The sequence below is a fragment of the Adiantum capillus-veneris genome, chromosome 14 (genome assembly GCF_014529385.1).
Source record: "Adiantum capillus-veneris isolate H3 chromosome 14, ASM1452938v2, whole genome shotgun sequence".
Lineage (NCBI taxonomy): Eukaryota > Viridiplantae > Streptophyta > Polypodiopsida > Polypodiales > Pteridaceae > Adiantum > Adiantum capillus-veneris.
Genome location: NC_140944.1, coordinates 110334733 through 110406821, shown reverse-complemented (window position 1 = coordinate 110406821; position 72089 = coordinate 110334733). Strand labels below are relative to the sequence as shown.

Here is a 72089-nt window from a genome sequence, read left to right as displayed (position 1 = left end):
TTTGAAATGTACCTCCTTGTAAGAGGGATAATTGTAAAGTTTAAGGGGCTTTTTGTTTGTGAGTTTTTTGAAGAGAAAGTGAGAGGAGGTTTTCCTTTTGCTCGTGTTTCTTTGCTCATGTTGTTGGTTGTGGTGCGCTTGATCGCAACCCTGAACAGAAGTCCGGGTGCACACGAGCGCACACACACACACACACACACACACACACACACACACACACACACACACACACACAGGTTTCATGTGATCAGTGGTGTGGAATAGAGGCATGGGTGTGTAATAGGTGTTGGAGCTTCTCGTAAAGCTTGTGTGCATTTGGTGTAGCAGAACAAGTATATACAGGTGAATGTTTTGTGGATTTTGAAGGTGAATCCACTAGCTTGGGATGTTTTGTTTACCTTGAGTTGTAGAGAGGCGCTTGTGTATGTTCCGTGTGTGTAACCTCTTCCCCCTTTCCATCTTCTAGTACCCCCATCAAGGAGCACATTGATTGCTCCCGTTGGTGAAGAGAAAACAAGTTTTTGCTTTGGTAAAGATAGCACCTTGGAGCTATGGTCCGATTTTTACAAGTGAAGAGAGTCCTGACGAATGGATTTCCAATTTTGAGGTGTGTATGTGGTCATTGTGTATGTAGAACGCGCACAGCAAGATGCAGATTTCTTCGTTGGTGATGCGCCATAAAGCAAGAGTGTGGTATGAAGCCTTGGAAGGTGAGTCGAGGCCTGCTTGGCCGGTCTACGAGCGCAATTCTTACATGATTTTTTCAAAGAAGTGTCCCCAATTGAAATGGATGCCAAATTGAAGACGTTGAAGCAGGATAGGTGAGGGATGTGATTTGTTTCTGGATCGTTTTGAAGCCGGTTGGACAAATTAGCGGCAGCCATGTAGTTGGCTAATGGCAATTACTTTAAGCTCGATACGTTCATGGCGTGCCTACATCCTAAAGTGAGGAAAAAGGTAGATTTTGAGAGCCTCGAAAACTATAATGGTGTAGTGGCAATTGCAAAGGCGAAGAGCAAAAAAATCAAAAAAGAAAATTGAGTAGGGAGTGTCAGGCTATGAAGCGGTGGATCCTACCCAACCATAGGGTTTAAGGGACATTGCTCATGAGAGAAGAACCATAAAAACTGAGGTGTAGCGGTTGTGCCACAGAATTGGGTGAAAATTGTACAGGAAATGTCTAAGAAAATGCAGGAGTTGCAGCTAAGTGTGATGGATAGAGGACAACCAAGAGGAGCAAGGGGCATGGCAAGGCCATTGCCAAGCAAGTGTTATAATTGCGATGAAAAAGGTCATTATGCATTGTTAGGAGTTTTTTGGAGCAAGGGATTGCGCATATGTACATACACATGCATGGTGCATCAAATAAAGGATTGCCCATTTTCCAGAGCCAGGTGGTTACGTGGGGCCCACATGTGTATAGGTAGGACAACACGTACATAGTGCATCGATTTTCACTATCACCAGTACTAGTGTGTTTTTTCTATAATAATGAGGAGTTAGTAGCACGTAAAACTTCTCGAGGAAGCTATCCACGGGCCGACGAGATGAGGCAAGTAGGTGCATCAGATGGCATCTAGTGGCGTCAGGAGGTCGAATGTGGTCAATATTTGCACGTGGATAATTACGGACACAACGTGGGTGTTTTCTTGTGATCAATTATGCAAAAGGTCATCATGAGGACCATTTTTGGGGCCACTTCACTTGGTGGCGGGATGAATTATTAAAAAAAGTGGAGTGCCAGGTGTGCAAATGGATGGAGCAAGGTGAAAACTATGCACTACGAAGCCACTTTTTGGCATGTTCGGGGTCCGTTTGAGGTCAACTAAAAGGCCAAAGGTGCCCAAGTAATAAAGCTAAGTGTGGGAACTGAAAAACCTGCGAGAAGACCATAAAAAAACATGGAGAGAAGAGGAGGAACAACCGCAACTAATTTTTTGCTTTTTTTTGGAGCTTGTTTCGGCCATAAACTACTCATCCGAGGTTGGATTTGAGCACTTTGACATTGTAGATTGGGGTTTTGGGCCGTTCCGGACGTGATTGTGCTATCTATTTTTCCAAATTCCTCAATTTTTTTCTATTTTTTTGACTGTGTAAGTTTCTCCTATGAGCGAAGCCTCTGCTCCAATTTGTGATTGTATCTTGCATATTTTTTGTGTGAGCTATTTGCCCCATTGGTGTTGGCCCAAGCTCAATTGTATATAAACATCAGAAATTCTCCTCTTTTGAGCTGAGTTTTTGGGTGTGTGTGTGTGTGTGTCTCTCTCTCTCTGTGTGGAGTGGGAAGATGGGTAGTCTCTCTCCTCTCACTCCATCGGTGTGTTCCCTGTCTCAGCCATGTGGGTTGTGTAAGCCAAGTGGTGCCCCATAGTGTGTGTGTATCATCCCAAGAGTGTGTGTCGGGTGATTATAGAGGCGTTGTGTGTGTTTCCATACTGCTCAGAGCGTCTGACTGTCCTCATCCGCCAAGGGAAAGAGATGGTATCTACCTCCTATTTGGTAGAGGAAGAGGTCAGGCATAGCTTAATAGCCCAAGAGAACAGGTGATCGAGAACCCAGTGCAACAAGACCCTCCGGATGGCGGTGAAGCCCCTAGGGTGAACATCATTGGTGTGGGTAAAGTTTGGACAGCAAAAGGGCAATAATGGAAAGGGAAATAGAAACCAAGTGAGAGACTACGGCCCGCAAAGGCAAAGAGAAAGTGTACAAGGGTAGAGAGCAGTAAAAAACTAGCAAGAGAGAAGGCATCGTAAGATCAAGCAAGCAAATTTCCAGCTAGGGCACGTCTACCCCAAATATGATTTGGTAAGTGATGTACAAAACCAAAAGGCCAACATAACTTTTGGTCAATTGTTACCTCCGAACCCTAAATTGAGGAGACAATGGTCTACGAGTGTGAGCACAAGGCTACCAAAGGGTAAGGGCAATGTGTAGGAGGCATGCAAAACATGGCACTCAGGGTGGGTAGCCCAACGGATATTCTTCCTTTGGTGGATGTTGTCATTGAGAAGAGGATGCAGGTTCAAGCCTATGTAGATGGTGGAGCATAGGTTTATGTTATGACGGAAGTTGCAATGAGGGAAACAGGTATTAAAACGGTAGCCAAGTCGAATGTACGCATGAGGATGGCCAACCATACTAAAGCAAGGTGTTTGGATGTGGCTCAGGATATAAGGGTGAAAGTGATGGGCATTGAGTGCCTAATCAATTTCTTTGTGATGAAGTCAGGTGATAATGCATACCCTATCATTTTCAGTAGGTCGTGGTGACTGATGGGGCAATAGCTACCAAACAGGATTGGGAGAGCAGGATGTTTACCTTGCCTGATAAAGAGAGAGGAAGACAGGTGGTGTTAGACTTGAATACCAAAGAGGGCCGTTTCCATCGTATGGTGTGGTAAGAGATGAAGCTGACACAACGATCTATGAATACACGAGACTAAACCACCTATGAAAAAGGCTATATAGATACTGAGGAAGAGGAAAGCAAGGATGATATGTTCAAGATTGATGCTGATTTGTTTGGGGTCACTGTGGAAGACTCTCATGCAAAAGAGGAGGTACAACCGCAGGTTAGAAGTGGTCATTATGCTAAGTGGAGATTTGACCAAGCAAGAGAAAGAAATCTATGTCCAATTGTGTGCCTCCTTTTTTAATCTATTTGCGATGGAGTACAAGGATATGGGAGGAGACAAGGGTGTTGAGCATAAGATAATCCTCAAAGAAGGGTACAAGCCTAAAGCGTAGAAGCTAAGGAGGTTGGGTAAAATTCAAAAGGAAGCCCTTTGGGAGGAAATCAACCAACTGTTAGATGCAAGTATTATATACCCTCTGAAGGAATCATTTCTCGCTACGGTTTATGTGTATTCGTAGTTTGCTCTCTGATGGTTTAGTGGTCAAGTTGACTCCCACTCTGGCAGTTATCTGCAGTTTTTTGGCTTGTGGTTTGCGTTGAAAGGAAATTCTATTCATTTTTCCCCGTCTTCTCTCCATAAATTTTTGCAGTGTTATGTCATCTTATATGGTCGATATATTCCCACTTTGATAGTGATCGAGTGTTTACTCTCACTTTTGACTTGCTTTGTCAATTTGGACACAATTTGGTGTTCTTGTACCCACTCTCGCAGGAGTGAGGATTTGTGTATGCTTGTGTGGCTACAATAATACAAGCTAATCATAGGTTTCACAGGTTTTTGCAGATTTCTGTAGGCAGTTTCTCTTGTGGGACGCGTTTTGAGCTAGTTGGCTCTCTACTTGAGTATATGGTTATGTGCTTTACGCTCGGTTGAGCTGTTTGTCCCAATTTATGCTTGTAGAGTTTGCAGATTGTGGAGTTGTTTTATGCAAAAGCATGGATTTTGATGCGATGGATCATGCTTTTGAGAATTGTGTAATGGTTGAGTTACCTTCCACTTTGTTTGCCATAGTTTTGGTTGTTGGGTATTCAAGCCCAGTAGTGTCTTAGCTCGTGGGTACAAGCTATATACCATGCAAGTCACTTTTTAGTGGTAAGTTAAGACATGTATGGCATTTTGCCTTTTATATGTAAGGCTATATCATCAATCAATAATAGCGTGTGCTTTTCCTGGCTATTTTATCGAGTCTCTTCTCTCTCTCTCTCTCTCTCTCTCTCTCTCTCTCTCTCTCTCTCTCTCTCTCTCTCTCTCTCTCTCTCTCTCTCTCTCTCAATTCTCGCTTCTGCTGCACACCTTCTCCTCGCCATGCCTCAAAGGTGGCATCCCCCATAGCCAAGGCTACCTAACAACTGGTTCAAAGCATCAGGCTCTCAGGCGGGTAGGAAGATAATCATTTCAGCACGACATCCTTGGCAAGCGCGCAGGCAAAGCAAATCTCTTAGGTGATGAAGCCGAGTTTTGCATGCAAATAGCTCTCAGGCAGTGAGTGGAGAAGCTCCCCTAATCTACTGCGTTCTGAACTGCTGCTGATTGCAGCGCTTGTCCAGATTGCAAATCTTGTAGATGGTGCACAATTGCATAGTTTGGTGATCACAAAGATACAGGTCGAAGCTTCGTAACCCAGACTAAGCGAACCAACTACGGTGTCATCATAAAACCTGCTCGCCATCGCGCTGTTGCTGCATTACAGAGAGTTACAAAGATTGCTTTTTTTTCTTTTTATTTTCACACTAGCGATTTAGTTGTCCACTTATTTAATCCCTTTAAGAGCTCATTCACACACTTGGTGTTCGATAGTAGCCATATCGGTCAATTTTATTGAATCTTGAAGGTGCAGCAAGCATTTTGAACGGCCATCATATGGCAAGGCAAGCCAATATGCACTTTCCTACAACATTTCAAAATGCTGCCAATGATGACAGCAATGGTATCAATGATAAGGACACGTTTCATCAAGGCTCCCAAATGGGCATTTTGCATCTTAATTTACATGCAGCACCTCTCTCGAACGGGTATGCCAAGTATACCAGTTTAGTGGTTCAGATACAGCTAGCAATGTAGCAAGTGATGCAGACCATGACGATTTTATTCAAAGCACTCAGCATATCAACATATGCAACACATGGAATCTGCTTCGAGACTACAGTACAAGTTTTTTACCAACTATTTTTTGCCAGTTTAGTGTCAAAGTTTTGTCAACTTTTGTCTATTGTCAAAAACCATCATAAACTTTCAGTCAAAGTCTCCTTTTACATTATTTGTTGTCAGTTATTGTCATGCATGCTTATCAGTTGTCATCATGGCGAAATTGTATGGGTTATAGACACTGCCACATAAAAAGTGGTAAGACCACCCTTTGTTGTTTGGTCGAGTTCTGGTCTGTCTCGCACTGATGGTTGTTTGAGGGAAGTACGCACACACACCTTTGCTATAGTCAAGGGGGGGTCTTCTACTCATGGTTTCAGGTGAATGAACTCTACCATGGTCTGTCTATCTCGAGTCCATTGTCAGTAGGTTGGGCTTGAGGGGGGGGTTATTGGGTATTCAAGCCCAGTAGTGTCTTAGCTCGTGGGTACAAGCTATACAGCATGCAAGTCACTTTTTAGTGGTAAGTTAAGACATGCATGGCATTTTTCCTTTTATATGTAAGGCTATATCATCAATCAATAATAGCGTATGCTTTTCTTGGCTATTGTACCGAGTCTCTCTCTCTCTCTCTCTCTCTCTCTCTCTCTCTCTCTCTCTCTCTCTCTCTCTCTCTCTCTCACACACACACACACACACACACACACACACAATTCTCGCTTCTGTTGCACACCTTCTCCTCGCCATGCCTCAAAGGTGGCATCCCCCATAGCCAAGGCTACCTAACATTGGCATGGATATGGAGACGTTTCAGGTTAGAGGCGGTTCTCGCTCATGATCAGGACTGACATGTTGGCATTGTGGCCACGATGGACATATTAGGCGTCGTTTCTTTAGGCGTATGAGGCAACAGATGAGACAGATGCATGGTGCTACTGTGAGGACAGACGCTAGAGAGTATGCATGTGACGTGCATGTCACTTTTGAGTCTATCTTACCTTCATGCTACTTTGTGTCTTGGGATAGCCCATTGTCTTCGCATTTTCTACTAGATGAGCATGTAGTTTTTCACATGACACCACGTCGTGATTTGTTTTGCTCTTTCTCTAGTGGGAGACTTGGTTGTGTGTAGTTTGCTAATGGTTCATCATATAACATAGAGGGTGCTGGAGATGTATGGATGTCTTTACCTAGCAGTGCATTGCTTACGCTACAAGATGTAGGTTATATACCAGGACTCAGCGAGAGTCTCATTTCAGTGCCTCAGTTGCAGAGTAGTGGATTTTGTGTACTGCTTGGAGAGCAGTCATTTCAGATGCATAGGGGATCATTGGTAATAGCCAGAGGTGCTAGGAGTGGTCTGGTATACCCTTTGCATATTTCTGAGACACGAGACAGTGTAGTCTCTATATATTTGCAGTCATGTTTGGAGCGAGAGACGGAGCATATCTGTTTTGCGGATGTGTTGTAGGGAGAGCAAGTTGTGCATTTGTCTTGTGGTGACTGTCACGCAAACAATGCTATCTCTGGGGATGCACAGTTTTATCAGTCATCAGTTGAGGTGACATCAATTGAACCTGAGTCAGATGCATTATTCTATGATATGTCTGATACGTTTGAGAACGACAATGTCCTTCAGACAGTTGTATGTGATTGCAGTGGTGCTGATCTTTCGATTTTGCAGTCATTCTCAGCAGATATCCCTTTGCCAAGCGATGCTGACATGGTGATGCATAGTCAGGTGGTTCCGAAAATGAGGATGCATATGGCACTGAGGTTACTGATAGGGTTTGGTTGCCACACATAGTGCATGTTTTGTCAACTTTCGAGTCTCTCATGTCTGACCTTTTGGTCTCGAGACTTGATCTTGCTTATGTGGTTGGTGCATTTGCAGTGGGAGTTATCAGTCGTGTGCGATGATTGACACTGGCATTGTGCATTGTGGAGCCATGCAGGTCTTCACTCTCGATACCTGCATCAGGATCTAGCCCTAGTGATATGCATGTTGCATCTATAGTAGAGCACTTACAAAGTGAGCCAGTGGGCATAGGTTGAGAGCCGTCTTCTCTCACCTCTTGTATATACTAGTTGTATGCTAGTCTTCTCGCCACTTATCAACACACAGCCTTTAGTGGGAGAATGTTAGGTAAATGCAATGTGCCTCACCGTGCTTTGCCCATGTCCACCCACATTTATCTCCTTATCCTTTATACATACAAAGACTAAGGAGCTATCACTCACTCTCACATTGTGCTTATACATTGAAATTTGGGAGCTCCAGTCCACATCCCTGTGTTGTTCTCTCTCTACCCCCTTCTCACTCTCCACACACGCAACGCATTCGCGCACTCACAAAGGGCATGCGGGTGGGTCAAAAAAGTCAAACAGGGCTCAACGAGCAGGATGAGTCAAGAAAAAACCCTTCTTTTTCTTTTTTTTGAAATGTACCCTCCCTATAAGAGGGATAATTGTAAAGTTTAAGGGGCTTTTTGCCTCTGAGTTTTTTTGAAGAGCAAGTGAGAGGAGGTTTTCCTCTGTGTAAGCCATGGAAATTGTGTAAGCTTGTGCAAGAAGAAGCTTTCCCTTTTCCCCTTTTCGGTGTCGATTCCCCGCTCCACACATGGCACCTCCCCCCCTTTAGAGAAAAAGATGCACATCCTTTTACAAATCTTGGATTGAGGATGGGCTAAATGCAAATGAAGGGGTCAACTTCAACACCCCATTCTAGGGATTGATTATACAGCCGCTTAGGGACTGATGGTCTCAACATAGGCAAAACATGAGGTCGCTACCCCTTTGCTAATGGCTACACGAGAGATGACTAGTAGATGTATCACTACGACAACATGATATTTTCTTTCGAGACGTGTATCCATTTCCAAAAAGGGGGGGCTTCATGTCCGTTGTGATTATTTGAGCTAATCAAATTGGGCTACAAACTATGCTACATTAAAATTGTAAGAGTGTTTGATGTGTCAGAGAGAGGATGGTTCTGAGGCAGTCGATGTGGAAGTAAGGTGTAAAGATCTTGGATGCCGCCAGTGAGCTTCGTCTTGCTGTCTAAACCGTTCTTTGTCTAGGCATGCATGGAAAACAAGTCACTATTCTTACAATTTAGAATGCTCATGGCCGGGATGTTTTTGTGCACTTATTTACAAGCAAAAGACAGAAATAAGAGTGTCATTCTACTAATCCACCCTAGAGGGTAGTGCAAGCATAAAGAGGCACCCTTCAAGATGCTAATAGGATGAGTATGAAGTAAAAGATTTGTACTGCAGTAGTGCAATTTACCTTTAGGAATCCTTGAATAAAGTTACTTGGCTCTCTTGAGGCTTGGTTTTGCCATGTCAGAGCTCTTGTACCCAAATTCTCACATGCAACAGATCATAAACATGACCAGATTAATTATGCACTATTCACAACACCGTTTTATCTTTGATCCACTATGCATGAGAGAATAAAGATAGAGAAAGAAAGATCTCTTTTCGTCTAATAGAGGCCGAAGTCGGACTATGAGACAAATCAAATAAACATGTGTGGTGTCCTCCATCAATCAACAAAGGACAAAAGTACGAAGTAACAAAATGTGGTCCTATGGTAAGGATGATCCATGGGAGGCTAGGATACAAGATACATGGTATATGTGGTGTGTGTGTGTGTGTGTGTGTTTGTGTTGAGGGTGCTCTCTTTGTCTCTCTCTTCAACAACCGATCAATACTTTCTCAATGCCCAATACCAGGATTGTCGGGCACTACTGATGATGATGATGATTTTAGTCAATCACTTTACTTCACTTCATTTTTATTTTTATACCAAGATATTGGATTAGGTCCACCAAGATTGTATCAATTTGGCCTCATAGGTCATTTTTGGCCTTTTGAAGACGTTTAACATAGTATTTCATTTTGAGCTTTTAGTGTTTTTGTGATATCGGTAGCTCTCATTTGTAGAAGAGATATGTATCTCTAATGTGTTGTACAATAGTAAGGCTTTTGGTGTCTAATGTTCTACAAATACCATCTCTAAATGTCTTTTGAGATTGTTTGAGAATACCCATTGTAGTTAGTTATTTTGAGATTGTTTGAGAATACCCATTGTACAATACGTAGAGATCTATACAGACCTTGATTGGCGATATGGAAAATGGGGTGGCGGGGGGAGGCATCTTTTTCTCTCAATGTCTTTGTCCCAAGAGTTATTGGAAGACGAACCTATCTCATCTCGTATGGGTCCCAACCAAAAATTGTCACAATATAACCCCTCAAATGTAGCATATGCTACAAAGTGTGGAAAATTGGTCAGTTCTCTTATTTGGGTAATCAACACCCAATTTGATGTCAATTTCGTGATGGGACTTCTTAGCTCTTCTATGCGCACACACGCAAGTCACACAATGCGTAGCCATAGGACCCTACTTGGATGCTTTAATGCCTTGATGTCAAAAGGCCTGCCGTAAATGCTAGGTCCTAGTATTATGCTTGAAGTGGTCATGGTAAGTTTCTTAGTCTCAAAATTGTGCTGGAATTGAAACCTCTTGGTTTTGAGACCATGCTTGCATTCGAAAGACCCTGATATGACTCTTGGTAGAAGAGGAGAGATTTTACATCATAGTAACAACCCCAAGACTCAAACGTAACAGAAACGGTCCGCAGCGCAGTCTTGATCTCAACCTAATACTTAAGAGGGTCTACATAAGGTTCCCGAATGTGCCCAATGACGTGCAATGTGGGGATGCCCAACAAACCTGGGAATATTGCCCTTAAAGTGGACGTAAATCCTAAACGACCAACAAAAAGTAACTCCAAAGGAAACGACTGACCCAACAGCCCCACCACAAGATAGGAGGTGAAACAATTTTCCTTCAAGGCTCGAGTAGTAGCACAAAAAGGAAATAATTAACAAGTTATCAAATACATCTTGCTACTCTGAAACCACTAACAGCATGAGGTTGTGGGGGATGCAAGCTCTCAAAACTAAGAATCGATGGGATCAGAGTACGAAAACCGCAAAGATAGGTGCCATTTATAACTCGAGATACCCACACCCAGTTGTAGGAATTGTGTAGCCTTTGAACATGGTGAAAAATCCAATCACATGGAACGCAAAATTGGAACGGGGAACATGGATCCGAAACGGGCAAGAATTGCCATTCCCTGTGACAACCATCATTTTGTAAGGAGCTGCTACCAGCTGACTCGGTTGTGGCATATAAAAGAGGATTCACAAAATGGCATATCCCGCCACACACTCACCTCCCCCCTTGGGAGAAAAAGATGCACATGCTTTTACAAATCTTAGATTGAGAATGGGCTAAATGCAAATGAAGGGATCAACTTCAAATTCCCATCCTAGGGATTGATCATACAATCGCTTAGGTACTGATGGTCTCAACATAGGCAAAGCATGAGGTCGCTATCCCTTTGCTAATGGCTACACGAGAAATGACTAGGAGCTGCATCACTATGACAACACGATTTTGTCTTTTGAGACATATATCCATTTGCAAAAAGGGGGGGCTTCATATCTGCATTTGAGAAAATGAAACTGGGCTACAAACTTTGCTAAATTGTAAGAGCATCCTGGATGCCGCCAGTGAGCTTCGTCTTGCTGTCTAGACCGTTCTCTGTTATTTGAGTCGATAAGGCTTTGTTGGTGCAGGCGTGACTACACTTTCAGGGACCTTGCAGATCGACCCAGCACAATGTTCCTTTGCAGCAAAGACATGATTTATCCCCACCATGTAACACTGGCTACTGATGAGTCATTTCAGCAAGGGCTCCTTGGCATGACGTTTCGTCAGAACAGAGTTTATAACCAGAAACAAGCACCTCCTTGCATCAAAGACTGTTGACGATGAGCAAAGGACCATCACCCAGTTTCAAACACAAAAAGCCATCCTTATGCTTGCATGCAGCCTACCAGAAGTGTAGAATCAAGAAGGGCCCCGTCAACTCCGCCAAAGTAACATGCAGTTACAGATGAGAAGATAAGAAAAACCTGAGTGTGTTGCCAGCACAAAAGGACACCTTATATTGAGGAGCTACAACCGACTGACCCGATCTTGGCATATACAAGAGGATTCACACATTGGCCTATCCGGCCACACCACAATATGTAACGGTGACCGGAAAGGCAATTGGAAATGCGGAACAAGGAATGGGGACCCCAAAAAAGGCCATTCCTTGTGACTAAAGAAAAATTTTCTCCTTCTTCATCCCTTACCTTCACATTTTCTTATCATCTCTTCAATCGCAGATCTCAACTATTTGAGATGGTTGGCGCATGATAATGGCACCACAGTACAGCAAACAAGAGGACCTAAGTTGGGGAGCACTCCTGCTTCCTTGCTTGTCCCAAGAGGTCAAAAAATTTATTTCGAAAATAAAAAAAGAGCGACATTCTTTGGTCAAGACCTTCAAGAGCTATACCTGGCTTAAAGAAAGATGACCAAGGATATGCATCAAGTTTGGTGCCAAACTAACCCCTTAGTTAAAAGGATTCCCCTTATCCTTATATAAACACCTACTTCTGAGACAAAGACCCTGAATGCAAGCCAACATACAAGCAGAAGAAACCAACCGTCTTAATTCACGAGTATATTTTCTGACAAAAGAGATTATTAATCACAAATTCCTTTCAAACATCTAAAGCCTGACTTAGAGATGTATGGAACAATGCATGAAAGGAGGAAACTGACTCATAGGCTCCCAAATTAGTAGCATTCACCCCGAACAATATAAATACACCAGACAATCTAAGTAGCAGCCCTTTTTGTTAAAGGGCGTACATCAATTACTATACTTGTCCTCCAAAGCCCCGTCATTCTTCATCTCTCAAACTGCTGTGAACTGTGGTGGCAGATGTTGGTTCATGCGCAACTGTTGTGCATACACCCATGTGTTGAACAAGCAATCCTCAAAGGCCAAGGAGTCGATGTATACTCTCAATTATACAGCTATCCACATATTAAATGATGATGGGAGCAGAACTGCTTTTTCTGCCGCGTTTTCTCCGAGGATTTGCCTCAAGAGAGCAAAAGTTCACCACATTACTTTCCTCACAAATAACGATGTTTGCCCCTGCAGGATTCTCCAGCAACATCTTGGAGACAAGATAACCCGCGACAGACCATGTCTGATAAAGCCGAGACTGTTTTCCAATAAATCGTCCTGTACGAGTATCATAATACTCCGGCCATCTGTCCTTGGAGATTCTTCTTTCTGCAACCTCCACTGCCCTCTTGGCAAGCTCAGGTCGTCCCATCTTTATGCATGCAGTAGTAAACTAACCACAAAAAAGCGAGTATAGTAAACAAAGGTGAGTGCCGCTTCTTTTGATAAGAAAAAGAAGACATCTACATGTACTAACATGGAGTAACAAACCTGCCAGAGAAGAGTAGGCCAAGATCCTCCATTGTGGTAAGACCATGGCCTGCATGTCAAACAATTCACTATTCTTACTGCTCAGAATGATCATGCCCAGTATGTTTTTGTTCACTTATTTTCATAACAGGCCTGCCAACAGCTGATTTACAGGCAAAGAATAGGAATAAGAGTGTCATTCTACTGAACCACCCTAAAAGGTGTGCAAGCATAAGGCGCCCTTGAAGATGCTGATAGGATGAGTGTGAAGCAAAAAAATTGGACTGCAGTACTGCAATTTACCTTTAGTAATCCTTGAATAAAGTTACTTGGCTCTCTCCTCTATTTGTTGTAAGCCATGAGGCTTGGTTTTGCTATGTCACAACTCTTGTACCCAAATTGTCACATGCAACAGATAATAAACATGACCAGATTGATTATACACTATTCACAGCACTTGTTTATCTTTGATCCACTACGCATGAAAGAATAATGAGAGAAATGAAATGAAATGAAATGAAACGTTATATTAAACATCTTCAAAAGGCCAAAATGACCTATGAGACCAAACTAATACAATCCTTGTGGATCTAATCCAATGTCTGGGTACAAAAATTGAATGAAGTAAAGTGAAAGACTAAAATAAAAGACTAACATCGTCAGACTGAAATCATCATCATCATCATCCATGCCCGAGGATGTCGAGCACCAAGCGTTGTCCGAGAAAGTATTGCATCGGTCCTTAAAGAGCTTCGTCAATGTCCACCTCTGTAAATAGTCGTATTGGGCGTCTCACATGTCGTGCTAGAATAGTCTTGATTCTCTTATGGAGCCTCCGTCGATGTCGTGGTCGCCCCCGTAGACGTGGGCGTCTAGCTCTCCTGAGCTCAGTGGCTTTGTCTACTAATATACCTCTGGTAGAAGTTGGCTCTGAAGTCTGCTGTGAAGCATGCTCATCTGGCTGTTGAGTCCCTGTTCTAAAGAAGTCAGTGATCTCCTTCTGTGAAAGTCTCCCATTGCCTAGTCTCCTCAACAGACTCTCCCTGTGTCTACGCAACTCTAGCAAAAACAACCCGAGCCATCTCTGATCCTGATATCTCATGACTCTAGCCGACGGTCCAAAGCCCTCTCTAAATAGACAGTGAAAGCGGCCTCGTATCCCATAGTATACCGAACAACGACAAATGTGATGTAACTCTGTCTCTGGCTCTATACGACACAGCTGGCATATCCTGGCTTCTGCTGGTACTCTCCTAAATCTGCCAGCTGATGCGATGATGTGCACATCTGACCAATAGCACATCGTATCCCATAGGATAAATAAGTGTCCATATAGACCGGTCTGATCACATATCCATCCTCTGTTAGTAGGAGGAGATGCTCTCAATAGAAAGAAAGATCTTTTTACGTCTAATAGAGGTCGAAGTCGGCCTATGGGACAAATGAAATAAACATGTGTGCTGACCTCCATCAATCAAGAGAGGACACAAGTACAAAGTAGCAAAACATTTTCCTAGGGTGGGTGTGTGTGTGTGTTTTGGGGGGTGGGGGGGGGGGGCTTATCTCTAGGGGGTATGAATGCACATCTATATGCTTAGGGAAGTACAATCATGAAGTGCGTCAAATTGACTACCTCCATCCTATGTCAAACTGGGGGTGTAACATCTATATGATTAGGGAAGAACAATCATGAAGTGCATCAAATTCGCTAGCTCCATCCTATGTCAAACTAGGGTGTAACATTTGGTACATGGGTGAGTGTGGTGTAAGGGCTACATGCTGGGTCTGCGAGCATCAGAGAAAATCTCTCTTGGGTCGCAAGGAGGTGGTGAGTCTGGATCTCCTAGATCTATGTATCATGGAGCTTCGGGGCATCTCCTAGCTCTAACCGTCTCAACCTGCTCTAGGGTCTATATCTGTGACGAGTGGCAGTAGGGTTGTGGTCCTCTGAAAGAAATTGTGATTGTTTGTCATCCTCTGATGCGACTACAGATGCAAGTCGTGTCTCTCTATGCCTATGTATAGCCACTCGAAAATGACGAACTTGCGCTCTCCATGATCGGTTGTAGGGTGGATTGTCCTATGAAAAGAGCCTCATATCTATCTCTGCCATCCGATACTCTCTCATATGATCTACTCTGTAGACAAAGTGATCCTCATCCTCAATCACCCTATCTATGCAAAACTGGCACAATGATGATACTTACCAATCGCCACTCGTGAGCCATGTGGCAGATATGTGTCCATGTAGCGTGGTCTCTAGATGGATGAACTCGTCTAGCATGGTCAAAAAGTGCTCATTGATATACATCTTTGGGGAAAGAGGTTGTCTAAGTGTGATCCATATCTCTAATGGAGAGCTTCCATAGATCCTGTCTGAGTACACTCAGGGTAGTTTTCGTTCGACGTACAGGACATCTAGTACCGTTCGGTCGGACCCGTTCCGTTCCGTACGTTTAGTACATTCTGTACGATCGAAAAATGTAGCCGTTTATGACCGTTGGCGGCAGTTTTTGCACGCGTTAGTGGGCGTTTAGGGAGCCGTTTTGGAGCATGTTTGCAATCATGTGGCATGTACCAATGCCTATTGCCATGCTCTCCCTCTCATATCCATAATGCCCCATGCTCTCCCTCTCCCATGCTCTTCCTCTTCCTATAATCTATTTAAGCAACTCCTCCACCTTGTTCTCAACACAACTTACAAGCTACAAGCTCTAGCCTCTCAATGCTCTCATCATCCATGTGCTCCCATTGAAGCTCTCAAGTGACAAGGCTCAAGCTCTCCTTCTCTCCCTTGGGTTTCTCCCCCTCAAGCTCCCATTGAAGCTCTCGAGTCTCAAGTGACAAGCTCTCCATCATCTCTCCCTTGGGTCTCTCCCTCTCAAGCTCTCATAATTGTAATCTGTCTAAATGTCAAGTTTCTTTAAGGCCGAAGCCTTAGGCTTAAGAATTATTTGTTTTTTTTTTATTTTGAACGTACATAACTTCATCGTACATCATAATTTTTTTTAGTTCGTTTAGTACCGCACATCGTCGTACGTGTACAAAACGTACAAGACCGTACGAGACCACCCTGTCACACTGTTCCTCTCATTGTGTGAGAGTTCGATAAAGGTGAGTCCATGTCATACTCGAAGGGTGGTAATCTATCCATGTCTAGTCCATGTGCTCCAAACCACTCTCTCACCTACGAGTACCAAGACTCCTACTTGCCTGACTCTGAAATATGTCTAGAGGCCTCGAAGGCTCTGCATGTGAGTCTATCCAATGGCATCTCTCTCATCCTTTGAATGAGGCAAACTATCTGGAAAGTAGCCTCAACTCGCATGGGTGGAGTGGCTAATTCTTCTCTGATAATGTTGTGGTTATTGAGCGCTTGCTGCAGAACAAGCATGACATCATACATGTCTATGGTCTCTCAAGTTGTGTCCGTGAGGTGGCTGATAGTCCAGGAGCCCATACTGCTGCAGCATACATCAAAGTTGGGGTGACCACAGTGTTGAAGAGACACCCCTTGGTGTGGAGCTCCTAAAAGTGTGCCTGATGACAGCTCCTCGCTAGTATGGCTAAACCCTCATATCCTCTGGTGAGTTTGTCTGTAGCAGCCTTTGCCATGGTGAAGCGCCCGGGTGTGCTGGCAAAGGTGACTCCCAAGTATTCGACCACCTCTACCTTTTTACATGCAACCATGTAGACCGTCTCACTCCTGAATACCCTAGAAGTATGAGATATCATGACCTTGGTTTTCCTAAGGTTCACTGTTAGCACTGTCTATGTCAAGAGGCCTGAGGTAACGTAAGCCTCTTGTGATTCAGAGATCGAAACAATGTCATCCGCATAAGCATGATGCTTCTCTTTTTGAAGTCCAGATCTTGTCAGAATGGGGCATATTGAAAATGCTTGCCACAGAGACTCTCACAAACGAGCTAAATCTATCACTGCATAATTTATCTCTGTATACCTATTTCACATGTTTATAATTGTGCTCAGACCCTTGGAACTGTGTTGTTAGATGGGGCATTTAACCATGTACAGAAAGACTTCAAAATTGATACAATTTCCATTACAAAGAAAAGAAAAAAGGAGGCACAAGGGCTTACGTGTTCTTGGGATCTCTGCCTGTGATAATAGTCCATTCTTCAACCTCTAGGGCAGGAAAGCAGATCTTTAAAGGCATAGTACCAATCAGGTCGTCCCAGCGAGCTTCGATGAGGTCAAGAATAGCATCTGCCTGTTCTTTAGTGGCTAAAGAGCTCACAATGGACCACAAGTTTCCAAGAGAGAAAAAACGAAAATCCATGTGTGCTGGTTGTAAGTTGCCAATCAAGTAGCCACCTTGATCAGGCATCCAGTGTACTAACCAAGGAGAAATCTGGTCAGGATAGATGTTGAACTTATTTATTGCATCAAAAGAATATTCCTCAGTCTTGTACCGATAAATCTCATTCAATTTTCTCAAATCAATCCAGTAATACTCCCTTATGTGAAATGACAAAGCAAGTAGCCGTAGATCTATCTCCCTTATAAGGTCCGAGCCTGAATCCTCTCGTTGAAGAATTTCCCGTCCACAGAGTAAAGCAGAGTAAAATAACGCCTGCAAACAGCCGTTCAAGGAAATAAGTTGAAAGACCAGTTTCTCAAAGCATAGATGTCCATACTAGAAAGTATCAAGGACAAAAGGATACACACATCAAAATACGCCAACTGCAAAAGCTTAAAAAGCCAAATGCTCTAACCTGAAAGACTTTGTGTCAGGGCAGAGATTAATTTTGTCAATTTTTGCTATGAAAAGAGATATTCCAGCTTTTCCTAAACATAGACTGAGGATTCTTTTGTTGTTTGATCTCCTTGAAATGTTTTAAACTTGAGCAACTTCTCCATAGTCCAGTATGCACTAGTTGTTGTGTAACCTCTGGGAGCTCTTGCTAGGTGTCTATCCTCTTTGATGCACTTTGTAACAGAAATGATCAAGGCTGTGTGCAGATAAGCCAGTTTCTTGAAGGACCCGATACGTCTCACACTACAGCTTGCTTATTGCTGCCATATTAAACCCATTGAAACCTCCTGATCACTACCAGCACCAAACTTTGACAGTGTCTTAAGAAGAAGGTAGCATTTATGATGTTTTAAAAAATGCAAGATTACGAGACGAAAAACAGGCTATGTGATCCTTGCCAGTTGAAATGTATAATATAGAATGGAAGAAAGTTATTAAACCTTTGCCACGTTCATCCTACATGAGCCTTGCAAAAGTTTAATTCAAATCCAAAATTGAAACACGTACAAGGCACAATATGTCAAAGCTTGAACATTGCGTGAATCGTGAAGAACTTACCTGTATCTCCAAAGGATGGCCATGAATGCCCATCCTACGGTCAATCATACAGGAACCATCGGTGACAAGCAAAGTTGGGAACATGTCAAACTCATCCGTAAGGCAAAGCTTTAGGATCATCCGGATACCTGTTTGAACATCTACCCGTTCTTGCAAAGAAAAATCCCCCGTACTCAAACCATATGCTCTCAGCAGGATAATCCACCAAAGACCTATAGCAAAGGAAACAATTTTAAATGTGACTCCAGATAGTCAAGCCAGCCAAACTTACCATTCAAACAGATTCATTTTACCTGAATCGACTGGGGCAACACGCCCTATTGCTGCCTCACCAAAATCTGGCTCTAGTATCTCTTCAGTAGAATTTCCTTCGCTTCCCTCACAAGGCACCACACGAACTTTGAAACTTGCTGGCATTAAACCCTGGCCAGGATCATAGCAATCTACTGTCTTCTCCCAACTCTGTAAATATAACCAATACAAACTGAGAACTAGGAAAACTGAGTGGCTTGCACCTAATAAAGAAATAGCAGCTCAAAATTGGTACTTGAAAAGATAAGTTGGCTGCATAGTTAATGCCCAGAAGAGTCCAGTACAGTACCAAACATTATGACCTGAGGTACTTACCATACTTTTGTACTGTACAATGTACGAGAGGGATAAATACATTGTGTTTTCCCTGAATTTAATATTTGCATGATGGTCGAAGAGAGGCAGTAGTAGCCCCAAAAATAGCTAAAACACTATTGAAAACGGTCCAAAAAAAGTCTACAAGGGCCAGCATCCATACGACTAAATGAATCACCATATGGTCGCACAACGTGAACCATACATATGGTGGGCTTCATATCTCCTATGTAGTCCTCAACTTTGCATGGATGCTCGCAAGGGAGACATTTGAAACAGAAGGATTTTCTTTCTTTATATTAGGCAAGCCGTGGTTCAATACCATGTTAGATGGTCATAATTACACAATAAAAACTTAAATATATGTTCAAACCTCATCTGATGACAATAAAAACTTGAATATATGTTCAAACCTCATCTAATGACAATAATCATAATTTAAGATTCCAAGAGCCAAAACAAAGGATTTCAACCTGGCCCTTCACCCTCTCATTCAGGGATGTTCTGTATGTATGCTCCAATTGTGCTCTTCCTATTTTGTACGCAGCAGCCAGTGCTTCTTTTATGAATGGCGAGCTGTTAGAGTATTATCTGTCACTTATTTCAGATTATTTGTGTATTGACTATGATGGTTAAGTCCAAGGCTAACTTGTGTAACAAGGGGTCATATGCATCGGAGGATCATGACGATGCTTGTCTGGGGAGGCATGAGATTCATCCATAGTGGTGTAGTCAAGTCATATACTCGCACTTGCAAAGATTGTTTTTCTTTTTCTTTTTTAAGAGCGGGGGGGAGGCAGGGAGGGGGGAGGAGCACCATTGCCCCTTTGGTGAAGGGCAAATGGCGCCAAAACGGGGTAGCTCTAGGCGTCCAAGAATTCCCTATGGTCACAAAAGAACGGACATACTTCCAGTTTAAACCTTGGACAAGACCCATTGGCTAGAGGGTTTGTGTTAGTCTCACGCTGGATCCATCCTACACAGGATATGACACATGCCATACTCACACAAAGACAAACATAGAGAGCGGACATCAGACTCACCTCCCAGCCATAGAGCCAATACGGGCTCACTCCCGAGCCTAAGAGCCTACAGCTAACAGGCTAGCCTCTACTGCAAGGGCTGGTGTCCCATACCACCAAGCCCACACCAAGCATGTGTGGGTACAATTGCCAAGGGCCTAAAGTCCAAGTGTGGTGATAACACAAGATGTGTCACCAAATGATGACGTGGCGTGCCCAACTGGAAGAGAAATGGCCGAGTGGACAAGAGGAACTATAACTTAAAAAACTGAACCCAGAAGGTGTGGCCGAAGGGCCTAAATAGAAGGGATTAGGGTTTTTGATAAAAACCTAACCATACCCAACTTATAGAGCATCAGCCGAGGGGCCTTTGGAAATTCCGTGATTTGCACTGACACTACTAACATGGTAGCTGTACGGATTTCCGCGTTTTGCGCTGGCTGGTTTTTGACAGTTTTTGAGGGAGCTTTTGGTAGCAGATGCTTTTGAATTTAAGAGCTTTTGGATATGATGCTTTTGGGGCTCTGCTTTTGGGCATCCTTGTAAGTTTATAAGGGGCCAAAGGGCCACTTCTGGGGGAACATCTGGACGTAGAGTCTCAGAGAGAGTTGGACCCTGGGGAATTGTACTTCGCAAAGATGCTACTATGTAAGCAAGTGATCTGACGTGTCGAGGTCAAGTGGTAAGTGCATGTCCACCCAAGATGGTGGTCTCTTCTCTCGGAATGTCAGAATCCCACATGCCATTAGCATGGCCATATCTCGTGTGAACTCCTCTGAGAAGTGCATAGGTGTGTCCATAGCAAACCACAAGTCACCACACCCTCTGAAGTGCAAAACCGCCAAATAATGGTTGGAATGAATGGGTTCCCAACGGATCGTACGCCATAGATGATCAAGCTGATGTCGAAGATACCGTGTACTGCAGCAGTCACTGAGAGATCGCATGAACCACCACCAAATGGTGTCCTGGCAAGAGGTAACTTCATCCTCTGTAAAAAACACAAGCCATGTGGCTGCTGTCCACCCAAAAACGCAACTGCAAGGTGATGAACACGCTACTATCTAGCGATTTCCATGTTGAGATGTCGAGCTCTACATCTTGAGCTGGCATCCACTACGGGTCTTGGCCGCTTACGACATTTACTCACTGGCGCGTTAGGTGACCGACACGGAGAATCTCTGCCAGTGATTCTACAACTGGACTACACTTATAGTGCCAGCCTAGTACGCTTCTAGCGAGTTCACACTTACTGACCGCATGTACATATGTGCTACTTTTCAGTTTTAGCACTTAGTCATTTTGTACTCTCTTTTCTGTGAGAAGAAGAAGAAGCTTTCCATCTCTGTGTGGTGTGTGCTTGTCTTGTGTAGCTCTCTTGCATCCTCATTCTATACATGGTATCAGAGCCTGGTGCAGGCAAGAGAGGCTAAGAGAGCAAGAGCATCACAATCCCTTTGTTCGCAATCCACGATCAGATGCCGAAGGCGCCCCGCGGAGCGGAAAAAATTTTGGGGATTTTTCGTATAAGTTTCTGAACAGGTCTCCAAAGCGCAGTACACAGAGATTTACTGTACAAGTACAGTGGTTGTATGTACGCTTGATTGTGGACACTCGTTGAGTGTAGAAAGCGTTACAGGTACCACGATAGCAGGTTCAGCAGATTTGCAGGTTTTTGCAGATTGCAGCTATTTTGTCTTAGTGCTTCAAGATGTCTGACGGTTTCAGTCAGATTGTTACTGAGAAGCTTGAGAAAAATAACTACCCTGCATGGAAGTTCAGAATAACTAATTTCCTAAAAGGAAAAGGTTTATTGGGACTATGTAGAAGGAGACAATGAAAAGGAACCAAAGATTCCCGAGGCAAATGCTACAGCAGAACAAAGGAAAGCTTTGAGGGACTGGCAACAAGGCCAGAGCAAAGTGATGTATCGGCTTTCTATGAGCATCACAGATGGCATGATGGGCTATCTACAGGATGCTGAAACCCCCGCCATTGCATGGAAAAACTTAGGCAGAGTGTTCGAGGTGAACACCAAGGCCAGGAAGCTTCAACTAAAGTTGGAGCTAAATCAGGTTAAGAGGAACAACCTCTCCATCAATGATTATGCTTTGAAGATCAAGAGTATCATCGAGGCTCTTGGATCTATTAAAGTCTCAGTGGAAGACGATGACATTGTCCGTGCATGCTTGGATGGTCTAGGAGATGAGTATGTACATTTCAGGTCTTCCATGAATACAAGAGACGACATCCCCGTGTTCCAAGATTTGATTTCTATGCTTATTCTTGAGGAGAAGAACCTTGACACATCTCCTTCTCATGGAAGAAATAATTCTGAACAGGCCTTCTATTCTAACTCCAACAGAGGTAGAGGTAGAGGTCGTGGTCGAGGCCCAAGGGGTTGCAGGGGCCAATTTCAAGAAGGTCAATCAAATCAAAACAATACAAGTGGCAGGGGAAACCAGTCTCAAGGCAGGGGGAGTCAAAGAGGTCGTGGTGCAGGATCAAGCAGGCAGCAACATACTGCAAATAGCAGAGAATGTTGGACTTGTGGTGAAAGAGGTCACATGTCATGTGACTGTCCAAAGGGAAAAGCAAGTGGAAAGAGAGAACAGGGCAACTATGCATCTACTAGCAAAGATGCAGATGACAGCAAAAACGAGCGCATGTTTGTTATGCAGCATGTAATGAATACAATGACTGCAGAGAATTCCACCCAAGATGATGTTTGATATGTGGATTCAGGTGCCTCTAATCACATGACGTCTGGTGGAGAGTGGTTTAGAGATATGCGCAAGCCAGATGTGTCAGGCTATGTGCAGACAGGAGATGACACAGCTCACCCCATTGCTCATGTAGGGGACATACCTCTAAATACGAAGAGTGGGAAATCAAAGTACTTAGCAAATGTACTTCATGTTCCAAACATTACAAAGAATCTTGTTTCTGTTGGACAAATGGTTGAGCACGGTTTGCAGGTTCGCTTCAATCCAAATGGCTGTTATGTAGAAGACTTCCAGAATTGCTGTAAGCTGATTACAGAGGGCAAATGTGTGGACAGAATGTTTACGCTGAATGTAGACATGCCTAAGGTAAAAGCTGCATTATTTGCACAGGGCACAGGTATTGTGGCTAATGTTGACATTTGGCACAAACGCATTGGCCATGTCAATGAGCAGAGATTGCGCAGCATGCAATCAAAACAGATTGTAAAAGGTTTGCCCAAATTCAAGGTGGATGGTATGCATAAAGTGTGTGCAGCATGCCAATTTGGTAAAACAGTCAAAGGGCTCATTTCCACACGAGCGCAATGTATGTAAAAAGCAACTTGAGGTGGTGCACACAGATGTTTGGGGTCCAACCGATACTGCAAGTATACATGGTTGCAGGTATTATGTCTCTTTCATTGATGACCATACAAGGAAAGTATGGGTCTACTTCATGCGTAACAAAAGTGAAGTGTTTGGTCACTTTCAGGACTTCAAAGTCATGATTGAGAAGGAGACAGATATGCACATCAAGACATTGAGGTCAGATGGAGGGAGAGAGTACTTCTCCAACGATTTTTCAAATTTTCTGCGAATGCATGGTATACGCAGGCAGTTTACATGCAGATATACTTCACAGCAGAATGGGATCGCAGAAAGGAAAAACAGGCACATTGCAGAGGTTGCACGTGCATTGATGAATGAGAAGAACATGCCTCATCATTTCTGGGCTAAAGCTGTAAATACAGCTGTGTACATTATGAACAGGACACCTACAACTGCGGTGCATGATGTAACACCTGAGGAAAAGTTTACAAGTACAAAGCCTGATTTGGCACACTTGAGAGTGTTTGGCTGCATAGCTTACGTGCATGTACCAGATGAGTTGCGTAGGAAATTGGATCCTAAAGCAGAGAAATGTATTCTTGTGGGATACTCCCTTGAACAAAAGGGATACAGGTGCTACAATCCTACTACACGAGAATTACGAGTGAGCAGAGATGTAGTCTTTGATTAGATGAACAGCTGGTACAGTAATGCACATGGCACTATTGGGGCTTATGTAAAAGATGATGTGGTTGTACAAAATGTGAGGCCACAGTCACAGGTTTTGAGTGGACCACAAGAGTCCTCTTCTCGTGGCTCTGTTGAGAAGCCATGGAATGGTAGACTACGTACGCAGGTTACTCCACCAGCAGGTATAGGGAATGTATCACGAAAAGGAAAGGAAAAGGTAGATGAACCTCCCTTTATGGCTGATGCATCATCAAGGTTTTCACATGTAGACATGGATTCAAATGGTTCTGAACAAAGTCTTGATGAGAAATTTGGAATTCCGGCTGTCAGGACACCTGGTGTAAGGAAAGTACAAGAAGATGCTAGAGGACAAAGGAGCGACCCGGGACCGCGCAGATCTAACAGAGTCAGAAATCCAGTTCAGAAATTGACTTATGATGGGTATCTAGCGCATCACCAAGCCTACATGGCTAAGGTGATACAGGATGTGGAGCCCACATGTTTTGAGGATACAGTTGGAAATGTGCATTGGGATGATGCAATGAATGAAGAGATGGCTGCATTGGAAGCAAATGACACATGGGAGTTGGTGCCATTGCCAAGTGGCAAGAAAGCTATTGGCTGTAAATGGGTGTATAAAACCAAGCATAAGGCTGATGGTAACATTGAGCATCACAAGGCAAGGCTGGTCACAAAGGGTTATGCACAGACGTATGGCATAGACTATGAGGAGACCTTCGCTCCAGTGGCAAAGATGCTCCAGTGGCAAAGATGACGACTGTGAGAGCTGTCATAGCAGTGGCTGCATTATGCATCAAATGGATGTAAAGAATGCCTTCTTGAATGGTGAGTTGCAAGAGGAAGTGTATATGGATCAGCCACCTGGTTATGTCGATCCAGGTTACCCAGATTATGTATGCAAACTTCTCAAAGCTTTGTATGGTTTGAAGCCAGGCTCTAGAGCATGGTATGACAAGATTGCCAAGTATCTTGTCAGTATTGGGTTTAGGAGAGCTCATGCTGATCATTCACTCTATGTACGTGAGAGTGATGTGGGGATTGTGGTCATTACCATATATGTAGATGACCTTATTATTGTGGGTGACAATGCTATGGAGATTGACCATGTGAAGGGTCTTCTTAAACAGGAGTTTGAAATGAAAGATTTGGGCGAGTTGCGCTACTTTCTTGGCATTGAGGTGATCAGGACTCCAGAGGGTATATGGATGTCACAGAGACAGTATGCTTTGGACATGTTGTCAAAGTATGGTATGGCTGATTGTAAGCCAATTTCTATTCCCTTGGATGTGAATGCAAAGCTGAGTGCAGAGAAGGGTGATGTTGTTGAGGATGTCAATATGTACATGAAGATTGTGGGTAGTCTAATCTACTTGACTATCACGAGGCCAGACTTGAGCTACACAGTAGGCTTGGAGAGTCAGTTCATGCAGCTTCTGAGGAAGCCACATTTGGATGGAGTACGACGCACACTTCGGTATGTGCAAGGGACTCTTAACTACGCATTGTTCTATGCAGCAGATGTGCCATTAGCATTGTATGGGTATACAGATGCAGATTGGGCAGGTAGCATTGTTGATAGGAGATCTATGAGTGGCTTCATGTTCTCTTTTGGGAGTGCTGCTCTTACTTGGAGCAGCAAAAAGCAGCCTACGGTTGCTTTATCGAGCACAGAGGCCGAGTACAAAGGTGCAACAGTTGCGCGTGTGAGGTAGCTTGGCTACGCACACTACTTGAGGACTTGGGAGTGCAGGTGGACCAGTAGATTGTCATCCATTGTGACAACCTCAGCAGCATGCAGTTGGCTAGGAACCCAGTGTTCCATGCCAGGACCAAGCACATAGAGGTCCATTACCACTACGTTCGAGAGCGAGTGTTGGCGGGCGACATCGACTTGGTCTACGTCAGCACAGAGGAGCAGATAGCGGATATCTTTACCAAGGCCCTTGGAGCTGAGAAGCTTCGACGTTTCCGGACTATGCTTGGACTCTACGACATGCAGAGCTCGAGGGGGAGTGTTGAGATGTCGAGCTCTACATCTTGAGCTGGCATCCACTACGGGTCTTGGCCGCTTACGACATTTACTCACTGGCGCGTTAGGTGACCGACACGGAGGATCTCTGCCAGTGATTCTACAACTGTACTACACTTATAGTGCCAGCCTAGTACGCTTCTAGCGAGTTCACACTTAGTGACCGCATGTACATATGTGCTACTTTTCAATTTTAGCACTTAGTCATTTTGTACTCTCTTTTCTGTGAGCAGAAGAAGAAGCTTTCCATCTCTGTGTGGTGTGTACTTGTCTTGTGTAGCTCTCTTGCATCCTCATTCTTTACATTCCAGTGTGCTCGTACGCTCCTGGCAGGTTCTGGAGCGGTGCAGAGGATCTGGGAAGGGTGGGGAATCAATGTAGCAACCCAAAATGGGCTGAAAACAGAGAAAAAACAGCAGGTATGTATGGCTGAAATCTGTAGCAAATGAAGAGGATTCTCGCCGGCAATGCACCCAATGCAAAACCAGTAAGAAAGGCAAGATCTGAATGGGTATGGCTAGCGCCCCCCCTCTATTGCAAAAACACTGTCCTGATGTCCTGAAACCGCAGATCTGGCTGTCCAAAAACGCAGATCTGGCTGAAAACGCAGGTGGAGCAAAGGGTTTTCGGCGACGAAAATGTCCCAGAAGTGTAGCGTTCGCAGCCAGGAAGTGATCACCAAGTATAGGAGCAAAAAACGCAGGTGGAGAAGGTCCTCCATGATGAAAACTCTCCAAGTTCCATCGCTTGCCTGGCTTTTGCAAAACGCTGGCCGATCTGTAGAAACGTTGGCTGATCTGACCCCTTGGGAGGGAAACCTCATGCTGATGGTGAAACGCTGGTCCCATGAAGAGCCTGAAGCTCTGATACCAACAAATTTGGACACTCCAAGTGAAGATTCTACCGCGACACAGTAGAGATTCACTTCAAAACAGTTCACAATTCACAATTTATTCGACACAGCCCAGCGGAGTTCTGTGCCTAGAGATATTGGCCCCAAAGACTGGTGCCCCTTTCGGTATTTCTTTTTGAATTAATCTATGTTCAAGGTACAAGAGAGTGGGAGGGTTCTCACTCTCAATCTCTACGTCCAGATGCTCTGAGTTGTGAGGGCCCTGCCCACTTATTTATAAGTTTACAAGGGATGCCCAAAAGTATAGCCCCAAAAACTTCTCACTCAAAAGCTCTTAAAATATAGCAATTGGCTCAAAAATTGCCAAAATCAGCTTGTGTAGAATTCAGCCTGCTGCTTTTCCATACGTTCTACCACGTCAACAACTCAGCGCAAAAAGCGGGATTTCCGTACAGCAGTCAACGTGAAAATCGGAAATCCGTACAGTACTACCAAGTCAGCCTGCTGCCGCGTTTTCCGGGTTGGTACCCTGCTGGGAATGCATCCGGGCATGCCACTGTGGATGTATCCAGGCGTGCCACGTCACTGGTTTGTGACATACCCCCCTCTTGAAAGCATTGTAACCACCCTCGATTACGCCTGCAAAATAGACAGAAGCCATAAACTGTCTTAGTAGACACTGACTGTCAGTACCGACGCACTAGGAACCACACATCTAGCACATGTACCCATCGACAGTCACATCACAGGACATCACTTGACATCACAGGACATCCCATGACAAATCACATTCAACAATCATTCCAATCTCATACCATGATTAATCGGCAACGTATTTAGCAATCACATCTAGATCCAGTTGGACCTCTCAGATGCCCGATTGACTAATCCTTCTTGCAATCATCTCTATAGAGATTTATCAAACCGAAATATTGCAGTCATTTCGTCTATCAGTTCCTGCACTTAAACAAGTCAAGTACAAATCACTATCATATTATCGGGAATTCCAACTCATTGAAACCCAAAGGGACATCAGTGACAATATATCAAATCAAAATATCGGGGCAATCTGTCGACAAAGGAGCGGAGTGACTCCCCTCTTGTGCAAATCCGCTGCACTAGATTCGCCCATGCTGAAGTCGGGGTTCTATCAGAGTAGACTATGGTAAAGGTTCACAATCTGAGGAGTATCTGCCAGGTCCTCCTCCTCCATCCACTTCGCATCCAATGCGGGATAGTTCTTGAATTTAACCAAGAACTGCCTTATCGCTTTACCTTTTATCTTTCTATCTTTATATGCCAATATCTGTTCTGGAATGAGTATCTCCTCGTTTTCCTCCACTTCGGGTTGCTCATCTGGCTCCCCATCATCGGGCACATCGCCTTTAAAAGGCTTCAGGAGACACATGAAAAGCATTGTGAATTTTCCAAGTATCAGGCAGCTTCAGTCTAAAGGAGACATCATTTATATTTTTTTTTATCTAGAAAGATCCGTAGTATCTCAAGCTAAGCTTTGGAAAAAGCCGCTCCTTTCCCTTTTTCTTTCTCAGGCGTGCCACTTGCTGATCTGCAACTAAAAACGCTAGAGGATCTGGCAGAATCCAAAAACGTTGGTTGTCTTGCTGGCTGAAAGCGCAAGGTCTTCTGCCGTCTTGTTGAGGAGAGAACACTGCAAGCCTGAGCTCCTGCTATCTCTTCTGCCTCTACTGAGTGACCATTGGGTTTCTTATATAATTCCTTAGCAATTTTCCCTACTTACTTTTCCAACAAAAGTCACTTATCAACACTAGTCCTATAAAAAAACAGCCACTTTTGTGGCTTTTAGAGACTTTTGTAAAAAAACTCTCAACAATATGTTAGTTATCTATATAGAAAATGGTTTTAGGAAATTATGACCAACATTCAATATGAGTTGATAAAAAATAATACAGAGCTAAATGAAGGTCTAAGGGAGTCTTTCTATTGCCATCTTCTATAACTAATTTGTGCGGATACTGTAACGGAAGGGTACCACGTGCTAACGGAAAAGAACAGACTAAATAGACTTCAAATGCTTCCAAACAAGTAAATTGAAAGGGATACACGACACATGAGACACGGAGAGTTCCACCCCAAGAGTTCATTGGCCCTATGTTGTGGCGCCCTTTTCGGTTTTTTGTATATTGCTTCAAGTCAGCACAATGTCGGCAACAATGCTTTATATCTCCATGCAGAAGCATACAAGAGAGTGAGCCCTTATCTCATATTTAAAGGCCCTTGGCGTGCAAAAAGCTGTATATGGGAAAAGCATCAAGCTCTAAAAGCATGTGGTCCCCAATAGCTAGCACCCTTAGGGGCTATCCATACGGCAGCGCCACGTCATCATCTTTCGTAATTCGTGGGTGTCCATTTTCTTTTGAAAGTAAATCAAATCATTGTTAAGCAGGCCCAAACTTCTTTGAAAAATCCCTCAATAGGTATGTGATAGATGTACCAAGCGTTTTTAACCCATATACAAAGATTGCCGACATTTTTTACTTCTCCAAGTTAAGTGTTGAAGTGCAGTTTTACGTAAAATTAACTAATTTTAGAAAAATAATTTTTTTAATTTTTGAGCTTTTCATGTAAATTGTGAACCTTTTTCATTTCTTGAACCCATAATTAAGAAGTTTCATGAAATTTTGATGTCATATACAAAAGTTATGTTTCATTTACTAGAATCCCGATGTGAGCCATTTTTGTGGCTTCAGCCAGTTTTGTGGCTCATTACAAGTCTAGTGTTAATAAATAAGTGAAAAATGTGTACTTTGGCAAAAAGGGTTCTATGTTCTGAAAAATGCTCATGATGGATACTAAATGTCATGCTTATGATCCTGCTATGTGAAATCAGAGGATATTAAACTAATTTAAGTGCCTGGACATGCACGGACTACGCACAGGCTCACAAGGGTGCCAAAACACTTCCTAGGCTAACCTGAACCCTAGACCTTAGACAGCTAGTCCACATGCACATAGGGTTAGATGTGCACGTGACACTTAGAACATTGCTAAATCAGAGCATTCTCAACATCAGTCTCGAAAGTCGACAAGGCTTCCATCCTGAAACCTACACCAAAATTAGGGTTAGATTTCTTCCATAAGGTTGTAGTTTTTTTTTCCCGAGAAAAAGATCCTTCTATTAGTTAATGAAACTGCCCATAGTGCTACAACCACCTCTACTAGAGAAGGCTACAACAATCATAAGGGGGAGACTCTCCCAATGAAAAACAACATATGTACAATGAGGCTAAATCAAGAGATGGGAGGAGGGAAAAGCCACACAAGTGGACGGTAGTGCCATCTTAGCGCACCCTGGACCATGGTGAAGACAGCCCCAGGGCGCCAAAGTCGAAGGAAGGCCTCTCTACGCTCCCGCATGCGGTCGGAGCTTCCCTCGAGTCTCTCAAACTGGCCTGAGAGTATGGACCAGCTCTAGCCAAAGATCCAGAACACTCTCTGCTGGTGGTACAAGGCGAGCTTCAAAGATGCGGAAGCAATGGGCCCGGCAGATGAACCAGAGTGTCAGGCCACAGATGAGCTCCCAACACTCCTCTCTCTCACTGCACCACTCTTATGGAGTAAGCTCTGTAGTAGCAGACTGGAGTGTAGGTCGACCCCCCTGCATCACTATCATCTTGCTAGTGGAGGATAGCTCAAAATGAAGTGTCGGTCCCGTGAGAGTGGACCAAGCAGCTGCCCCCCAAGTGTACTGTTGTGCCGTGGAAACAGCTAGCATCAGCCAAAGTACACGAAGCCAAACCTGCTGTGCCAAAGGACAATCCCAAAGACAATGGCACTGACTCTCCACAAGATGGTCACAAGCTGCGCATGCTACCAAGAGACCACTATGTACAAGCCAGCTCCCAACTGCTGTAGCTTGATGTGCAAGCAGCAACTGAAACAAAGTAACTCGCCGCGGCTGTCTGGAGTCCCACAACCTCGCCCAAAAAGCTGACAAGAACTTTCCTGCCAATGAGGTGCTGCAACAGGACGAGCCTCTCTCCGTGCTGCTAGTATGTGACGTTGTGAGCGGGATGAAAACACACACAGCGCCTCTATAACGACCCGACACACACTCTTGGGAAGATACACACACACACTATGGGGCACCACTCGGCTTACACAACACACCTGGCCGAGACAGGGAACACACCTCTGGAGTGAGAAGAGAGAGACTATCCACTTGCCCACTCCACACACACACACACACACACACACCCACACACCCAAAAAACTCAGCTCAAAAGAGGAGAATTTCTGATGTTTAGATACAAATGAGCTTGGGCCAACACCAATGGGGCAAACAGCTCACACAATATGGGTAAAAGATATCAGATACAATCACAAATTGGAGAAGAAGCTTCACTCACCGGAGAAGATTACACAGAAAAACAGCAGAAAAAGAGTGAGGAATTTGGCAAAATGGACAGCGCCATCGCGTCCGGAACGGCCCAAAACCCCAGTCTACAATGTCAAAGTGCTCAAATCCGACCTCGGATGAGCAGTTTACGGCCAAAACACGCTCCAAAATGAGCAAAAACACACCTGCGGCTGTTCCTCCTCTCTTCTCCATGTTTTTTCTGGTCTTCTCTCTGTTTTTTCAGTTCCCACACTTAGCTTTATTAGTTGGGCACCCTTGGCCTTTTAGATGACCTCAAACGGACCCCGAACAGGCCAAAAACTGACCTCGCAGTGCATAGTTGTCACCTTTATGCATCATTCGCACACCTGGCACTCAGCTTTTTTCCAATAATGCATCTCGCCACCACGTGAAGTGGTCCCAAAAGGTGGTCCTAATGATGACCTTTTTGCATAACTCTCACCAAAAAACACCCACGTTGTGTCCATCCTCATCCGCGTGCAAATATTGACCTCGTTCACCCTCCTGACGCCACTAGATGCCATCTGACGCACCTGCTGACCTCATGTCGTCGGCCCGCGGATAGCTTCCTCGAGAAGTTTTACGCGCTATAAACTCCTCATTATTGTAGAAAAAACATATTGGTACTGGTGATAGTGAAAATCGATGCACTAGGTACACATTGTCCTACCCGTACACATGTGGGCCCCACATAACCACCCGGCTAAGGAAAATGGGCAATCCTTTATTTGATGCACCATGCATGTATATGTACATATGCGCAATCCCTTGCTCCAAAAAACTCCTGACATAATTTGCTCACCCCCTAGCCTGCTAGATCATTCATGATCAGCAGCAGCAAAAAGAGATATTCATTCCACCTGGATCCCACACAAAAACACTTTGCATTCCCTGCATCAAAAGCTTAATCAAACTTCCACCTGGTTCCCAAGGAAAATCTGTAGAGATGCCATATATCAACCTTGCATCAAGAAAACCATCAATTACTTTGGCATAGACATGCATGTGCAAATATATCTCCTTCTCCATAGCTGAGAGGTCTCCACGAATCATTTGTGTCATTAATTCCTGCTTTTTTGACAACTCAACCTTGGTTTGCATCAGCCCTTCAATCACTTCATAAGGCCCTTCACTTTCATCTTCAACTTCATTCGCAAATGCGACTAAACCACACTCCTGGATTTCTTTATCCATCAAAAGAAATGCAACATCAGCATCCTCATCACTGTTGGTAGTGCTATCACTGTCCTTATCTGTCACCGTGGAAGAGTCTTCATCACTAGACTCATCCTCATCTTCATAAAGCTCCTCTAATCGTTTCCTTGTGTCCATATTATAAAGCTTCTTGGTACCTGTCTTTCCATAGAGGCTAATCGTACCATGTCGCCAATCTTGAACAGCTCCCACTGCACGTAACCATGGTCTGCCCAGTATAATAGGATATGCTCCCAACCCTGCTGGCATCACATGAAAATCAACCACTGCCTTTGCATCATATGCCTCCACTTCTAAGCTCTTTACAACACCCAAGCATTTTACTTTTTGATGGTTTGCCAATCTGATCCGAAACCCTGACACCCCAGCCACTGTGAGACCCATCTTCTCAACGCATGAGTGTGTTATGACGCATATTTGGGCTCCGCCATCCACATAACCTTGTCCCAAATTTTTCCTTTTATGCCACACATCTACTATTGGACAAATGTCTGGTAGCTCATCCATTGCCAACACCTTTACTGAACCTCTCTCTGGCTCTTTCTCCATTGGGTTAACCATCCTCTTCCACTGTCGCTTTAGCTTAGGCACCATCTCTATAAGCTGCCCAAAAGTAACATCTGCTTTCCTGCTCGTCAGATCCTCCTTCAAGTCATAGCTTAATTGCCCATCCCCTAGTGGAAAATCTGAAACATGAAACTTTCGACGAGCTCTCCTTTTCCTCTTGGCCTTGACATCTTCGCCTTCATGGCTCTTTCCTTTCTTCTTACTAGGACCTGGGGCACTTCTTCCTTCCTTATCCTCTGTGGTCCTCTTCCCAATAGGCATCACTAATGTATCCTCTAGCTTTGATGCCTTCTCCAAGGTGACTACACTTAGCACTTTTGTCTTTCCCTTTTCCTCCTGGGTCAGTCCACTGGTTCCTTCGTCTCCCTTAATTTCGATGCCATAATCATTTGACCTAGTTAGCACCTGTCTTGGCAATGGATACATGTCTCCCCCCATCCTTGGTGGCTTATCACATTGCGGGCTGATGTGACCCAACTCTCCACAATTATAACATGTGGGCGTCTGCCTCCAAAACCTACCATTGCTTGGTCCCACACCATTCCTAGGCCTTTCTTCACCTCCTGGCTGATTTGCAAACCTCCCTCGACCTCGATTATTTCCCACTTGACCTAGCATGTTTAAGCTGAGATTCTTCATCAAATCTACCATTTGCCTCATGTCTTGCCTTAGGCCATCATCTTGCACTGCTGTAGTGACCACTGCTGGCATAACCTGAGTAGTAACTACTGGTTCATGATGAACCCCTGACATGCGCCCTTGTAAAGACTCTATAGGATGAAATTCAGACCTCATGGGCAAAGACTCCACCCCTAACTGGCTCATTTTCCTCAGCTTCCACTCTTTGTTCCTTGCTACCTCTAGTGCATCTTCATATGTCCTAGGCTTCTTTAGCTCCACTCTCCAACGTATATTCTCCCAAAGACCAGCCAAGAACCTGTCCTTCTTCATCATGTCAGGCGGGGGTACCTGTGGTGCTAAAGCCTTGCACATTCGCTCCCATGCCAATGAAAACTTACGTATGTACGCATCTACTGGCTCACCTTCCTTCTGCACCAAACCTTGTACTTCTTGCCACACTTTGTCAGGGTCTTCTATCTTCACAAACTCCACTTCCAATCCATGCCTTAGATTGTCCCAACTCAATCTTATAGGTGAATCAGCCATACGCAACTCCTCTTCAAATGCTTTGGACCAAGCTCGTGCATCACTCTTCAAACAAATTTGGAGAAGGCGTAACATTTGCGTAGGGTCATGAATCTGGTTGCTAATGCAGGCAACCTCCATCTTTTCCAAAAATTCTTCCACATCTTCATCACTTCTTCCATGAAACTCGGGATAAGAGAAAGCCATGGCTACCCAAATTATGATGCTTTGAGAACCCCTTCGAACACACGTGCAAGAACCCAAAACTTTTCACTACCCAATCCCCAGAAACTTCAATGGAGCTCAGCTTTAGATGAGAACAAACACATGCACATCAAATGAGTTTTCATAGTTGATCATTGGAATTACCACAGGCAAAGGACATTCCAGGATCTCTCTCAATCTTCTTGGCCCAAACATAAAGACTATGCGCTGCTGGAAAAAGATCTTCCTGGACACATGAACATTAATCTGAATTCTTTGAGTTAAATGAAAAGGAGTGAACTGAGGGCCATTTTGATCATCCATTAAAGCCAACCATGAAGCTCCCAAGAAGGCACACCTGACTCAACCTATGATTTTGCCAAAATTTCAGCTGCATAACAGCATAAATGGCTCAAAATACCAAAAAACCAGCCATCATAACTTGCGAAAATTTCGACAGAATTTCCCCAAAAATAGAGCAATGAGAACCCAAAATATAGACTGCATCTGTATGCATAAACTGCCAACAATAGAACCCGAGCATCAAATAGGACTCACTAGTACATAGCCTATGGCGAGGTCACAAAAAGGGTGCTCCAGCTACCTGTATCACCGAAAGGATCTCCACATTTGAGAATCCCCCAGCTCAATAAAAACCTCACGCTATCGACCCTCACACGAAGGCTAATGCAAATCGCGTATAGTCAAGTCTCAGAAATGACTATCTTCCAGACCAAGTCTCAGAAATGGCTGGGACTGCCAAATACAACCAAGTATGGCTCCACAAATGCGTACAATGGCAGTTTCCACAAGTAACGTACAATCCAGCAGACAATGCGCTCAAATAGGCGCCAAGTGATGCATACCCACAACTGCAAGTGACATCACTGCTAGTATATCACTGTACTCCAGCTACCTGTACCTGTGTGAATCACCTGTACCTGTACCTGTACCTGTAACTTGTAACCTGTAATCTGAAGCTCGAAGCTCGAAGCTCGAAGCAAAAGGTACTCGAAGAAGATCCTCAGTGGGGGCGTCAAAAGAATGTGAGCGGGATGAAAACACACACAACGCCTCTATAACGACCCGACACACACTCTTGGGAAGATACACACACACACTATGGGGCACCACTCGGCTTACACAACACACCTGGCCGAGACAGGGAACACACCTCTGGAGTGAGAAGAGAGAGACTATCCACTTGCCCACTCCACACACACACACACACCCACACACCCAAAAAACTGAGCTCAAAAGAGGAGAATTTCTGATGTTTAGATACAAATGAGCTTGGGCCAACACCAATGGGGCAAACAGCTCACACAATATGGGTAAAAGATACCAAATACAATCACAAATTGGAGAAGAAGCTTCACTCACCGGAGAATATTACACAGAAAAACAGCAGAAAAAGAGTGAGGAATTTGGCAAAATGGACAGCGCCATCGCGTCCAGAACGGCCCAAAACCCCAGTCTACAATGTCAAAGTGCTCAAATCCGACCTCGGATGAGCAGTTTACGGCCAAAACAGGCTCCAAAATGAGCAAAAACACACCTGCGACTGTTCCTCCTCTCTTCTCCACGTTTTTTCTGGTCTTCTCTCTGTTTTTTCAGTTCCCACACTTAGCTTTATTAGTTGGGCACCCTTGGCCTTTTAGATGACCTCAAACGGACCCCGAACAGGCCAAAAACTGACCTCGCAGTGCATAGTTGTCACCTTTTTGCATCATTCGCACACCTGGCACTCAGCTTTTTTCCAATAATGCATCTCGCCACCACGTGAAGTGGTCCCAAAAGGTGGTCCTAATGATGACCTTTCTGCATAACTCTCACCAGAAAACACCCACGTTGTGTCCATCCTCATCCGCGTGCAAATATTGACCTCGTTCACCCTCCTGACGCCACTAGATGCCATCTGACGCACCTGCTGACCTCATGTCGTCGGCCCGCGGATAGCTTCCTCGAGAAGTTTTACGTGCTATAAACTCCTCATTATTGTAGAAAAAACATATTGGTACTGGTGATAGTGAAAATCGATGCACTATGTACACACTGTCCTACCCGTACACATGTGGGCCCCACATAACCACCAGGCTAAGGAAAATGGGCAATCCTTTATTTGATGCACCATGCATGTATATGTACATATGCGCAATCCCTTGCTCCAAAAAACTCCTAACAACGTCCTAGTCGAACAGTGTACTAAAAGAAAGGGACACCTGGATGGTCGGCTGAGGCAAAGGGGTCTCGCCAAAACCACTCTCCAAGATCCCACTGCACTCATGCCAGTGGGCAGCTCTCCCAAGCCCACAGCCTCCAGTGGCCAATCTCAAGAGCTACTCGGTCAGGATCTATGACACAAGTCCTCCCACAGATGCCCACAACTCAGATCCTCTAAAAGCAGCACTTTGCAACTTGTGGGGCCTCGATTGAAACTCGGTGTAATTGACCCTCACCCTGTAGCTCGAAAAACAGGGAAGGTACACAAGCCCGAACTGCGATGAGGATCTCCAGTCGCGTGAAGGCCCCCATCCATCTGGGGGCTGTTGACTTGAGAGGTGTGAGCCACTCAGCTGGTACTACCTATGTGATGTCCTGACACATGCTCTGCACCCCTCTCGTGCCCTGTAGTTGGACGCTCCAAAGCTCCTTTGACAAGCCTAAGAACTGTAACCAGTCACCTAAGGTGCGTGCCGAACCCTCTACCATGGGACCCAAGAAACATGAGGCCTACTACCAACCAAGTGTCCTCTTTGAGTGCTAACCATGGGATTCCAAACAAGGGGCTGTCGCAGATGCTCCTTCGTGAAAGTAGGCTGGTGCTGCTCTAGGCCTCTCATCAAATGCTCCAAGGAGCGGAGCAGACTCACAGCAAAACAGTCCTCCAGTCTCTTGCTCAAGCCTACTCTGCGCATCTCTGTGAAAATCCATCTAGTCGAAGGTCTCCAAGGACCTCCAGCCTGAGGCACTCTAGCACTAAGCCCAAAAACTCCTTCCAGGGCTCCTCCCCTGGCAGCAATCCTCTAACAACAAACTTCCTAAGGAGGGCTCTACTCTGCTGTGCTGGGTCGATGATCCCCAACCCCCCCAGAGAACAAGGAAGAGTAATGACCTGCCAAGCCACTCTGGCCCGGGCTATCTGAGTGTCGCGCCCTGACCAAAGGAAGTTTCTGATCAGCCTCTCTACCTGGCTGATGCAAGAACTCAAAAAGATCCAACAAGATGTGATGTACCACATAGTAGCCAACAACACTTGGTTGGCCACTACAACTCTGCGTGCCAAAGAAAGCCGTGCCGAACTCCACTGTAACAGCTTCTTCCTGATGGACAGGAGGAGGGGACAGGGGAGCAGACTTCATAACAGGGCATAGATTTGGTAGCATCCAACCACTCCAACAGATCCTCGTCGGACCCATCAGGAGGAGTAGGCTGTTCCAATTCTAGGCTGGTTGCTAGGGACAAAGAACTATGTTGCACAACGGGATCCATGCCTCCTTCTAGGCGAATGGGTTGCCTCTGGGAGCCACGAGTATGTATCCACATGGCATCGTTTCCCCAATCATGAAGTGCTTTAGTGTGTCGCAACCATGGTCTACCGATGAGCAAGGGAAATCCGCCCTCCACCTATGGAAGACGAATCACAACAAAATCCAAACTAAAAGTGAAATCTTGTACCTACAGAGGCACCTTTTCCACTATGCCCATAGAGTATACTGTCCTCTGGTCGGCCAATGTTACTATGAAGGGGGCAGGTTGAGTAGGCTGCAGGCCTAACGCCATCATAGTGAACTCAGGCACCATATTGATGCCAGATCCACCATCAACAATTACTTCTGAAAATTATTGCCCCAAGACAGACACTGTCAAGCGAGGGCTTCTATAATCAGTGAGGGGAGCAGCGGGACTGGATATCATATAAAACTCTGATGGTCGCACTGGGAGGTGCCCACCACTAGGACTTGCTCCGGGGTAAAGCAACTGAATAACAGCAAGGGTGTCACTTCTAAAACTCGCATCTAGTCACAGCATGTCATAGAGGGACACTTGTTGGAAGGTGTTCTTCAAGACTGTCTCTGCTTAAGCTTTTCCTGTTCTACCGGTGGTTCCTCTGGTACCTTGATCTTCTTTGGATCGGAAATTGCTTCCAAGAAAGCTTCATCAATATCGGAGAGCAAAGATTTGGATTCTTTAATGGCACTGGGGGATGGCTTCTTAACAGCTGAAGGCAGGGTATCCACTGGTGTGAGAATGTGTGGGGAAGTTGAACTTGCTGGAATGCTAAGACCGAGAGAGGCTCTCTGGGCCCGGGTGAGGACGCACGCTGGCTCCTTTGCCAACTGCAACTTCTCGAGTGATAACCACATGGGAGGAAGGAGGTGGTTGAGGAGTGGGGCTCGCAGCTATCAAATTGAGCTTGGGAAAGGTAACTCATTTTGGCTTTGATTTGAGTTCGTAGCCGTGGATGTATGAAGTTTAGGGCAATCTTTACTATAGTGATCCTTCGTTTCAGGGCAATGACGGCAAGGAGGGGACCCTTCGGGCTGAGGACATTTGCTTTGGTAATGACCATATTCCCCGCATCTGTAGCACAAAATGAGCCGATTCAATGGACGAGTCGACGGACAGGGTGGTCCTTGCTCTTGGTGCATGGAGTTGGAGGTGGAGGCATAGAAGCTGTGTTAGGTGCAGCGGAATGAATGTTTGCGCTTTGCTCAAGATGAGTGCTCCGAACTGTGCTCAAGGTTCCTTTTGTTCTTATGGAAGAGAGAGCCTTCCGTTCTTAATGAGAGAATGCTATGATCACAAACAAAGTGAATGGACACTGTGCGTGCAAGTCAAGTGTATGAGACTGAGAGATAGAGAGAGAAGAGAGATACGACACCAGAGACGTTGTAAAACCCTCCTCCGAAGGCCCCACTCTCGTCGGCGAGAATGGTCTACTTATGATTGCACAAAGTGGTACAATGACGATGCAATGGACTGATGCAACCTGGGGCTATGTCGTGACGACGACGACTTTAGGGCTGAAATCTGTGGTCTTCTATCTGCTGAATTTCGGGGCTGTTTCGGTGGCTGAAAATGATTGTTTTGGCTGCGTTTTCGAGGGCTGAAAATGGGGGTCTTCTGCAACCAACTAGGGCTGAATCTACTGCTGAAAACGCTGCCTCTTCTGCTGCGGAATGGGCTGAAAACCAAAACGCTGGGCTGCCTACTAACGCTAGCAAAAACGCTAGGGCTGAGGAAGGGCTGGCAATGATGGGGAGGCTGAAAACGCCAGGCTGTGGAAGTGCTAGCGATTGTGAAAACGCTAGGGCTGAGTGTATCTGTGGCGATGAAGCCAATTTGAAAACGCCAAGAGAGAGAATGTCCGGCGATGAAGGAAAACCAAAAACGCTTGGGGGTATTGCTGAGGTTCTGCTGAGAAGGTGCCTGTTGAGCATGTGCTCCTGTTGCCTCTTCTGCCAAATAGTGCTAGCTCTAGTCTACTTATATACAAACTTAGCAAAATTGCCCTACCTACATTTGTTGGAAAGTCACTTAAATTAATAAGTGAAAAATGTCAAAAATAGGAAAAATAGGCTAAAATCACTGGAAAATTCCCTTAACTGATTCTAATGGATTCTGATGGGAATACTGATAATCATGCTGTGTGCATCCAGAGGATATGCATCTACACTAAGTGACTGGGCATGCACGGTCTACGAATAGACTCACAAAAGTGCCAGATCACTTCTAATCTAGACTTGACTGGACTGACTGAACCCTGATCATGGTGTAGCTTGTCCACGGTCACATAGGGTTGGATGTGTCACATGACATCCCTCCTTTTCAAAGTGAGGTATTGGTACCGAACTGTATGGCATCGAGGGAGATCGCCAATAGCATCCGGAATCCTGGAAGGGACTCTTCGCCGACCCACTCTGATTGTGGGTCGTGCGGTACTTGAACTTCATAAAGGTCTGCAATGCCTGCTTCTTTGGGCCGCGCCGAAGCGAGACAGTCTTTTTGTGGCTCCTTCGATGCTTCAACTTCGTATAGAGTCGTGCTTCTTCCATCTTCAAGAATCTCCATGGCTGAAAATTCCTGAAACCATTTCCAACACAAAAACATGAACTTACCCATTCCATGTAAAGTGAATGGAAAAATCTTGTCTTCGCTAAAGACTGTGCATGCAATGTAGATGAACATAGAGACAGAGTGACAACCCGTTCATCAAACATGCAAACAATGAGATCGACTCTTTCTCTTATGATCTAGAGCAATCAACTGTGGCAAAACACAATGGAAATGCCGACGCTTGGTGCTCATATTTTCATGTGCTCTTTCTACAAATGTGTCATGCCAAGGAAGAGACATGGAATGTGACTTCCTTGACTACATACTTTTCAGCTTTTCATGAAAAATCCGCATACATTCTTGCTCATCCATGAGAGAAACGTGCTCAACAAACAATATGTCATGCCTAGGAAAAGGAATCACATAATGATGCTGACTAAAATACAGGAAACGATCACGAATGAAACATTCGAACAATGCGTGCGTATCAATCATGCGAACACATAATACTTACTATGAGGGTTCTTTGGACCTAGGCTGGAGAGCCAAGATCAGTTCTTCTTGAATGATCGAATCTACAACGAGGTTAGCTTCGCTAGAAAAAGCATCCACTAACACATCATCCTTGTGAACAATGACATCATCTTCATGCAACTCATCATGCTTGTGAGAAATCACATCTTGATCATGCAAATCATCATACTTATCTTTGTCATTTAAATCATCATGCTTCTCATAATCATGCAAATTCTGTGTCATGTTGTGGAGAAAAAGAGACTGAGAGAGTCTCCTTTTCTTGAATCCTGTCAATCTTGTCCTGCATATTAGCAATGAGAGATGGAGAACGAGCAATGTCCTCTCCATGAATGACAATAGGAGAATCACTGTCTGCATTGAGAGTTACAGTGTTAGCCGCAAAATTCATGAGAGCGTCATTATCATGAAACCATCGAATGCCCAAAATCATATCACATCCTGAGAGAGGAGAAACAACAAATCTTCTAGTGAAGGCAGCTTGTTGAATTCCAAACAACACATCAAGGCACTCCTCCGTGATGAGAGCGTCCATACCAGGACGAAAGCCAGAGACCTCGATAGGAGATCTCAGACTAACTTTGAGGCAGGCTCTCTCAATAAGAGGGATTGATCACATCATGCATACCACCTGGGTCAAACAATATGACAAAACGTTGCCCCGATGTACGACCATAATATTTAATGAGAGAATCATCAATGGGAGGGTCAGAAAAAATGTGGGGCACACTCGTGTTATCATTCATTGCATTGACAGAGGAAGTGGGTTCTATGGATTCTTTAGATTCATTCGATTCAAGCTTAGGACATGTTCTTTTTATGTCACCCTTAATGTGACAATGAAAACAACGACCTTCCTTAGAATAAGTGCTTTGCTCTTCCGACGTGATGTATCCTCCTACAATTCCTTGTGCTACCTTTTCATATGGAGTAAGCTTAGGTTTAGCAATTGTGTTAGCCTTACCCTTAGATTTATTGGAAGAATTCTTTTCTGAGAGACTGTTGGAATATTGGTTAGAAGAGTTACCATTCTTACCATTCTGAGGGTTCTGAGAAATCTGCGAGGTACTTGTGGAAGTCTTGTTCTCCTTAGGCTTTCCCTTGTTGTGCTTCATCTCCTCTGCGAGAGCAATCACTACCGCCTTGTTGAGATCGATTGGATCGAGAACCTTACATCGTACTTGATATACTCATCCAATCCAAAGAGAAAAGCCTCTCTACGCTCATCATCCGATTTTCGTGATTGAGTACCTAGCTGCAAAACACGATTAGAAAAAGACATAACCGGCATACCATTTTGCTTGAGAGCGCGCCAATCGTCCTTCAATCGTGCGAGGTACTGAGGTGGCATAAACCGCGCCTTAAGCTTGTCTTGGAAATCAACCCAATTGAAGGAAAGGGGCGTGAATTCGTCAGCTTCCTCTAGGTGCGCGGCTAGCTGTGCCTCTTGCCATGCGTGGTACCAATTGATGGCATCACCGGCAAGATACATAGCTACCATCAAAAATTTGTTATTTCCTGTCTTCTTAGTTGTCGTAAAATAAGCATTAAATTGATGCAACCAAGAATGAATAACCGTAGCATCCATTTTACCGTCATACTTATTGAAAGTCAACTTCTCTGTGACTGGATGGTTGGAATCTACATCGTGGCTTGCGCCACTTGATGAACTCCCACGATCTTTAGGTGGTTCGGTCTTCGAGGCTAGCACTTGTCGAAGCAATTCTTGAGTGCGTAGCTCTCTTTGAGCTTCACGCTCCGTCTCCAAAGCCAATCTTTGAGCTTCACGCTCGATCTCCAAAGCCAATCTTTGAGCTGCACGCTCGGCCTCCAAGGCCGCGCTTCTTGCCGCCTCTTCCGCCTTTCTTTGTTGTTTTCTTTCTTTGCGTTCGTTGCGCTCGCGTTCTAAAGCAAGGCGATTGTCTTCTTGTTGTGCGGCAAGTCTTGCGTCTCTTTCGTCGCGCTCACGGTCCTTAGAAAGGCAATTTGCTTCTTGCTCGAGGTCCCTAGCAAGGCGATTTGCTTCTTGTTTGTCCATCATGGCCATCATCTCCATAGGAGTTAGTACAACTCGTGGCGTAGATGGCGAAGGGGGAGAGTCGAAAAAGTCTCCTGGTGTGGAAAATTCTTCGTCGCCTCTCTCATGCTCATCACCTGTATGCGAAGTATCCATTCCGCTTCGGGTGACGACCATGCACTATGATCTTTGGTTCTTAAGTTCACGAGGAACTTGGGTTCTTGAGGGTCTTGGGTTCTTGAGGTTCTTGAGGTTCTTGAGGTTTTCTTTCGCTTGCAAATCGCGTTTGAGAAGAATCTTCTCTTCACCTGAGTTCTACTCTTTTCCGCGGGCGCACCCCTTGGCGGCCTTGCGCTCACACCAAGGTTGCTTTTTCCCTCCTCACGTCGATTGGCCGACCGCTAAGTGCACGGTCCGCTCTCCATGAGTGAAACGAGACACAAGGGGAGGCTGGACAAGCCCTTCTTTCTTGGAATTCCTGTCACTCTTCAACAAAACACGATTAGGAATCGACACGCCCAAGCGAACTTGGGTTCGTCCGGCCTCAACAAGCAAAAAAATTATTGTGGTTCTTTCCTTGAGTGATACAGAACACTGCCAAAGCTCTGATACCAATGTTAGGTGCAGCGGAATGAATGTGTGCGCTTTGCTCAAGATGAGTGCTTCGAACTGTGCTCAAGGTTCCTTTTGTTCTTATGGAAGAGAGAGCCTTCCGTTCTTAATGATAGAATGCTATGATCACAAACAAAGTGAATGGACACTCTGCGTGCAAGTGTATGAGACTGAGAGATAGAGAGAGAAGAGAGATACGACACCAGAGACGCTGTAAAACCCTCCTCCGAAGGCCCGACTCTTGTCGGCGAGAGTGGTCTACTTATGATTGCACAAAGTGATACAATGACGACGCAATGGACTGATGCAACCTGGGGCTATGTCGGTGACGACGACGGGGACGACGACGACGACTTTAGGGCTGAAATCTGTGGTCTTCTATCTGCTGAATTTCGGGGCTGTTTCGGTGGCTGAAAATGACTGTTTTGGCTGCGTTTTCGAGGGCTGAAAATGGGGGTCTTCTACAACCAACTAGGGCTGAATCTGCTGCTGAGTTTGACTGCTGAAAACGCTGCCTCTTCTGCTGCGGAATGGGCTGAAAACCAAAACGCTGGGCTGCCTGCTAACGCTAGCAAAAACGCTAGGGCTGAGGAAGGGTTGGCGATGATGGGGAGGCTGAAAACGCCAGGCTGTGGAAGTGCTAGCGATTGTGAAAACGCTAGGGCTGAGTGTATCTGTGGCGATGAAGCCAATCTCGAAACGCCAAGAAAGAGAATGTCCGGCGATGAAGAAAAACCAGAAACGCTGGGGGGTACTGTTGAGGTTCTGCTGAGAAGGTGCCTGTTGAGCATGTGCTCCTGCTGCCTCTTCTGCCAAATAGTGCTAGCTATAGTTTGCTTATATACAAACTTAGCAAAATTGCCCCCTACCTACTTTTGTTGGAAAGTCACTTAAATTAAAAGTGAAAAATGTCAAAAATGGGGAAAATAGGCTAAAATCGGTGGAAAATTCCCTTAACTGATTCTAATGGATTCTGATGGGAATATTGATGATCATGTGTGTGAAACTAGAGGATATGCATCTACACTAAGTGACTGGGCATGCACGGTCTACGAATAGACTCACAAAAGTGCCAGATCACTTCTAATCTAGACTTGACTGGACTAACGGAACCCTGATCATGGTGTAGCTTGTCCACGGTCACATAGGGTTGGATGTGTCACGTGACAAGCTGTGAGGTGGGGAGGGAGCATGGGTGTGATAAAAGCTCTGAGAGGGAAAAGTGCTCTGCATACCTTGCATAGGAGGGGCTGACAATAAAGGTGGCATGTGGTGTGGATGGCCACAGGGGGAAACTATGTTGGATGCAGGTGCTAGCCCTTGTTGAGAGTAGGACCAAGACTTTGCTGTATTTGTCGCAATCCCTTGAGGTAGTAGCAATCCTTGTCCTCATGCCCAGACTTTTCGCAGAAGTGGCAATAAGGCCGAAGTCCTGTGGAGGGTGTCCTGGAGAGCGACACGAGCTGCACCATACCATAGCTTTAGTCTCCTGCTGAGACCGAAACTCTTCTAGCTCTCTCTTGATGCGATCCAAAGCCTCGTGATGTGGGGCACTAGGGGCTTCTCCTGTCTAAGAGAGATTGATTTCTCCTCTTGAAGAGCGCGTTGTAGTTTTAGGGCTTCCCGTTCCCTGCATAAAGAAGTTAACGGATCAGAAGGACTTTCCGAAAACACTAAGGTGGTCTCTACCTGAGGGGAGTTGGTGAACAACTTCCTAGCTCCCTCTATCCTAGTAGCAGCCGCGACCAACTCCTCCAGAGTTGCGTCAGGTCGAAGACTCTCTCGGAGTTTTTGTTGAGAAGTTTTGGAAAGAGCCTTCTCCACCTACTTCTTAACCATAAATTCCCCTCGTTGCTGAGGAAGCTTGGCAACCAGAGACTTGGTTTTAGTCATGAGTTCTGCAAAAGTCTCCTCTGACTGGAGCACCATGTTGGCCAACTCATCGAAAACCTTTTCTCGGTAGTCACCTGGCCTGAATGCCGCACAGAACTGTTGTCGTAAAGCTGCCCAAGTTGCAAAATGGTTCTCTGCAAACTGATTGTACTATTTATCTGTTAAGCCATCTAAGGTAGATGGAAAGAGTACCAAATAAGCATCTTCCCTGTTAAGACCACGACCTCTACAAAGAGATACAAACCTCCTTGCATGGTCGTCTGCATCTTCTGAGGAGAGTCCCTTGAAGGTAGGAAACTTAATGTTTACCTTGGCCAACACACTAGTCAACCCCTCCATGGCCTCTTACTCAGGAGCCTGTTGCTCAATAGCTTGTTGTAACAAAATGGGGGAGAGCTTCACTGGGGAAGGTGACCTGGAAGATGTAGAACCTGATGGAGGAATGGGTGATGCCAATGTGGAGGTATGGGTGATGAGGTTGGTGGACTTCTACTAGGTACCAAGGGTCGTCTTCTGTTGTAATACTTCAGAGGACTCAGTAGTGCGCTTTGACGCTCTAATGACCGCCTTGTATGTGCCATGCAGCTACCACAAACCCAACCAAGCTTTGGGCAAGGAGACCTTACACTGGCTGAACCCAAGTCTAGACTCGACTAGACCAGGGGAAGTGACTAGATCCCAGGCTGGACCAGAGACGAGGAAGGCCTAGACCAAGGACGAGGAAGGCCTAGACCAGGACGAGAGTTGGTTGGACGAGGGTGAGAGAGGACCAGACCAGCAGGTTGCACAGTGCAAGGCAAAGTAGGTGAAGCTAGGTAAAAACCAACTAGCTTCTCGATTTGTACCTCAACAAAGAGTGAGACTTCAGTTGAGGTCCCACCGTGATCGCCAAAATGAGAGCACTTGTAGCGTGGATAGTGTGTCGTGCTCTCTACAATGGGTGCTTAGTGCAATGTGCACGACAATCTCACTCGAAACAGACTGAAAACAAAGGAACAATAGATAACAACTGAGATCACGGAGACACAACAGCAGACCAGAACATATGACTCGACTATCTCAAAGAACCGATATAGACTCTGGCGTGGCAGCACACTCAGCTCCAGCCCAAGACTCACAGGTACAATGGGGGTGTCGAGGCTCAGATGTGCAGGGATGGTGAAGACGTGCTGTGTATAGACTCGCTACCTAGACGACGATGTTGGGCCATATATGAAGAAGATCCACCAACGGCTCATAAATGTCAGCCGCCTAAGTCTATCTCCAAACTGCGTGGCAGTGGTGACTTGGCCACAATGTCCACTAGACCACCGTCCGTATCCATGCCACGTGTCACTGCCATCCCAGAGAGTCCGTCCAATGTGAACCAGACCAGACCAACTGTACTAACGGTGTGTCCTCTGAAAGTGACATTGTAGCTTGCTACAGACGCACTGAAAACGCAAATGCTGAAATCTTCGTTTTCCCGGCTGAGACTGCAAACTACGCTGGATCTAACCGTGTGGCGAGGATCTACTGCGGGAAGGTGAGATCTGCGATGTTCGGGACTTCTTCTGCAAGTTCTAGCTGCTGAAAACTGAAAACGCTAGTGTTCTTGATGTCCTTGTCGCGAAGGTCTGCAAAAACGCTACAGTTGATCTGCAAACCAAAAACGCTAGGGCTGAAAATCCTCCTACGGTGGGAATCTCCTAACGTTGGGACTGATCTGCTGTGGTTCTGTCGCCAGGCTGATGCAGATGCAAAAATGCTTGTTGATCTGGGTTCTTGTCCAAAAACGCTAGCCCATCTGCTATGGAGCAAAAACGCTAGAGATCTTTGGGGTCCTGCTCAGAAGTTGCCTGTGAGCACTGTGAGCACTACTCCTGCTGCCTCTTTTGCCAGAAAGTGGTAGCGCTAGGTTTCTATTTATACAACTTAGCAAAATTGCCCTACCTACTTTCCAACAAAAGTCACTTAAAAATAATAAGTGAAAATGTCAAAAATAGGGAAAATAGGTCTATGCGCTGTGAAAATGCTCTTGATGGGTTCTGATGAAAATCTAATGATCATGCTGTGTGCAACCAGAGGATATGTATCTAATCTAAGTGTCTGGACATGCACGGTCTGCGAACACTCACAAAAGTGCCAGATCACTTCCTATTCTAGACCGACTTGACTGAACTGAACCCTAGTCATGCTGTAGCTTGTCCACGGACACATAGGGTTGGATGTGTCACGTGACATCCCCTCCTTTTCAAAGTGAGGTACTCGTACCGAACTGTATGGCGTCGAGTAGATTGCCAACAACATCCGGAATCCTCAAAAGGACTCTTCACCGGCCCACTCTGAGGTGTGGGTCGTGCGATACTTGAACTTCATAAAGGTCTGCAAAGCTTGCTTCTTTGGGCCGTGCCGAAAGCGACACAAAGTCATCTTCAATGCTTCCACTTCGTCTATAGTCATGCGTCTACCTTCTTCAAGAATCTCCATCGTTGAAAATTCTTGAAACCACTTTCAACACAAAAACCACGTACCCCCATTCCATGTAAAGTGACTGGAAAAAATATCGTCTTCCTAAAAGACTCTGCATGCAATGTAGATGAACAAAGAGATGGGGTTGCCAAACCGTTCACCACACACACGCAAACAATGAGATCGAATCTTGTCTTGTTGATCTAAATCAATCAAGTGTGGCAATTCACAACGGAAATGCCCATGCTTGGTGCGAATACTTTCTTGTGTTCTTTCTACGACTGTGTCGTGCCAAGGAAGAGACATGGAATGTGACTTCCTTGAATGCATACTTTTCAGCTTTTCATGAACAATCCACATAGATCGGTGCTCATTCATGAATGAAACGTGCTCAACGGACAATATGTCATGCCTAGGAAAAGGGATCACATAAAGACACTGACTAAAATACAGAAAACGATCACGAATGAAACACTCGAACAATGCGTGCTGACGAATTATTCGAACACATAGTACTTCCTGTAAGGTTGCTTCAAGAGCCAAGATCGGTTCGTCGTCTTTGATCAAATCTGCCTGGGGAGGTGCTACTGTGAGCACTGTTTCTGCTGCCTCTTCTGCCAGAAAGTGCTAGCGCTAGGTTTCTATTTTATACAACTTCGCAAAATTGCCCTACCTACTTTTCAACAAAAGTCACTTAAAAATAATAAGTAAAAAATGTCAAAAATAGGGAAAATAGGTCTGCACTTTAAAAATGCTCCTGATGGGTTCTGATAGAAATCTGACGATCATGCTGTGTGCAACCAGAGGATATGTATCTATTCTAAGTGTCTGGACATGCACGGTTTGCGAACAGACTCACAAAAGTGCTAGATCACTTCCTATTCTAGACTGACTTGACTGAAATGAACCCTGGTCATGTTGTAGCTTGTCCACGGACACATAAGGTTGGATGTGTCACGTGACATGATTACACAAGATGTCTCACAAATAAGACCTCAGTCCTATTTATAGGACTTCTTCTTGGACATAGCTGTAGCAGGGCTACAGTGTCACTTCACAGGACAAGTAGACACTTGGACAGTTAGTCACAGTTGGTCTGGTTCACACTGGACGGACCCTCTGGGCTAGGGGTGACACGTGGCAGGGTACCGACGGTGGTCTAGTGGACATCGTGGCCAAGTCACCACCACCACATTATTTGGAGATAGACTTAGCTGACTAGACATTTATGAGCCGTTGGTGGCTCTTTATGGTTGTACATATGAGTAGTCGTTTGAGCCAGTGAGATTATCTTGTACGTAGTCGTCTAGAGTGAGTCTATGCACAGAGCACTGCTTCACCATCCCTGCACATTTGAGCCTCGACACCCCCATTGTACCTGTGAGTCCTGGGTTGGAGCTGAGTGTGTTGCCATGCCAGAGTCTGTATCAGTCTTTGAGAGAGTTAAGTCATATGTTCTGGTCTGCTGTTGTGTCTTTGTGAGCTCTGTTGACGTCTATTGTTTCCTTTCTATTCAGTCTATTTGAGTGAGATTGTCACGCACATTGCACTCAGGACCACCCACTGTAGAGAGCACGACACATTATCAGCACTACAGGTGCTCTCATTTTGGCGATCACGGTGGGACCTCAACTGAAATCTCACTCTGTGAGATGCAAATCTTGAAGCTAGTTAGGTTTATCTAGCTTCGCCTACCTTGCCTAGCTTCGCAGACCTTGCCTTGCACGGTTCTCCTAAAGCCTGGTCCAATTGTCTAGTCTCCTCTCGCCTGGTCCAACTGATCTAGTCCTCTCTAACCCTGGTCCAACCTGTCCTCGTCCCTGGTCTAGACCTCCTCGACCCTGATCTAGTCCTCCTCGTCCTGGTCCAGCCTGGTCTAGTCACTTGCCTGGTCTAGTAGAGTCTAGACCAGTCTTCAGCCAGTTCAAGGTTTTCTTGCCCGGAGGTTGGTGGGATTGGTTGTCACTGCATGACACATACAAGGTGGTCTGTCGAGCGTCAAAGCGCACTACTGAGCCCTCTGAAGTACTATAACAGAAGACGACCTTTGGTACCGAGTAGAAGTCCATCAACCTCATCATGTATCCCTCCACATACATCACCCATTCCTTCATCCGCTTCCACATCTTCGAGACCACAAAGCAGAGTAGGGCCCCTATCCTCTACCCACCCCCTCGCCTCTACCCCATACTCTCTCCCTCGCCCCTACCCCATACTCTCTCCCTCACCCCTACCCTCCCATACTCTCTCCCTCGCCCCTACCCTCCCATACTCTCCCCCTCGCCCCTACCCTATACTCACCCCCTCGCCCCTACCCTCTACCCGCCCCCTCGCCCTACTCTCTCCCTCGCCCCCTACCCTCTCTCTACCTGCCCTACCCTCTGTGCCTTGCGCACCTATTTAGAAGTCTCCAAAACGCACCTACCAAAAATCTCCAAAAAAAAAAAAAAGCGTCTATAGAATCTCCTCTCTGCCCTGCGCACCTATCCATCAGAAGTCTCCAAAACGCAAATACCAAAAATCTCCCAAAAAAAAAAAAAAAAGCGTCTATAGAATCTTCTGCTCTTCTAGTGTCGAGATCTCGTACTTGAACATTCTACCAACTGTACTCACTATGGCAGGAGGTAGCAAGAAACAGACAGCAGAAGGTGGTAGCAGCAAAAAAGAATTGTTGCGAAAGAAGAAAACTGTGGTTGAGGAATCAGAGGAATCAGAGAGTGAAGAGATGTCAGCAAGCAATAGCCATGGCTTGGATGACATAACTTCCAACGATCCAAGTGATGAAAGCTACAAAGCAGACTCGCCCTCTGAGTCAAAAGCACACTCCGAGTCAGATGCTTCGAGTGATCAAGAGGACAATACAAGAACAGCTCAAAGAAAGGGAAACAGCCAATCATGAGTCATATAATCAAGAGGCCTGCAACATCCAAGAATCGCACAACATTCTCTTTGGATTTTTATTTACAACAGCCTCGACCATCTCTGAGCGAGGTATTTTCCACTGCTCAGCTGCACACTCTAGGTCTCACAGCATTGGCTGATGCCAATCTACCTAACACTATTCTTGTGGAGATGATACATCATCTAATGTTAAAGGATTTTCCCAAAGTAAGGGGCCACAAGTTGACAGCTGAGAGGCTTGGCCATGCCATGGGAATGACTAGCTTTCCATCTGTGAAGCCGGCTACACGCACTTTTTCTAAGCTGTCCAAGGATGCCACAATTCAAGCATGTCAAGAATTGCTTAGTTCAGATCACCCAAACTATGAAAGAAACAAACGGATTCTGTCAATCTTCAGGTATTAGTTTGTCGCTAGAGAAGCCGAAGAAGATAAAGAAAAAAGTGATCTTCCAACTATCTTCTCCCACTGCCACGGCCTCTACTGTTTAATCCACACCATACCCTGTGGATTCCACCAGATTCTCTTCACCTCATTGCAGTCTAGGGCTAAAAGATTTCGGGCCCAAGTGCAATCTGTGCAGTTAAGCTTCAAATGTTTTGCAGCACCTCTTTTGGCATGGGTCATAAATATTGAAGATCCACAGGAACCCTCAAAAGAGAAAAGAAAATCGGTAAGCATTCAGGCTGACCCTACAGTTACCAAGAGAAAGAAGATAAAGGCAAAAGTGGTGAAGGATACAGTGCAGTCTTTACTCTCCTTACCAGTTTCAGAGAGCCAGCAGACTAGGGTGACACGTCTTCCTAGTCACAGTCCATCTACTTCTACCCCTAGTTCTACTGTGCCAGCAGCACCAGTGTCTACAGCACCAACACGAGTCTATTTCCGCCCCTCCTCAAAGCAGGGTGGCCGCTGCGACCTTACAGGATCCTCTCCCTTCTTCTCCCATCTTCACTCCGTCAACATATCTCTCTCCATCTACAATAACCATATCAGAGGTACCTACCACACCAGTTATACCACCTCCTACCTCGCCGGCTGTGCCACTTACACGTCCTCCAACATCCCATGCATCTGAGGGATCTTCAGGGATGCTCGACTCTACTTCTTTGTTTCAGCTTTCTGAGAAGTTACTTCAGGACTCACAGGCTGCTATTGCCACCATAGAACTAGGTATAGAGCAGCTAGCTGCCACGCACCAGCGTCACTCCGCCACATATGCAGCTATGGAGGGATCTCTGAGAGTCGCTGAGAGCGCCATCGCCGATAGGGATGCCACTATTTTCGCACTCCAACAGGCACTGAAGTTAGAGTCTCAAGTGATTAGTGACCTTCAAAATCAAGTACAAGGATTTAGAGAATTGCTCTTACATGAAAATAGGGCAACACAGCCTACGATGATGGGTATGGGATATGAGTGGACTGGAGCAGGTACACCAGTGCAACATGCAGCAACGGGTCCTTCTCAGCAGTTTATGGGACTTTATTCACAGACTCCAGTTCCTGTTCAGTACTACAATCAACAGCAATAGTATCCTCCTCAGGGGTTTCAGTCGTCACCATTGCCTCAGATACAAAATATGACTTGTTGTGACGGAGTTGCTGGAGCACATCGCCATGGCTGTGTTACTCGACGTCCTCAGTACACTACAGGACAGGTGCTACCATATGGACAGGTGCTACCATCTGCCCAGCAGCAGCAGGTGGCTGGTCATTTTCCAGGAAGCACACTTACTGACAGGAGAGCTCACATACAATAGGGCCCCACAATCAATTTGATGGCTCCACCTCCAGAGGCTGATACTTCGGATGTAGCAGTGGCTACCACTCTATCTCTCGGATGACAGTTTCAGGAGCCACCATTGTACATACTAGTAGTTTTCTTTCACAGTTTCAGTCTCCCTCTCACCGAGACGGTGAGCGGTCTTGTGGCGGGCAACCTGGAGCAGGGCTACAGTCACTTCACAGGACAGACAGACAGTTGGACAGCTAGTCACAGTTGGTCTGGTAACTGTAGGGTCAGCCTGAATGTTGGGGGTGACACGTGGCAGGGTACCAACGGTGGTCTAGTGGACATCGTGGCCAAGTCACCACCACCACACAATTTGGAGATAGACTTAGCTGACTGGACATTTATGAGCCGTTGGTGGCTCTTTATGGTTGTACATATGAGTAATCATTTGAGCCAGTGAGATTATCTTGTACGTAGTCGTCTAGAGTGAGTCTATGCACAGAACACTGCTTCACCATCCCTGCACATCTGAGCCTCGACACCCCCATTGTACCTGTGAGTCCTGGGTTGGAGCTGAGTGTGCTGCCATGCCAGAGTCTGTATCAGTCTTTGAGAGAGTCGAGTCATATGTTCTGGTCTGCTGTTGTGTCTTTGTGAGCTCTGTTGACGTCTATTGTTTCCTTGCTGTTCAGTCTATTTGAGTGAGATTGTCACGCACATTGCACTGAGGACCATCCACTGTAGAGAGCACGACACATTATCCACGCTACAATAGCTCAGGCACCCATCTTGATGTCTCGGGACGTAATGGTTTGGATGTCAGACGTCAACAGTATGAAATATACGACATTAATGAATCAGAATAACCAAACTTAGGGGGCTAGTATGATCGGACTAGGCATCCATGATAAAGTAAAAACCATTCGGAAGAAATTGTACTTGCCAGACTAGAGAGCTAAGGAATCTATACGGTCCGACCAAGCAACCATGAGGAAGGAGAAACTAGCTCTATCCAAAGTTGAGACACTGATTTTACGACCTTTTCAAGTTATTGTGCAGATCAATGACGAGTTCCATGTGTGAAAGCACTCTACTCTTGTGAGAGTTTCCCTGTATACATCAACTTGACATCCCCCTAAACAAAGATCATACGATACACTGCACCACCATACAATAGATGAAACTTCCAATACAAAGTGCACTTTACACTGCATCTAATGCAGCAAAAATTTTGTCAGCACCTATAAACCACTCGATGACAAACCCTGACGATTTAGCATTGTGATGTGTACAAGTATGCAACCTTAGCATTCTTTGCTTCAATCTGGAAGCACCAAGAGAATGCTAAGGGTACAATACATCCTATTTGAAAAATCCCACAATTACTCGACTGTATTCATGACCATCAAACTAACTATGTGATCTTCCCTAAAAGACACATCAAATGGCTTAGATATGGATAGCTACACAGGCACATCCCCTCACGCTTTATGACAGTCTAAAATATATTGTTTGAAATGCCTTAAGAGAAAGCATTAACATTGTATTATATGCAGTATCCGGGAGAATGATACCTGCAATTGCAAAGTATGCAGGAGAAAGTTCCGAACAATTTCAGCTTCACCATTGAGTAAGAAGGCCATAGCAGAGGGAATGAAATCGCGGATGAAAACCTGATCGTAATTGAGACAATTCGACTCCGTTGGATCATTTGCAGCAATGGTTCCAACAGGACTTCCACAATACTCAACTATCGACGCTCGTAAAAGGTCCCAAGCTTCCCCTTCAAGAGTTTTTTTTGCCCTTGCATTTCGTGCCTTGACATAATGAGCTGAAACCTTTGCTCGACCAGCCGCAGCAGATGCTGGTGACTCTTGCTTTGCAATGGCTTCATCTGCTCCTACTGTTAACAAATACTCATGACTTCCAAAATTCGGAGCACCATTGCCTGATTTTTCACTTCGAACAAAGAAACCGGAAGTCTTCCTGCTTCTTCTCCCTGAAGTACGAGTTAAGACAGCCGTGCACGTTCTTTGTAGAAAAGAGAAACCCTGACAAGACCCATGGCAATATTGGAGCAAACTACGCGTCTTTACTAATCTATGGAACATAAATCTGGGCTGATGGATTTCCTCGTTTACAAAACGGCTCTTCTTTCCGCAACTGAAACATGATCCAAGGTGTTCCACCATTCTCGGAGAAGTTGGAACCCAGCATGCGGGAAAGAAAATTGTATATAAGCTGAGAAGGAGGGGGGACTCTGAAGTAGGAAAGGCAGCAACCCAAAAATCACGAGCAGATGAAAATGAACTGCATTGATGAAGCAGTTCGTCCCGCCATGGCCAACAGCCTTCCCTCACGAGAGTAGAGCACGCTTCACTTTTCTGTCACAGTTGGATTCGTTTTTGCCAAGGCATGCAAGATGATGCCAGCGCACCTGGTTTGAATATTTATACAGTTCATAACGTGTCACCTTTTGAAACCGCCAAATTGCATGCATGCCTAGTCAAACGGTCACTTCCTTGTCCACAGTGTCGGGTCACCAATGCCCGCTCAATTCTGCCCAAGTCACATGACAGACGCCACACTTCAAACAGCTGGAGCAGCAACTTGCTCGTGGTCATGGCTTCTTTTATTAAGAATTCAAGTGGTTTAGAGCCGAGTCCCGCAGCACATTAGCACAATTAGTGATTTTAATATCATCCCTTTGCGGATTAGTCACCCATAGTTTTTTTTATATGAAATAGTTTAAGACGACAATTTTCGTAAAGATAGAAATCTTCTAAATACAAACCTTTGTGCTTGCATTTCGAAAACGAAGGAGAAGGCAACGAAACAAAAAGAGCGCAAAATTCTAGGGCTCTTTTTAATAGAAAGAAGAAGTGACCCATGACTTTTCGTAACATCCACATTGAGCATGTATGTTGTTTTACTTCACATTTCGATTCTTGTGTGCGACCATTCATGAGAGAAAATATCACTAGTACTCTTGATTGCATGGGGGACTTGGCTCCTAGGTGTAGGTAGAAGACCCAAACAATTGTGCTTAGAGGGTTCGCCCAACTCCAAACCTTTTCAAAAAGTTAGTTTATTAAGCCTTCCCAATTTACCATGTCCAAAGAGGTACGACAGTGTGCCATGCCCTAGCTTTGACCTTCATTAGCCAACAAGAACAACTGCAACTTTGTCTCTTCTCATATCTTCTTGAAACGAAACAAGGAGTCTCCAAATTGTAGAAAAATTCTTGGGTATTCTTGCTTGTCCTTCTAGAGTTTAGCTCAGAGTAACTCAATAGGTTCAAATGACCAAATAACCAGATGACAGACTTCAAACTTCAGATGACTAAATGACTAGATGAGAGACTTCACACTTCATTATCTTCTCGAAACGAAACAAGGAATCTCCAAATTGTAGAGAAATTCTTGGGTATTCTTGCTTGTCCTTCTAGAGTTTAGCTCAGAGTAACTAAATAGGTTCAGATGACCAAATAACCAAATGAGAGACTTCAAACTTCAGTTGACTAAATGACCAGATGAGAGACTTCACACTTTATACGACTAAATGAGAGACTTCACGCAACTAGATGACCAAATAAGAGACTTCATACTCTAGAGGACCATATAGCACACTCAGATTTCACATGACTTGGCATCAGACTTTAGATGAATGACTGGAGTAAAATGAATAGACGGTATAGTAAAATGATTGGTCAATATAGCAGTATAGAGTGACACTACTGCCTTGTGCCTCCACGTGGCACCCATAGCTGGCGGTAACTTTGGAAAGCCTCAAGCTAGTAACTTCGGAGAGGGTCAAAGTGAGGCATCTCTCTAAGGGATGGTTTCCACCTTCTACATCTTCCTAGCCTTTTTTGAATTTTGTCATATCCAAATTTAATATGTAAGGACTACATATTTTGCATTTCCCTTCCTCTTGTATGGTGCCTCCTTAACAGTAGGTCTCCAGTGCCTCGTTCCTACTTGTCTAGTTATCATCTGATTCTAGGAAATCAGGGTTGTTGCATTGTCCTTCGTGATCAATCTATAGATAGCCTTTTTCTCAAGTTTCTCCCTTCTATTTGTCAGCATCTCTATTAGTGTGAGCTGAAGGTACTTCTTTGTATTTGGATCAGATAGTGTTTTGTTACCCTTGGTCAATCTTGCTCTGTGAGACCAGGGAATCTGTAACCAAAATCTCATATCCCAGCCTCTGGTCCCTTATACAAGAAAACCATCAAGCTCGGTTATGACTCGCCCCTGGCCTCTAGGCCCTTGGCCTGACATTACTCCCCCCTTGGAGAAGCGGTTTCATCTTCGACAACAAATGTGGGAAATTTCTTCTTAAGAACACTAATGTTTTCCCTAGTGGCACCTTTCTTAAGTTTGTTTTTTCATTTGACTAATATTTGGCAACGCAAATGATGATGAGTATATAAATCATGATAGTCGAGAATGCGCTTAGGCTCATGTAATTGGGTTGGAGGCTCAATGAAACTAACCAAAATTTGTTGGCTAGTGACATTTGTTAGGAAATATGACGTAGCTAAGTAGATAATTAAGTAGATTACTTAATGGAGAGAGATAATCTTCACACACAAGAGATTATAGAGTAGAGAGAGAGAGAGAGAGAGAGAAAGAGAGTACACACGATATACGTGGTTCACCCAATCTGGGCTACGTCCACGAGAAAGCAGTCACTCAATGGCTTTAGTACTTCAAAACAAGAAGTAGGTTACAAAGGGATTATACCCTTTTGGAGCTCCCGCCTTGCTTCACTCTCACCACCTCATATCCACCTTGTTGCATCAACTTTACACTATGAAATGTGTGTAGAAATGGCCTCCTTTTATAGGCCAAAAGGGCTGCCCTCTCTCATGAGAGGCAACCATGTGTAGCCGCCCTTGTGTAGATAAGTCCAAATCGGACCCTCCAATCCGCCCATGTGTGGCTGCCCTTGAGAAGACAAGTCCACTTTTGAATCCGGACCACTGGTCATTGACTTCTGACCACCGGCCACCACCGGCCAACCGATTGGTCGTTTTTTGACCACTTTCACCAGAAGATGGACTTCATATTAGCGACGCTCGCAATGTGACACTCAAAGTGAAAACCCACGGTGTCGCTATGGTCGTCGCTATGAGCGTTGATAGTTTACTTGTAACTTAGCGACGCCCATAGCGATGCCGCAACAGGGGTAAAAAAATAACCGAGAGCGTCTAAAAACTCAGATCTCATATCTGAGTTTTTGGCGCTCAAGCAAGCAAAGGTAACCTGCGCTCTCCCTCTCTCTCTCTCTCTCTCTTTCTTCTCCACACACACACACAAGGAGAGGAAGGAGAGCCAGGTATGCTCCTTCCCTCTCTCTCTCTCTCTCATGTTCCCTTCCCCTCTTTCTCTCTCTCTCCCTCACACACACACAACACACACACACATTGTGTTTTTGAGAGAGAGAGAGAGAGAGAGAGAGAGAGAGAGAGAGAGAGAGAGAGAAGAAGAAGAAGAAGAAGAGAGTTTTAACATCGTAGGAAACTATCCAAAGAGACCTTAAAGATCTAGTCGACGAGGAGTTGAAGTCAAGACCTGTTATTCAAGAGGGAAATGGCATAACCAATCTACCACACTTGGGTGATAGAAAGGTTATACCATTTTCCTCTTTTTATTGGTGCACGCACGCACACACACACACACACACACACACACACAAGAAGAAGAGAGTTCTAACGTCATAGGAAACTATCTCAAGAGACCTTAAAGATCTAGCTAACGAGGAGTTGAACTCAAGACCTGTTATTCAAGAGGGAAATGGCATAACCAATCTAGGTTATACGATTTTCCTCTTTTTATTGGCACACACACACACACACACACCCGAGAAGAAGAAAGTTTTAACATCGTAGGAAACTACGCCAAGAGACCTTAAAGATCTAGTCGATGAGGAGTTGAACTCAAGACCTGTCATTCAAGAGGGAAATGGCATAACCAATCTACCACATTTGGGTGATAGAAAAGGTTATACCATTTTTCTCTTTTTATCGTTTAAGATTAGGTTAGATTTAGATTTAGGTTTATTTAGGTTAGATTAGATTAGATTTAGGTTTATTTTGAGTTAGATTTACGTTAGATTAGATTAAATTTAGGTTTATTTTGAGTTTAAGATTAAATTAGATCTAGATTTATGTTTGATGGACCATGCGGACCAACAATTCCATGATAGTCTAGTGGTGGTGGTTATTGTGGCGAGGAGCACGTCGTTTCTAGAGCTCATATATTGCAGAGTCCTTAGGACACACCGAAGAGTGTCCTTGCTTGTGAGACTGCTCAGACTACACTGAAGGATTATACTACCTACGCGTTTGAGAGTGGTGTCCCGGCCACTGCGTCGGAGATGCTGAGGAGTGACCCGAACACTACATCGGGGTCGCCTAGAAGCCTGGACGATGAGCATTCACCGGACAGGGTTTCTATAGTTCACGGGAGGTACATGCCAAAGGGATACGCCTACCTCATCAATTGTTTGTCCGATGAGATCATTATGACTCCTGAGGGGAAGCAGGTGATGGGCCGCATACGACAGTTGTGTAGAGAGATTTTCTGACACACTGTAGTCTATCATGGTCTCTTGGAGGGCTGAGGATAAAGCCTCCAAGGATTATCTTATTGCTACGTTGCATCGGGAGTTTCCAATTCCCTCTCTGGAGAATACATTTGACGATGCTTGGATGAGGAGACGCATGCACGACTACATGAAGCACCGGAGGTCAGATGCACAGATGCCAGACCTGACTGGCTTGAAAGAGAGGAGTGGGTCATGGATTGACGGGGTGGAGAGGTGAGATTATCAAACTCTTGAATTGAAGTATTTGTATATGTGAGGCCCATTCACATCTACGCAGCTAGTAGCCCCATTGGTATGTCTTTTACCCTTCAATGGAGCGAATCACCACATGTTCAATTATGTTAGATTTAAGATTTTGTATTGAGTTTTTATATTAGAGTCTATCTTCGATATTACAGTAAAAAAATTAGATTTAGACAAACGGTGAAAAGATCTGCTGTGAAAAGATGTTAAGATGTTGTGAAATGCTACAGCTAGAGAAGAGGCAAAGGGGTTTTGTCCACTACATGCACTATCATGTAGGCGTGGGCATTGACCAATAAATATTTCTTTACCCAAAAATATAGGCATTGAACAATAAGGATGAGATTATAACCCGGTGGTTCTGATCTCCGTGCACCTCTAGACCGAGGTGTGCGGGGATTGGACATGACTAGAGAATGTGAGGTAGTTTACAATGTGAACAGAGAGAGAGAGAGAGAGAGAGAGAGAGAGAGAGAGAGAGAGAGAGAGATAAAAGACGAAGAACGCCAATAGAAGATTAAATTTGTTGTCCAGGTTATAAGGTTTTTACCCTCATTATGAGTAGTGACGAGGATGTGGAGCCATCCAACCGAAACACCTATCTCTCAACGAGAATCTTATGTCCTTGTAATCAATGCAAGCATGCTGTGCGATGGACAAGCCGCTTTTGTTTGCAGCACATTCACAAATTTGGCAAGTTCGATCCATCTATTATAGATCGAGTTGTTGCCAATTATAACTCGTCGGACTCTAACACTGGCCAATAGGCAGCAATCTTGCAACCCAATAGACGTGTTCGTCTCGCAGGCGCTTTGGTCAAGCAGCATATGTGAGGCCATAAGATGTAGCCTCTCACAACTCGGGGGATGATCATGCAGACCACATTCCCAACGAGGCAATGTTTGAGCCCGAGATCGATGAAATGATCAAGATGATCATGGATTCGGAAAGGTTTATCTATGATGATATGAAAAGTGAAGCCGATACGCCATTGTATGATGGAGCACGTGTGTCTAGATTGAAGGCGCTCCTGGTTCTTCTCAACTTGTAGACAAAGTTTGGATGGAGTGACACTAGTGTCGCAGCGCTTTTCAGGTGATCTATTACAATGTGTTTACTTAAATAAAAGACTCTAGAAGTATAATGATCTGATAGATTACTTACACAATTTTACCGCATTTTTTTCGCTGTGTAGATTGCTCAAAGAGCACATACTGCCAGCTGATAATGTGATGCCAAATTATAGAGAGGAAGCAAGAAAGATCTTGAGAAACTTGGGGATGGATTACAATTCAATCCACGCTTGTCCTAACGACTGCATTCTTTTCAGAGGGGAATACATAGACATAGAGAAGTGTCCGAAATGTGATGCCGAGAGATATCGAGTAGATCTCCACGGAACAAAAATTTCACAAAAGGTTTTGCGACATTTTCCTCTACTTCCTCGCATCAAGCATTTCTTCGAATGTAAGTCCATGGACGCCCTAGCATCATGGCATGAGGAGAATAAATCTTCGGGTGGTGTGCTACGGATTCTTGCAGATTGCGCAGCGTGGAAACATATAGATGAAACATGGTCCGATTTTTCTAGGGAAGCTCGAAATTTGTGCCTAGGCCTGGCTATGGATGGCGTAAATCCATTTGGTCAAAGATCAACATCTTACAGTGTATGACCCGTTGTCATCGTCAACTACAACATTCCCCCGTGGTTGACTACGAAGAAGGGGCACCTATGGCTAAGCTTGATTCTGCAATGGATCTCACAAAAGGAGATCAACGTAGACTCCATACCATTCGCCAAACTAAACGCTGTGGAGGTTGTGCATGTTTGAGAAACACTTTCCTACTACCCTGCTAACCATTCAATTGCATCTCCTTGTTCACATAGTTGATGAGGTGAAAATAGTTGGCACAGTACATTCCAGATGGATGTTCTTCTTAGAAAGTTTCATGAAAACGCTCAAGGGATATGTGTGTCAAAAGGCACGTCCGGAGGGTAGCATGGCAGAAGGTTGGCTCCATTTTCTAATGTATATTGTATTCACGTGGCTTTTTGTCCATTTCTGTCTATATGCGTCATTGTATTTAATGGTCTTTGCATCCACTCCAGGTATGTATGCTCTAGGTATGTTCTCAGAAGCAGGGACGACAAGCACTGCGCTCCGAGTGGGATGGAGAGTGTGAAGGAGTACGATCGAAAGTGCGACGCGAGAGAGAGTGCGAGAAGAAGAGCACGACGATATGGTGAACTCGCTCTACTGTAATGTGTAGAGCATAGTGAGTTCTTATTAGGTTTTTACAAAAGAATATGTGTACATACCTGGCGGACCGCCCACTTACCTGGGCGACCACATTGGGCTTTATACCCCAACAAACTCCCACTTAAAGTCCAATGTGGTACTTTAAGTGTGAGAGAAGCTACTATACAAGCTAATATACAAGAGATGTAGAGAAGTGATGTACTACCCTACACCTAACTGCTTGCGAAAATGCGCAAAGCTCTCTGAGGGAAGTCCTTTTGTAAGTAGATCAGCAGGATTTTCTGTGGTGTGAACTTTGACAAGCTAAAGTTGCTTATCCTCGAGCATTTCCCTAATGAAACGATACTTCACATCCACATGCTTTGTCTTTGAGTGATAAACTGGATTGCGAGCCAATTGTATAGCACTTTGACTATCACAATATAACACAGGCATCTCTTCTTTGATTCCCAAATCTGTTACTAGTCGATTAAGCCAAATTGATTCTTTGCATGCCTCTGATGCTGCAAAATATTCAGCCTCTGTAGTAGACTGAGTAACACAATCTTGTAATCTAGAACGCCATGATACTGCTCCACCAGCCAATGTAAAGACATACCCTGACGTAGACCTTCGGTTGTCTAAGTCACCTCCATAATCTGAGTCTGTAAAACCCTTTACACTTAGCTCCTGACTCCCATAGCATATACGCATACTCTTTGTAGCTTTCAGGTATCTCAATATTCCTTTCACTGCCTCCCAATGTTTCTTGCCTGGGTTTGACATGTATCGACTTACTACTCCCGCTGCAAATGCAATGTCTGGGCGAGTAGTAATCATTGCATACATCAAACTACCCACTGCAGACGCATATGGAATCTTATCCATTTCAGCCTGTTCTTCCTCAGACACAGGACAATCTTGTTTTCTAAGTTTCACATATGGTGGCAATGGAACACTCAGTGCCTTTCCCTTCTCCATATTGAAACGTTGCAAAACCTTGTCAGTATACTTTGTTTGAGATAACCAAATCAACTTCTTTGATCTGTCTCTCTCAATGCGCATACCAAGTATATGACTTGCCTCACCCATGTCTTTCATGTCAAACGATTTTGCCATCTTTGACTTCAAAGCTGAAATTTCTTCCAAGTGCTTGCCAGCAATCAACATGTCATCCACATACAAAATAAGGATCAGCCAACTACCATCCTTAGCCTTCTTTGTATATAGACAATGATCGAACTCACTACGTTTGTAGCCTTGAGAAAGCATAAACTTGTGGAATTTATGGTACCATGCCCTCGGTGATTGTTTTAAGCCATAAAGACTCTTTCACAAATGGCATACCCAATCTTCCTTGCCTTTCTCAACAAACCCTTCTGGCTGCTGCATGTAAATTTCCACATCTAAATCACCATGCAAGAACGCTGTCTTGACATCCATTTGGTGCAACACCAAATCTAATATGGCAACCAATGCAAGAAAGCATCTCAATGTAGTCATCTTGACCACCGGAGAGAAGACTTCATCAAAGTCAATGCCTTGTTCTTGCTTAAAGCCCTTGGCAACAAGCCTTGCTTTGTACTTTGGCTGACTATCATGAGCGGTGATCTTATACCTGTAAACCCATTTACAAGGTAGAGCCTTTTTGCCCTGTGGTAATTTAACTAGCTTCCATGTCTTGTTTTTATGCAGAGCTGTCATCTCTGACTGCATGGCCAATTGCCAATTCCCGGAGTCCTTCATTTGCACTGCTTCCTTGTAAATTGAAGGCTCATTGCAATCAGTCAACATGACATAGTTCATAGATGGAACAAACCTATCAGGAGGTCCCGTGACACGTCCAGATCTATGCACAATAGGTGGCTCAGGCTCAGCCACAACCTGTGGTTCCACTCTATCCTGTCCTTGCTCCTCTTGAGCCCTGGCATTTTGTCTTGCACGTGCAGGTCCATCTTCTTGGAAGACAACTCTTCTAATCTCCTCAACCCTCTCTGGTTTAGAATGATATTTGGATTCATTAAAGTGAACATCATGCTGCCAAAGACTCTGAGATGCTTGTATGAGGGCATTTTGCCTGACCATACCATCTCTGGCACTGAATCCTTCTGCAAAGCCTTGCTAGGAGATCTATTTACAAGATGAACAGCTGTTGATACAGCTTCAGCCCAAAACCCATTTGGCAGCTGTGCATTAGACAACATACTTCTGACCTTCTCTTGTATGGTCCTATTCATCCTCTCAGCAACACCATTTTGAGGAGGATTGTAAGGAGCAGTAAGTTCACGTTTTATACCTTTTGACTCACAAAAGTCCTGAAAGGCCTTTGAAACATACTCTCCACCATTGTCAGTGCGTAAGCATTTAAGCTTCTTGCCACTCTGATTCTCCACAAGTGTCACAAACGTTTTGAAAACACTAAACGCTTCATCCTTGTGCTTGAGAAAGTAAACCCATACTTTCCTCGAGTAATCATCTATAAATGTCATAAAGTAAGAAGCTCCCCCTAGAGATAGGTTAGGCATAGGTCCACACAAATCACTATGAACAAGTGCCAACTGTGTATCTCTTCTACTGCTTCTATGCTTATGTGGCTGTTGTGTTTGCTTACCATACAGACAATGTTCACAGAATTCAAAATCATTAAGTGAAAAGCCAGGCAAATAACCAGAACGAGACAAGATTTCCATTCCCTTCTTGGACATATGTCCTAGCCGGCTATGCCACAAAGAAACGTTCGGCTGCTCGGTTACCTTGATTATATTTTTAGAGACATTTGATACATAAATCATGTAAAGTCCTCTAGACTTTACTTCATGTGCTACTGTCATAGAACCCTTGGATATCTTCCACATGTTCTGTCCAAAAGTGGTGACGTAGCCAGCATCATCAAGTAAACCTGTGCTGATCAAGCTCTTTGTAATTGCGGGAACATGTCTCACATTCTTCAGGGTGAAAGAAGAGCCATTCTGAAACTTCAATTGAACATCTCCAACACCTAAGATCTCACATGTCTGCCCATTGCCTAGCCGAACATGATCTTTAGTGGTCACATAAGAAGTAAACCACTCCTTGTTTGGAGACACATGAAGTGATGCCCCTGAGTCTATAATCCAGTCACTCAGTGCATTTCCATCAGATGCTGTAAGAAGAGCTGAGTCCATTGTATTCTTCAAGAAGTAGATGTCTCCTGACACTAGACTGTCATCCACTGCAACAATGTTTGTCACATTTATTTCTTGAATCTTCACTGAGGACTTGTTCTTCTCACCATGGTCTTCAGCTTTCTCTTTGCCTTTTTCTGCTTTCCATTCTCTGCAGTCTCTTTTCATGTGACCCTTCTTGCCACAATGGTAGCATTCTATGTCACTCTTGCCTTTAGCACTGCGGGACTTGCTACGAGACTGATTCCTTTTTCTACCTTTGTACTTTTCTTTGGTCCTTCCCCTGACAACTAAGGCTGTTCCTTTTCCTTTGTTCATTGTCTTTCTATTGGTTTCTTCAGTAAGCAGACTTCCTTCTACACCAGCTATGTTCAAACCATCTGGAGGTGTAGAATTACTCAAAGCTGTGCGAAAAGTGTCCCAACTTTCCGGCAATGTGATCAACAGGAACATAGCTCTAACAGGTTCATCAAACTTGACACCTTGAGCTGACAACTGACTGTAGATTGTGTTGAATTCATTTAGATGATTGGACATAGGTGTCCCTTCTTTCATCTTCAAGTCAACAAGCTTCTTAAGCCAGTATACCTGTGAAGCTGCACTCTGCTTCTCATAAAGATCACTCAGCTTTAACCATGCTTGATAAGCCGACATCTCGTCTGCTACATTGAAGTAAACGCTTTCTGCGAAAGTCAGCATAATGGTAGAAAGTGCCAATTCATCCATTTCGCTCCATTCATCTTCGTCCATATCTTCTGGTTTTATCCCCTTGAGCTTTATAGGTTTTATCTGCTTCTTTTGTACCAACACGTGCCAAATCTGCTTCTTCCACAATGGGAAATTGGTTCCATCCAGCTTCTTGATATTGTAAAGAGCAGTGTCCTGTGATCCAGCCATAGCTACGCTTCACAATAGTTTACTTTCCTGGGAAAAATTCGGCAGAGTTTCCCTTGTAAACTGACCTCTGAACCAATATCAACCTGTCAAATGAACCAAGAAAGCTTCAGATTCAGCAGAAATTTTGGCAGAGTCTCCTTTGTAAAATGGCTCTGGTGTACTAAAAACAGACCAAAAAACAGCTCAAAAAACCACTGTCTCTCTAACACTGTAAGCTGTGGGTAAACCTGTCCTGCACCTGTACTGTCTCTGACTGTCCTGTCACTGTCCTGTAAGCATAGACTGCGAAAATGCCTCAACGGCAGTAAAGCAAAGATGCAATCCCAACTGTCTAACTCACAGTCAATACATCCTAGCTGCCTATATAAGGGTGCTCGAGGGATCGCTCCAAGACGTGTATCACCGAAAGGATCTCAACATTCGAGAATCCCCCAGCTCAATAAAACCTCACTCAACCCTCAACAAAGGCTGCAGTAAGTCTGACAGTACATAGACTTCCCACAAAGTCATACATCCACAAATTTCCCATTGTATGTTGTAACCGCTGCGGCGGTTGTTTGCTGCGTGACTCACAGCCAGCAAACCCTCAACAGACATACATCATCTCTGACAATAGATCCCATGTGGAAGTACCTGCAATGTCAGGATGAAATCTGGAATATCAAGCAGCAAACACAAGCTACCTGATGAACTAGTGGATGTCGCCTACAGTCTGTGTGTAGATGCGCCCGTGTCGTATGTGACACGCCTCCAAGAACTGTGAGCCGTCCTTCGATGTGTAGATAGCCACAAATCAACACTCTGGGAGTGTCGATATCCTCAGCACCTGTAGTCGTAGGCCGAAAACCCCAAATTTGCAAAGTCGGATCTGCACCCGTCGAGACCACGTAGTCGAAAATGGCCTTCGCAGACCTTTGTCGAAGCCGTATGGTGGCCGAGATGACCTCAGAATGAAATTCTGAGCACACTAAGCCCTACGGGCTTACCCACAAGATTTGGGGCCGTGTCTTTGCCTGTCGAATTTCACTCCAATCTGAGCTGGTGACTCTAGCCTCCTGCAGTGCTGCCCGGAGCCTCGATCTGAGCTCTGATACCAGTTGAAGGAGTACGAGCAGAAGTGCGACGCGAGAGAGAGTGCGAGAAGAAGATCATGACGATATGGTGAACTCGCTCTACTGTAATGTGTAGAGCATAGTGAGTTCTTATTAGGTTTTTACAAAAGAATATGCGTATATACCTAGCGGCCCGCCCACTTACCTGGGCGACCACATTGGGCTTTATACCCCAATAGAGTGAAGCTGCAATCGCGAAGCTGGTCTGCTCAATATAGATGTTGCTCGTCCCACCGCTAGATCTAGCTAATCGGGTGAAAGAGACACCAAGAATCACTACTACTGCTTCTCAGCGTCTCTTTCACCCGATCAATTAGATTTAGTGGTGGGGAAAGCAACTTCTATGAACAGACCTTCATGATGCAGCTTCAGTCTCCATCGCACCCAGAGCTCATTGCTTTTACAAATTCACATAAATTCAATGAAATCTCTCTACATAGGAATTCCTCCCCTTTATGAGTCCTCTCTCTCTCTCTCTCTCTCTCTCTCTCTACTTGTCCATGTTTTCTTCTCCATTCATTCAATATTAAGTTTAAATGTTCGTGTGTTTAATGCAGGTATGGATGATGAGGAATTTCTTTCTTCTTTGTCACCCCAGTAGAGACAGTGGTACGTGGAGCGTCATTGCTATGGCGCACTATCACGCATTCCTACTCCAGCCGCGCCCTCTGTTTTGGAGCATTCAGCATGCTCCGAAGCTTTGTGTCAACAAAGAGACAATCTTCACACTCGTCTAGGCATCGGTGCTCTAGTGGTAGCGGCGGCAGTGGTTGTTGTGGGGATGTCGCCGCCCATGCCTCGACACCACCTCGTGTTCGACGAGGCTCTTTACCCTCCCCTTCTTTGCCCGCCTCGACACCAGCCACGACATCGCCATCTACACCAGGTTTTGTGCGGCTGACGGCCGTTCCTAGCGGCTACACATCACTAGCTACTCCTCCAGGAGTCACTCTAGTCTCGACACTCCTCGCTTCAGGGCCCAGACTCCATTGGAGACACCTGACGTCCGTACCCCTGTCGTCCACACGCCGCTAGAGACCCCTGTTGGGACACCCAGGTTCACGTGTCACCGATAAGAGGGCTTGCCTTACTCCGTCGACTTCAACAGCGGCATTATCTTGGATGATGAAGGCAAGAAGGTGATCTCACGCATGCGCGGTCTTTGCTCTCACGTATTTAAACACTACATACTAAACACCTAGAGTGAAGTACCAAGTGATTTAAAAGACAGAGCCATCATCATGCTTCATGACGAGTTTCCCATTCCAACATGGGATGACCGCTTCAATGAAGACGTGATGAAGGTTCAAATGCGTGAATACTGCAAGCACAAGTGTTCCGAAGTGCAAAAAGCAATTAAGCATGGGTGGAACAGACCAGATTGGCCGGCCAAAGAAGATTGGAAGAATGCGAAGAAAGCAGCGTGCGAGAATCCCGACAAGTGGACGCAACAAAAGGAGGCAACCAAAGCGCGAGTAGAGGCAGAGAGCTCACACCACTTGGGAAGCGGTGGGTGTTCATCATTTGAGGCCGATCTTGTAAGTGTTTTTGCATTGCCCTTTAGGTTTGATAGTTTAAGGTTTAGGGGTTTTTTAAGTCTAACATAATGGACTCGTTGTATGTTTTGACAGTGGTCGACAAGACATGACCCCACATCGTACGAGCCGGTACGCAGGCATGAAGGGCTTAAACGCCCTGATGGACATTTTGAGTTCTCGCGGCGACATGGTTAGTATTAGGGTTTACCCTTTTTTATTTGTTGTATTGTTTTATAAATGTCGCTATATGTTTATACTTACAAAAAGCTGTCTTATGTTTTTTTTTTTTGTAGAATTCGACAAATACGCCGCTTGGACGCGATGAGACGTTTGATTAAACGACGTTAGTCTAGCTATAGCTAGATAGCATTAGTTTCCTTTATTCATAGCATATGTATCATGAGATGACCTTTATACATCTTTTTGAAAACCATGTATATTTTTTCAATAATGACAATGGTGTTGTAACTATTACATTTGCAAAGTTTAACAATCAAGTGATTTTGGCTATGATGTGTAGAATTGTCATTGTCTTGTATCTTTATTCTGCAAACAATACTAGGGATGATGGAGTTAATGGTTATATTGTCTTGTGGGTGACTACTTTGGGTCTATATCTAAGCTTGCACTTTCTTTCAAAAGTGAATCAATTAATGAAGCATTCAATATGGTTGATGGGTGGCAGGGGATTCAATTGCCTACCACCAAAAAAAAAATTCTCTCGAGAGTCGCTATGACCGTCACTATATAAGGCTCTGCAGCGTCGCTATAGGTGGCTTGTAAACGTCGCTATGATCATCGCTATAGACGTCGCTATATAGCGACGTCTATTGCGATGCATATAGCGATGGTTATAGCGACGGTCATAGCAACGTTCCCGTATCAACGCTCTTAGCGACACTGGGGAGTATAAAAACCCAATGTATTCCACCGCTAACAGCATCACAAGTGCACACAATCTCTTGTAGTGTTTCCCACCGTTGTCCGGCCATAATATTCTGACGAAAAAGAATATTTTGGTGTTAAAATTTTGGTTTTCGGCGAGTGATTTTATTTTTCGGCGAGTTATTTTTCTTCATGCACAATGGCTTCTCCTCATAATGGGGGCCCTACAAATGTGCATTTTTAACACAGAAAATCACAAGGGGTAAATCAGGCTCCATACTTAACAATCTCCCACTTGGAGACTGATCTCCAAACCAAACCTGTGACTGCTTTCCATCCTGGCTTCTTATCCTTGAATGCCGATTGAAGATGAGTAAAAGCTCAACTTCTCCTTGTTGACCACCTTTGTAAACATGTCTGCAAGATTTTCACTTGTATGCACCTTTTCTAGCTTTAGCTGTCCCTCTTCCAAAAGAGTGCGTATGAAGTGATCTCTCACCTCAATGTGATTTGTCCTTGAACGAAAGGTTGAGTTCTTCGCAAGATGGATATCACTTTGGCTATCACTGTACAAGACACAATTGTCTTGTTTGAATCCAAGCTCTTCTAAGAATCTGTGAAGCCACATAATTTCTTTGCTTGCCTCTGTCATTGCTACATACTCTGCTTCCGTGGTAGAAAGTGAAACCACTTTCTGCAGCTTTGAAGCCCAGCTTACTGCTGTGCCTCCAACCGTGAACACATAGCCAATAGTGCTCCTTCGAGTATCTTTGTCACCTGCCATATCTGCATCAGCATACCCTTCTAGAAAAATATCAGTTCCTCCAAAATACAAAGCATTTGTTGTTGCCCCTTTTAGATACCTAAGTATCCACTTCACAACTTGCCAATGCTCTTTACCTGGGTTGTCCATGAACCTACTCACAACTCCCACTGCATGTGCAATGTCTGGCCTTGTCCAGACCATAGCATACATTAGACAACCTACCGCTACAGCATATGGAAATTTAGACATATAGGCTATCTCCTCTTGTGTCTTTGGACACATATCCCTGGTTAGTTTAAAGTGACCAGCCAAAGGTGTAGAAACCGTTTTTGCATTTTTCATTGCAAACCTTTCTAGTACCTTCTTGATGTAATCCTCTTGAGATAGCTTTATTGTCTTCTTCTTCCTTTCCCTTGATATCTTCATACCAAGTATCCTCTTTGCAACACCTAAATCTTTCATTGAAAAAGATTTAGACAGCTTCTCTTTTAGGTCTTTGATGTCCTACATGTTAGCACTTGCAATCAGCATGTCATCAACATACAACATTAGGATGATGAACTTCCCATCTCCCAAATTCTTTGTGTAGACGTAATGATCTGAGTTGCATCGTCTGAATCCATGATCTAATATCCATCGATCGAACTTCAAGTACCATTGTCTTGATGCTTGCTTTAAACCATACAAGCTTTTCTTTAATCTGCAAACCATTTTCTCCTTACCTTTTACTTCATACCCCTTTGGTCGAAGCATGTAAATTTCCTCCTCTAAGTCACCGTGAGGGAATGCCGTATTTACATCCATTTGCTCAAGATTTAGATCATGAGCAGCCACAAGGCTTAAGACAAGCCTGATTGAGTTCATCTTTACAACAGGAGAAAATATTTCATTGAAGTCAATACCTTTCTTTTGAGAAAACCCTTTTACCACAAGCCTAGAGTTGTACCTTTTCTTCCCACCTTCTTCTTCCTTCAGCTTGTACACCCATTTGTTTTGAAGTGCCCGCTTACCTTTACGCAACTCAACCAACTACCATGTTTGGTTGGATGTATTGAGTCCATCTCCACTTGCATGCGATTCGTCCATTCTTCTTTCGATTCGTGTTGCATAGCTTCTTCGTATGATTCCGGCTCTCCAGAATTTGAGATCAAGAGATGGTTGAAGGAAGGAACAAACATTTTTGGAGGTCTACTTGCTCTTGTAGATCTTTGGGGAATAGGTTGAGGCTCCTCATTTGGTTGACGTTGTTGCACATTGTCACCGTTTGCAGTCCTTGAGTCTTCATGTCCTCAAGCTCCATGTACTCATCGCCTATTTGTTTTGTTTGTTTTCTTTCCAAGTAATCTTTGTACATATTTTGTTCGTTAAAAATTACATTCCTACTTCTAAAGATTTTACCATCTTTAGGATTCCATAGGTGATACCCAAAGTCAGCTTCTCCATAGCTGAGAAGAAACACTTTTTGGACTTTGCATCTAGCTTTGACCTTAGACTTCTATCTATGTGCATGCAAGCCTCGCACCCAAACACTTTGAGAAATGAATAGTTCACCGGTTTACCTGTCCACGCCTCCTCTGGAACTCCCCCATCCAATGTCATTGAGGGTGACCGGTTGATTAAGTACACACATGTACTTACTACTTCCGCCCAAAGCTCAAGCAGTAGGCCTGCAAGTAGCCGCATGCTTTTTGCTCGCTCCATGATTGTCCTGTTCATCCTTTCCAAAATCCCATTTTGTTGAGGTGTTCTTGGGGTTGTCCTTTGCCTCTGAATGCCATTGCTAGCACAAAAGATTTCAAAAGCTTGGCTGCAATATTTGCCTCCATTGTCGGATCTGAGGCATTTAACCTTGGTCCCTATTTCGTTCTCCACAAAGGCTTTCCACCTTTGAAATATGGAAAATACATCGGACTTATTCTTCATGACATAAACCCATGTTTTTCTAGTCGCATCGTCTATGAATGTTACGTAGTACAATGAGCCACCAAGTGATGGTGTACTTGGAGGTTTTTTCCCCCGAGCATTGTATAGACGCCCATCACTCTAGGGCTATCTATCTTTCCAGTGCACACTAAGTAACACACTCTCTATTGTGTGCCTTGAGCTTCCTTCGTCTTCTCCAAGCTGTGTGTGTTTCTCTGCAACCC

The 72089-nt window shown here is 44.6% G+C and overlaps 1 protein-coding gene across 1 annotated transcript; it reads right to left on the bottom strand.

Moving 5' to 3' along the window:
• Positions 1-12181: 12181 nt before the first annotated feature.
• LOC147442931 (neutral/alkaline invertase 3, chloroplastic-like) lies at positions 12182-55066 on the bottom strand. Its single transcript, XM_086528910.1, has 6 exons — positions 54057-55066; positions 18490-18658; positions 18197-18408; positions 16962-17455; positions 12883-12931; positions 12182-12784 (listed from the first exon to the last, which is right to left on the bottom strand). Exons 1-6 carry the CDS (start codon positions 54672-54674, stop codon positions 12467-12469), a joined length of 1860 nt encoding a protein of 619 aa, XP_086385036.1. The 5' UTR covers positions 54675-55066; the 3' UTR covers positions 12182-12466.
• Between the last annotated feature and the right edge of the window lie 17023 nt (positions 55067-72089).

Coding starts and splice junctions, on each gene's coding strand:
- LOC147442931 (XM_086528910.1), bottom strand. CDS start 54,674: ATGGTGGAACACCTTGGATCATGTTTCAGTTGCGGAAAGAAGAGCCGT. Junction 18,659..54,056: donor TGCATACTTTGCAATTGCAG/GTATCATTCTCC, acceptor TTATATTTACAG/AGTTGGGAGAAGACAGTAGA. Junction 12,785..12,882: donor GGCCTACTCTTCTCTGGCAG/GTTTGTTACTCC, acceptor TTTTGTGGTTAG/TTTACTACTGCATGCATAAA.